The following is a 72,089-nucleotide window of genomic DNA, read 5'->3' as shown; positions in this document are numbered from 1 at the left end:
GAAATACCTGTTAGTGGTAGTAGACCATTTCACTAGATGGGTAGAAGCATTCCCTACAGCAACTGCCACCTCACAGTCGGTAGCCAAGGTATTATTGGAGCAAATTATACCCAGATATGGGATTGTGGAAACAATAGACTCAGATAGAGGGACCCATTTTGCCTCTAAAACACATAAAATGATATGTGAAGCATTAGGGATGGAATGGAAATTGCATACACCATGGCATCCCCAGAGTTCCGGAAAGGTGGAAAGAATGAATGGCACCTTAAAGACCCAAATCACCAAGTTAGTAGAGGAAACGAGACTCCCCTGGACTAAGTGCCTTCCGATAGCCTTGTTAAGAAACCGAACGGCACCTCGGAAAGATATAGGGGTATCCCCATATGAAATGTTATTCGGGCTCCCGTACTTAGGAAAGATAGAAGGGATCCCAACAATACCAGGGAACGACGTGTTCTTAAGGAACTATTTACTGGCAGTATCCCAATCTCTTGCAGAACTAAAAACTAAAGGATTACTGGCCCAGAGCCCGCCACTGGATTTTCCGATTCACTCAGTCAAGGCTGGAGACTGGGTACTAATAAAAACGTGGAAGGAAGAAAAGTTGCAACCTAGGTGGACTGGACCCTACCTTGTGTTATTAACCACCGAGACAGCAGTACGAACAAAAGAAAAAGGGTGGACACACGCAAGTCGATTTAAGGGTCCCGTGGAGGCCCCACCAGACAATATCAGCCCGTAGACGGCACGTGGAGGAAAGGAGCCATTGACTTTGGTATTCACCAGGACCCCGCACGGAAAATGAAGACTTTGTGCTGGTGGATCGGGTGCTGGGTGGTTATCCAGGTTGTGAGTAATGTAACATGCATAAAAATAACTATACCACAGAATAGAAGGGCCACCACCATCCCATTTGATGTATGTGAAGGAAAATGGTGGTGTGGTCATAGGATGTATGTATGCACCCATCCCTGTAAAGATTGGCACGAGGTATTCACTTCATCTAGAGAGGGGTGGCATAAGCCCACCTATCAAACTGATAGGTGGAGAGTATATCAAAACCCAAATGAGGGATTGCCAGGACGTGTATATGTAAGCATACAGAGGGTTCAAATGAAGGAAAGTGGTAGGTATTGGATATGTGCAGATAAAACAGGGAAGGACGCATGCCTGAGGTTTGAAATAAAGGTAGAACGGGACGGATATATGGTAAAATATGAGGATAAGGGGGGAATGTTCCAGATAGAAGACAGTCAGAGTAGGGATCCCTGGGTTACCCCAGCACCACCTGTAGTCCGCAATGTCACCACGGAGTATGAGCCTAAGGATTTAAATATAATGATAGTAACAGGAGAAATAGAATTAATGCAATTGTATGGGGAGGGAATACCAACAGGGGGAAAGGGAACCAACACCTGGCTTACCTGGATGATGTACACGGCCAGAAGTATGCAACAAACCAATTGCTACGCCTGCGCCGGAGCTAAGCCTCAGCTGGTCCCCGTACCATTTCCCTGAATTGGAATAGGACACCTGGGGCTATGTCATGTATACTACAACTATTCACGAATCCCATACTACCAAAGAATGAGACCTGCCAGAGCTACCATTACCTATTCCCGGCTAGCAACAACAACACGAAGGGCCAAAGGAAAGACCCTCGACCTCCGCCATTGAGTGCTATACAAGATATAACCCAGATGGACAGGAAATGGGGGAGGTGCTAAACTGCAATCAGATGTATAACATTACAGCTGAGGAACAGGGGTCACTGTTCAGTAGCTCCTGGCTGAGAAAGCAGATAGTCAGTAGAGCCGATGTCTGGTGGTGGTGCGGAGAGGATACCCTGTGGCCCCGGCTACCAGGGTCATGGACGGGAACCTGTACCCTTACACAACTAATGATGCCCTTCACCATAGCAGTAGAGCATGCGGTCAAACTCAATGAAGGGGGCCGACGACAAAGGAGAGAGGTGAGAGGATCATTCGACACACACATCTATATAGATGCAATAGGGGTGCCAAGAGGGGTACCCGATGAATTCAAAGCCAGAAACCAGATAGCTGCAGGCTTTGAGTCCATACTCTTCTGGTGGTCCACAATTAATAAAAATGTGGACTGGATAAACTACCTGTACTACAATCAACAACGCTTTATAAATTACACTCGAGATGCGGTTGAAGGATTAGCGGAACAACTGACAGCTACCAGCCTAATGGCCTGGCAAAATCGCATAGCCTTGGACATGCTCCTGGCTGAGAAAGGGGGGGTGTGTGTGATGTTTGGGGAACAATGTTGCACCTACATCCCCAACAACACTGCTCCTGATGGGTCTGTATCAAGAGCCCTAGCAAGTCTCACCTCCCTCTCTATCGAATTGGCCGAAAACTCTGGGGTAGACACCTCCTGGACTGGGTTTCTAGACTCCTGGTTTGGGAAATGGAAGCACATCTTTACATCAGCCCTAACATCAGTGGTAGTTGTGATGGGGTTGATGTGTCTATTCGGATGTTGTATCATTCCCTGCATACGGGGGTTGTCTCAGCGATTGATAGAGACAGCCCTGACAAAGAACGACATCACCATGATGGCCTGCAGAGTACAGTATGACCAGCAGGAGGAATATAGAGAGGCAAAGACTCTGCTGTTAGCACTAGAAAAGGAGGAAATAGTATAAATCAAAGTAGCGTGGCATAAGAAAAAGGGTGGATTGTGAGAGAGAAGTAAAAAGGGTTAATTGATTTAAACTAAGGACCATGAGAAATAGCTGACTTGACTAAGAACCGCAAGAGTAAATAGTGACATTCCGAGGATAAGGGCAAGATATCCAAGGAACTAGTGACGTTCCAAGGAGAGGGCAAGATATCCAAGGAACTAGTGACGTTCCAAGGATAAGGGCAATAGTGACATTCCGAGGATAAGGGCAAGATATCCAAAGAACTAGGAGAGAGGGCAAGATGACCAGAGCACTAGGGGAGAGGGCATGAACTACTCTGTACTGCGCATGCCTAATGAGATAAATGAATATTGCAAAAACGCCCCGCATGACAAGATGCCTCATTTAAATGTACATGCGATGTATGATGTGGGAGGCAACAGGGGCGATGACGGTAGATTGTGCACCTCAGTGCTCCGATTGGAAGGAGCCCGAAGGGGAGGAATTTAAGATGTGACAATTGTAAAGTGAAGTGAATAAAAAGAAGGGATTTTCCCGACCTCGGTGTGTCTTGAGAGGGAAGGCACCCAACTCTGCAGACTTGCAAATAAAATACTTGTTTCTCTAGATTGTCTCGAGCATCGTAATTGTGAGCAATTTGCATCTCACATATGGGAAGAATTTCTCTCACCAGCACTTTCATCCTTTAAGTTTATTCTTTAAAAATTAAATAACTTAAACATATTTGGTTATAGTGCTCTGAAAAGAGTGCTACTTTTAAATCAGTAACTATGTATAGAAGAACAAATTAAAACCACTGTGCTGGTGGTAATATTCTTCTCTGTTTGTGACTTGTGTGCAAGTCAATTATAAAAAAATAACAAAGACAATATTTCTGTAATCCAGTCCCATATCTCCTTTCGAAAAATCACCTTGGTGTATTACAGCATGTATCATATAGTCAGTGATAAGTATCTTTGTTACATGCAAAACAAGAGAGAGGAGGGAGAATAAGACTGCACACAAAATGTGTTCCTTTTGCAATGATCTGCACCTGGTTGAGCCTGAAGACAGTACAGCATAACATCTGGAAATGAATGACAGGTAACAATTACACTGCCATTTTCACAGTCGGGTCCTTTTGAAGGGTAATCGCCTCCTGGTAAAAGTTGGTAATGCTGATTCCAGAGTTCGGTCTGGATTGCACCTGTTTAAATGGATAGGCTGGCACTGTTGTGAAAGATGATTTGACTCTATGCACAACAATGATTTTGCTGCTCAGGAGACTTTGTGCAATGAGTTATTGCTTTTTCAGTTAAATGATGGGACAATATTACACCACCTCAATTATGGACACAAAGTGCTGGAGTAACCTAGCAGGTCAGGTAACATCCCTGGGGAAAATAGATAGGTGACGTTTCGGGTTGGGACCCTTCCTCAGATTTATTGTGGGGAGGGAGAGGTGAAGAAAGCTGGGAGCGAGGAGAGGTGGGACATGTGTTAGGTGGACATAATGATAGGTGGAATGTGATAGGTGGACATAGGCAAGGGGGATTTTTGATGCGCAGATGGTTTTAACAAAGGTCAGAGATTAAATCCAAATGTGTGAAGCAAAATTATTAAAGAGTTGTGAATTGTGAAGCCAAATGAAGGGATTTGATAGAGCATTTGATGAAATATCGGATCTCCTCAAAATTCTGAGAAGGTAGAGGCATTGATGTCTTGTGTAGGAAGGAGCTGCAGATGCTGGTTTAAACCGAAGATAGACACAAAATACTGGAGTAACTCAGCGAGACAGGCATCATCTTTGGAGAGAAGAAATGGGTGATGTTTCAGGTCGAGACCCTTCTTCAGAATGAAAGTGACTTTCAGACTGAAGAAGGGTTTTGACCCAAAACGTCAAGTTAAGGAAATCGCAAGCGGAATATGATTGTGAAAAGTATACATGAAGTTCTGAATATACATGTTTGCCAGGCCTTAGGCATTTAAAATAAATAAAGGAGAAAATAGCATAGATTCTTACCAACATTTTTCTGATGATAGATATAGTGCCAAAGGCCTGAAAGGTAGCTAATACGATTCCATTGTTAAAAGAAAAATAGTCAAATGATACGATGTCTGAAATATGGTTTAAATTAACGTTTAGAGAGACATACGTTAATCAAGGGAGTCTTCATGTTGTGTCTGTGCAATTTAATGTAGATTCCTTGGTAGAAACATAGAAACATAGAAAAATAGGTGCAGGGGTAGGGCATTTGGCCCTTCGAGCCAGCACCACCATTCAATATGATCATGGCTGATCATCTAAAATCAGTAACCCATTCCTGCTTTTTCCCTATATCCCTTGATTCCTTTAGCCCAAAGAGCTAAATCCTACTCCCTCTTGAAAACATCCAGTGAATTGTCCTCCACTGCCTTTTGTGGCAGATAATTCCACAGATTCACAACTCTCTGGGTGAAAAAGTTTTTCTTCATCTCAGTCCTAAATGGCCTCTGCCTTATTCTGAAACTGTGACCCCTGGGTCTGGACTCCCCCAACATCGGGAACATTTTTCATGCATCAAGGCTGTCCAATCCTTTAAGAATTTTATGTTTCTATAAGATCCCCTCTCATCCTTCTAATTGGTGTTGCTGCATTCTAAGTAACTGAGGCAGAACTGCTCCCAAATCATCTTTCATTAAATGACATTCAGCTCTCCACTAACTGCAATGGTTGGTGCAACAATATATCAAAAGTTACCCCACAAGATAAACTCAATTCTTAAAGGCAAATTAGTTCCAGAGAACACTGCTTCTCTCTTTAAAAACTTACAAACCATGCACAAAACTAATCAGGAGATAGACACAAAATGCTGGAGTAACTCAGCGGGCCAGGCAGCATCTCTGGAGAGAAGGAATGGGTGATGTTTTAGGTCGAGACCCTTCTTCAGACTGAGAGTCAGGGGAGTGGGAGACACAGAGATAAGGAAGTGTGAGGTGTGACAACAAGACATCAAAGGCGATGGTCAAGGAAACTGTATAATACATCCTTGTTAGCAAGAATAAGGTAACAACGAAGCATACAGAGATAAAATTTAATGGGGGGACAGTCAGACCGGCTGGAGAACTAGGAACTCGAAAAGAAAAAAAGGAATTGTTCCCTTAAGGATCCCAATAGTTTTAGCCTATAATTGTTCTCCAGCGCTTCCTCATCTGAAAGTTTGTCATGTTCTGCATGATCTCTCTTCATGCTCTCAATCATTCCCAGAACATACCCTACCAGGGTACCCATGTCCTGAAAGAATTTGTTCAGTATAAGACTTAAAATGAATGTACATAGACTCCAGCCCCAGAATATTATTCTAGGTTTTGAAAACTATTGAAAAACCAAGTAGAAGAGGAAATAAGGAGTAAAGAACAACAAATTACTGAAGGAACTCAACAGGTCAGGCAGCATCGTCGGAGAAAAATGGACAGACAACGTTAAGGTCAGGCCCCTCTTCAGGTTGGAAACCGCATTGGCGGGGATGACATGATACTCTTTAATATGTGTTAGGCTGTGTACAATTAAGATAGTGGGTATGTAATTTGTGACTGGCACTGCCATGTCATATTAATGTTACACATTGAATTTATTTTGTCATTTCTGATAGGCAATTGATGTGATGTTATATGGTACTTGTGAAAGCCCCTTTATCGAGACGGAATCCTGCACCATTTCCAAGGACATATTATAAAGATTCCATGTGGCCCAATTTATTCCCAAAGTTTTTTTCTATGCCTTAATGGCCGCTCATTTATATCTGTTTACATTTCATGCTTTTTAATTTTCAATTTCATTCATTTTGATATTCCAAACCACAAGCGACATGGAATGCATGTGACATATCAACACCTTCCTTTGGTATGAACATTGATATCCAGATGTTTATGATGTTTTCTAACACCTTTCCAGGGAGCCCCTCTAGACTTGTAAAGATATCAGACACCTGACATAAAATTCTCAGCTCCAATTATTGATCAAAGGCTGATTCATTCATAACCAACACGTATGCTGTATTGAGGATATTCTCCAAGTTCCATTGCAGTTTCAAGTTACTCTTGGTGACCCTACCTGCTAAGTTGATGAAGTACTGTGATGGAAGAACAATACGACAAAGATACTAGAGTAACAAGATAGACCGCTCGACCCTAAAAACCGTAGTATGTCACGGCGCCATTTTAGTAGGCAGGAACTTGCAGAAACATTTAAAAAGAAAAATAACAAAAATCTGTAAATCGATAGATGAGATATATTCTGCATTTTAATGGTATAATCACACATACTGTTCCCCAAAAACATTGATTACACTGTGCGGACAGTGTGTTTTGCCTACTAAAATGGCTCCTTTGTGTACTACACTTCAGCATAGGCGATTTCAACGGAGTGGTGCATCTTGTTCCTCTAGTACCTTCGCAATACGATTAGTTACAACTTTAATGGAAGAGGATGCAGGGATAAGAACAAATGGCTCTGGCACCACACAAGTGCAACCAAGGACCAAAGTTTCCACTGAAATGTCTGAAATCGTGTAATTGAAAGTCAACCAGTCACCTCTGCCAGTTGAAATACCACAGCTTCCACCCAACACCCTGAAAAACAAGGCTGGATGAGAAGTCAGCTTTTTCAACAATGTAAAAATGCATAAACCTTACTTGTCCAAGGGGACTTCAGCACACCAAGTCATACTTGCAAAGTAATAAACAACTTTAAATTGTAAAAAAATCAATACCATGTTAACAGATTTTCTAATGCATTGCAAACACACAAATCTTTAAGGGCATGTCAAAAATAGCCTATCAGTCTTGACATACAGAAAACACGAATACATGACTGCTTCTGAAAGTCATTTCAAATCGGACACCTACCCCAGTTATTTGTGTGCATTGGGTAAATGTGCACAACATGGCCATACTTAAATTTGCATTATTTTTTAATCTGCGAAAGAACCATTTATGATTTTAAAAAAAAATCTTCCTTTAATCTGAAGCTGTTACCCTATGATGGAAAATAACCAAAGATGCACTGTCAGGTAATCTAAAAGAGGAGATGAAAATGGTGTGTTTGGGAAAGGGATGGCAGTGGTTCTTTGTTTCTGGGGGTGAGGGCACTCCTGGTTTTGCCCTCCTTCTGCTACAACAGAAGCAAATGATTGAGTGAGGAGAAAGAATAGCGTCAACCTTTACAGGTACATTTTCCTTTGGTCTCAGTGTCTGTGATCCTTCAGTTGCCAGGCTGAATAAATGTTGTGGTATGTGTACCATTGTCGGATTATGATGTCTCTCTCTCTCTCCCTCTTTACCAAAGCGTCGGTTATCCCATTAAAAGAGATGTTATTGCAGCTGCAAGCTTGCTCTCCATCAGCCTGAGTTTTCATGAGGAAGGCAATTGTGGATTTAGTGGCTTCGGTCGTGGGGGGTGTAGATTAGTGTAATGGTGTCACTCATGTTATGTGTCATGCTTTTGTAGTTACGCCCCTTTAGCTTTTGAGTGACCACTGCTTGTGAGATTTGGGTTAGTGTAAGTGGAACGTGCAGGCGTGAGGTCGTGTTTGCTATGTAGTTAATAAAGTCTTTGGATCATTATCCTGGTAAGGCTTCTGTTATTATACAGTCAGCACAACGGGGGGGGGGTTTAATACGAGTATCTTCAAGGTAGAAAACACGGTAATAATGATCCAATATTGACTGTGTGCTCCATCACAAACCATCAGACAGAAGCCGCTGAATCCTTCAGACAGCCAGAAAGTGCTGGAGACACTCATCAGGTCAGAGAGCATCCATGGAAGGAGATACAGTTAATGTTTCAAATCTCAGACACCTCATCAAGTGCTGCTTGACCTGCTGTGGGTTCCCAGCATTTTTTTAAATTTCAGATTTCGAGCATCTGCAGTTTAAAAAAAATTTGATATAAGACTCCATGTTTTGAAAACTGGCATCTCATCCAAAGATCTCTCCTAGTGTAAAGGACTCTTTCTCATAAAAATGAAGTCTTGGGACTATTATCTTTCGTTTTCCATTTGGGAATGGTAATAAGATTTATTTTGCCAGATACGCCCATACCATCTCCATCTGTTCCTTCATATCCAAGTTGCAATGTACTGTTCTCATGCTGATTATCAAGGCCACGCAGGAGAATCTTTGCTGGCCGCACTGGGATGGACGAATCGGTCTCGGGCAAACGTATTCTCAGCTTAGTTGAGTAATGTTGACATTACATTTTATTTAACATTCATTAACTTCATTTATCCATTTTTTTGTGATATGTTTGGCATTAACAAGGGCAGAATTTGGTGTCCATCTTTAGAACCTTGCCCTTGATATCCAGTCTTCTTGAACCTCTGCAGTTCTTCTTGTGAAAGTAGACTCACTGTGCAATTGTGTGAGACATTCAGGATTTAGACTCAGCAATGAGGGAGTAGCAATGTATCTCCAATCAAGATGGCAAGCAGTTTAGAGAGGATACTGCAGATGGCTGTAAGTCCATTCCTCTGAACCACTAACTTGTCCTGGTGGTAGACATCATGAGATTAGGAGGTGGTTTTGCAAATAACAGCAATGCATTTTGTAGATGACACCGCTGTAGCCATATATACTGGTCGTGAAGTGATTGAACGTTAAGGGTGGTGGATAAGCTACCAAGGACATAAGCCATTTTGCCTTTGGAAGGTGTCAAATTTCATGGAGCTGCACTCATTTAAGCAATCAGAGACTCTTCCATCACTTCTGAAGAGTCTTGTAAATGAAGCAAAGGCTTTGGGTTGTCCTGAAGTGAATTACTCACTGCATTTTCCCCAGCTTCTGTCTCTGCACTCTGAGCCACGATATTTATGTGCCAGGTCCATCTCTGTTTTTAAACAATGGTAACCTCCTAGAATGTTAATGGGGGGGAATCTTAGCAATGGCAACACCATTGAGTTTAATGGCGAGGCTATTCCCCCTTGCTGGAAATGATCGTTGATTTGTTAAGCAGCCTTTCCCACTGCATCAGCATAAACAAGTTGAGAAATAAGTTAATTGCCAAAGATTGCATGAAGTTATAGGCAGAGTGAAGATAGGAACCGTTGAACGAACATTGAGCCGGGACGATGATTTTCTTCTCCATATTTTGCAACCATATCCAAGCTCAGTCATTGGATTCGGAGGTTGTTATTCAGGGACATTGAATAATGTCCTGTGCACCCAGCCTCTACTTTGTACTCTCTTTCTTGGTGCATATTATATTTTACTGCACAATGATAACCGGTATTGGTAATTTTACATCCTCCTGAGCTTACGTGCAATGTTTCCTTTTCAACGGCCAATGTGAGACCAAAGTGTGAAAATCAGAGGTCATGATCACAGTAACCACTAAACCACTGAAGCACAGTAACCACTGAAGCATATGCTAGAGAGGGCGTGCAGTGTAGGTTCACTAGGTTAGTTCCCGGAATGGCGGGACTGTTGTATGTTGAAAGACTGGAGTGACTGGACTTGTATACACTAGAATTTAGGATGAGAGGGGATCTTATTGAAACATGTAAGATTATTAAGGGGTTGGACACGCTAGAGGCAGAAAACATGTTCCCAATGTTGGGGGAGTCCAGAACCAGGGGCCAAAGTTAAAGAATAAGGGGTAGGCATATTTAGAACGGAGATGAGGACAAACTTTCTCAGTCAGAGAGTTGTAAATCTGTGGAATTCTCTGCCTCAGAAGGCAGTGGAGGCCAATTCTCTGGATGCTTTCAAGAGAGAGCTAGATAGAGCTCTTAATGATAGCGGAGTCAGGGGGTATGGGGAGAAGGCAGGAACGGGGTACTGATTGTGAATGATCAGCCATGATCAAATTGAATGGCGGTTCTGGCTTGAAGGGCCAAATGGCCTCCTCCTGCATCTATTGTCTATTGTTTATATTGCTCTCCATGTACAAAATGTGGGTCAAGAAGATGTTGGAAAAAGACAACATGCAGTGTCGGAATCATGAATGATAAGTGCAGTCAGAGTGCCAGGATGCATCAGTGGAAAGGAAGGGCTCTAGTTTTTTATGAATATTACAGTGTGTGAACATGATACAATCTGTGATCTCTTTCTGCTTATCTCTTTCTGGTGAGGTCAGTGAGTTACTTACCGTGCTCGTGTGATGCAAAGAGCATTCTGTGGGGAGCAATGAGGGATCTGACATTTCCCGCAAAGACCACCTGCTCGTATTGTACTCTTAGGATAAAAGGCAGGAGTCCCTCCCCCCCCCGGCAGCAGATGAGTTGCCGTATTGCTTTTGAATTCACGAGGGAAGCACAGCTAATGTCCGCCAAGTGCCATTAAAGGCCTTTGTGGCTTAATTACAAAATACTCCAACTTCTATGGTTTAGAGGGATATGAGTCAAAATGCGGGCAAACGGGACCAGCCTAAGATGCCAACTTGGTCGGCATGGACAAGGTTGGCTGAAGGGCCTGTTTCTGTGCTGAATAGCTTTCTGATCTTATATTCCAATATAACAATGCTGTAATAAACCAGTATCAATTAAATCCTACATTAGGTATACCGTATATGCCCCAGTCCACAAGGCCAATGTGCCTGCAAATGCTCCCAGATATGACTCTAATGACTCAAACCTAATACAAATATAAGGTATATTCTGCAATATAGCAAAACCGGGGTTGAATAACAGCAGGAAAGATGTCAAGGAAAAACAATAGTAGTAAATATGTCTGATGTAATTTCATAAAAAATTAAATTATTATCTTGCAAATTTCTTGATGGCAAAAATCAAGGACTTATAATATAGAACAGTACAGCACAGGAACAGAAGATATCTGTGCCGAACATGAAGCCAAGTTAAATTGATCTCCGCCTACATCTGATCCATATCCCTCCATTCCCTGCAAGTTCATGCGCGGATTTAAAAGCCTCTTAAATGCCACTATAATATCTGCTTCCACCACCACACCTAGCAGCACGTTTCAGGCATCCACCGCTCTCTGTGTGAAACATCCTGCACTGCACATCTCCTTTAAACTTTCCCACTCTCACCTTAAAGCCATGCTCTTTAATACTTGACATTTCCACACTCAGAACAAAGTTCTGACTGTGTATCCTAATTCTGCTTCTCGTAATTTTACAAATGTCTATCAGGACTCCCCTCAGCCTCCGATGCTCCAAAGAAAAATTCTCCAACCTCTCCTTACAGCTGGTAGCCTCTAATAGAGACAGCATCCTGATGAACCTCTTCTGTACCACCTCCAGAGCCACAACATCCTTCTTGTAATGGGGCAACAGAGCTACAAACAATACTCCAAATGTGGTCTAACCAATGTTCAATAAAAGTGCAATGTGATTGCAGGACTCTTATATTCAGTTCCAAATAAGTTTCCTCAAAGGAAAATTAATTTAAAAAAGAGAAAATAAATAGCAATATATTGCTAACAAGAAAGTGTCAGCTAAATAACTAAGAGAAACATCCTCATGCTAAATATGTCATTCTGTTGTTTCCACATGTTACATTATATTCAAAATTTAGAAACTGGGTGTTGTCCAATAATTGACAAACTCTGCACCCCTATTCCCTCTCCGCAACTTCACCCATTTTTAATATCTACATTTTCCCAGACCTGTTGGAATGTCATTGATATGAAATATTACCTGTTCCTTTTTCCACAAACTTTGCTGAGCTGCAAAGTATTTGCAGTGTTTTTTGCTTTTATGTTGTTTTTTCAGAATCAGTAACTTTTTTTTGTTTGCTCTTTTGACAATCTCGTCTCTGCTCCAATTGCCTTGGATTAGATTAGATAATTTGTTGAAATTGTCTTGACTCATTTCATAAAACTGAATGGGAATTTGGTTTATTTCCAAGTGCCTTCCTGGATTTCCTTGCTTCTGTAGACCATAGATTCTTAAGGTTCAATATAATTCTTTGGTTCTTGTCATCTAATAGGAAGAATGCAACGGCATGAGATATTTACAGGGATGACTCATGAGGAGTTTTCCAGGAATAAAGGATGTTAGTTATGAGGAGATGCCATCGTGGGCTGGGTTGTGGTTCTTTTATTTGGAATAATAATAGCCAAGGGGAAATGTACAAAATAGTGAGAAACTGATGAGAGTGAACAGGCATGGCCGATTTCTCTTCGCATAGATCAAAATCATTGCATAGATTTATTTTAATTGAGTTGAGAAAAACATCCCTTTTATCCCGTCCCCTCCCCTGTCCCCTTCACTCTCCCTGGCTTTACATTTCGCTCCTGTTCCCTCTTTATCTGACACCCTTTTATCTCCCGTTCATCTCCACACATCTGCTAATCAAATCCCACTATCCAACCATCACTTGGCAGGCTTTGTCCCATCCCCATCTTTTTCCAACTTTCTCCCCCACGCCACTATCAGCCTGAAGGACGGTCCCGACCCGAAACATTGTGCATCCGTTCCCTCCGCAGATGTTGCCTGATCCGCTGAGTTACTCCGGCATCTTGCGTTTAAGTTTTGCATTCAATGGGTGTTCAGATTCTGAAACTCATCAAGAAAGTGACGAGAGGCAGGAAAACCTAGTTGCAAAAACGAGGAAATAGGATGAACCCATTGTTGTACTTCGTGGTCCGGTACCTGTTGTACCTTTGTTGAGACTCTGGACGGACCACAAGTACACGTGTGTAAAAGGTTACAATGCTGGAGCTTAACTCCAGGCAGTTTATTCCGTGGCCACCTGGAACCAGAGTGACCACCTAATCACACCAATCTCTTATATACACATTCCTACACAGGCAAACAAAGTAGTCCTTGGGATACACAAAGTAGTCCCAGCAATATCACATCATCCCCCTTGTCTTATAAAAGAAATATATGGAACAACAAACTCTAAACACAAATGTTTTTATAAACACCATAAAACATTAACAAATATCAACGGTAACGTGCAGGTTTCTTACTGGCACATCCCGAACGTGTCACATAATCCCCATCATCATTACGGGCCGGTCGTTCCTCAGCTTCACATTGGGTCTCAGTCCTGTTGCTGTCTGGAGGGACACAATGGGGACCAACACCTGGCTTCCCCAGTGGAGGAAGATCTCTCAACTGCACTCGATTCCTCCTGAACCGATCACAACACCCATGGTTGGTTTTGGCCATCTACAAATGATGGACTAAATGCTCTCATTCAGGCCATTAATTCCTCTATTTCTGCAGTTCCATGACTGCTTTTGCCTACAACTCGTTTTGGAGCATTAGATGAACAATTATGTTGAATTGTATTAAAACTCTGCTAAATCCATATGCTTGCCCATTTTCAGTTTCAACTGTGACTAATTAAGTTGAACCTTGTACAGGGAAGTAAAAATGTTGCTGATTTAAAAAAAAAGTAAAATGTAATGTAGTAGTTGTAAATAAATCAGCTTTTTATGAACAATATTCAGCTCAAAAACACTTTGTAATTTTTATTGCAGCAATTCAGATAAATATATAGATGGTGCTTAACTTACAATGTTACCATTCACAAAGATTGTTTTGTCAACATATGAATTGAAGTTCTGTTTCATTAATTGTGCTGATTGCCTCTGTATCCCAGTTCCAGGAAGCTGGTTGAAACTACCCGTGAGAAGGCTATTCACTTCTGCCACATATTTTATGACTGTGTACAAGTTGCAAGATCCCAAGAGGATGAGAAATTTCCTTGTGAACAGTAATCACGCCCTTCAGCATTGCAGGGATCATTTGAGTGCTTCCCATTGCTGTTGCTCAAGATGAGCAGTTGGTGCATTGTGCAAGGCGGTGGATTCAAACTCTGGTGTGGAGAAAACCCTGGGCCATCTCGGACTGACAACAATGACAATTTGTCTCCCTTTCACTTAAAGATGAACTATGATCAATATTTGGTCAGCACCAGTAAAGACATGTTAAATTCATGGAGGGCTCCATCCTTCTGCTTCTAAGTAGGCCATTATAGACAATAGACAATAGAAAATAGGTGCAGGAGAAGGCCATTCGGCCCTTCGAGCCAGCACCGCCATTCAATATGATCATGGCTGATCATTCTCAATCAGTACCCCGTTCCTGCCTTCTCCCCATACCCCCTGACTCCGCTATCCTTAAGAGCTCTATCTAGCTCTCTCTTGAATGTATTCAGAGAATTGGCCTCCACTGCCCTCTGAGGCAGAGAATTCCACAGATTCACAACTCTCTGACTAAAAAAGTTTTTTCTCATCTCTGTTCTAAATGGATGAGGGATTACTGGGTCCTTGGGACAGTTTGGGGTGGAGTTGAATGATGAAGTTGGGTGAGAGTCACAGGTTTGGGGCGAATGGGGATCACAATCATGATGAAGGTTTGGCGGGGACATATTCCCAGCACTTCATTAGGCCAAGTTGCATAAAACAGAGTCTAGTTTCTGTAGGCCACTCTGCAACAGGCTTAATGTTGGAACTTACCGAATAGTGAAAGGCTTGGAGAGGATGTTTCCACTAGTGGGAGAATCGAGGACTAGAGGTCAAAGGCCCAGAATTAAAGAATGTTCCTTTAGGAAGGAGAGGAGAAGGAATTTCTTTGGTCAGAGGGTGGTGAATCTGTTGAATTCTTTGCCACAGAAGGCTGTGGAGGCCAAGTCTATGGATATTTTTAAGGCAGAGATAGATAGATTCTTGATTAGTATGGGTATCTGGAGTAATGGTTAGAAGACAGTAGAATTGGGTTAGGATGGAGAGATAGATCAGCCATGATTGAATGGCAGAATAGACGTGATGGGCCGAATGGAGAATTCTGCTCCTATCACATGACCTCATGACCTTCCCAGCTCTTCCTTAGACTAGGTTGCTTAAAGCAGAGTCAAGTTTCTGTCGGTCAAACTGCAACGGGCTTAACAAATTTGCTGAAGCACACAACTGCATGAGTGAGCCGAGGTAAACTCAGGATGCACACATGCACCTGAAACACCACTGCATATGTCTGCAACACTGTGCATTAATGCCCCAGATGCAACAAGGACCCAGAATGACAAAACACTTGCAGCGGTTACAAACTGCCTTGATTCTCAGTAGTTGTTCTATTTTTACATCGAACCTGCATCATTTTATGCAGTTCGTAGCTTTTCACAGCTTCTTCCAGAATGAGGAACAGACTTTTTTACTGTTCACCTTTGAGAGATACGGCAATGAAACAGGCCCTTCGGCCCACGAATTTCGTACCGACCAGCTATTCCCGTACACTCACACTATCCTACACACTAGGGACAAATTACAATTTTACTGAAGCCAATTAACCTACAAACTTGCACGTCTTTGGAGTGTTGGAGGAAACCAGAGCACCCTGAGTAAACCCATGTGGTCAGAGGAAGAACATACAAACTCCATACAGACAGCAGCCATGGTCAGGATTGAACCCAGGTCTCTGGCACTGTAAGGCAGTAACGTTACCACTGCGCCACTAGGCCACCCTTAACTGGGTCGGATAATTGAGAACAAGGGCAAAAGACCATATTTTAATCCCTGAAGATAGTCACAAAAAGCTGGAGTAACTCAGCGGGACAGGCAGCATCTCTGGAGAGAAGGAATGGGTGACTTTTCGGGTCAAGACCCTTCTTCAGACTGGAGAAGGGTCTGAAGAAGGATCGCAACCCGAAACGTCATGCGTTCTTTCTCTCCAGAGATGCTGCCTGTCCTGCTGAGTTACTCCAACTTTTTGTGTCTATCTTCGGTTTGAACCAGCATCTGCAGTTTCTTCTCAGATATTTAAATTCCCATTTATTATCTCACTAAATGCCATTCTCTCTCCAGAGGTAGAATAGGTCACATTGACAGCTATTGCCCAGAGTATAACCTTGCATCTGTTTTTATCTGGAAGCCTGAATGGCTGATGGTTGCTGCCGCATGTATTGATTGTCTTGGTTTCTCAGCAAATGTGCAGCACTTTCTGTCAGCACTTCGACAATACTTCTCCTAATTTTGTAATCAATGACAATGTGGAAAGTTTATACAGGGATAGCAAGTAAGTGGGCAGCACAGTGGTGCAGCGGTAGAGTTGCTGCCTTACAGTGCTTGCAGCTCCAGAGACCCAGGTTCGTCCCGACTACAGGTGCTGTCTGTACGGAGTTTGCACGTTCTCCCCGTGACTGAGTGGGTTTTCGCCGAGATCTTCGGTTTCCTCCTGCCCTTCAAAGGCGTACAGGTTTGTAGATTAACTGACCGATAAGTGTAAATTGCCACGAGTGTGTGCAGGATAGTGTTAATGTACGGGGATTGCTGGCCGGTGTGGACTCGGTGTTTCCGCACTGTATCTCTAAACTAAACTGGCGGGACTGTCGTATGTTGAAAGGCTGGAGCGATTGGGCTTGTATACACTGGAATTTAGAAGGATGAGGGGGGATCTTATTGAAACATATAAGATAATTAGGGGATTGGACACATTAGAGGCAGATAACATGTTCCCAATGTTGGGGGAGTCCAGAACAAGGGGCCACAGTTTGAGAATAAGGGGTAGGCCATTTAGAACGGAGATGAGGAAGAACTTTTTCAGTCAGAGGGTGGTGAAGGTGTGGAATTCTCTGCCTCAGAAGGCAGTGGAGGCCAGTTCGTTGGATGCTTTCAAGAGAGAGCTGGATAGAGCTCTTAAGGATAGCGGAGTGAGGGGGTATGGGGAGAAGGCAGGAACGGGGTACTGATTGATAGTGATCAGCCATGATCGCATTGAATGGCGGTGCTGGCTCGAAGGGCTGAATGGCCTACTCCTGCACCTATTGTCTATTGTCTATTGTCTATTGTAAACTAAATAACCTTGGTAAAGGAAAAGCGATTGCTTAAAGAAGACGATACATTGGAAGAAATAGATTTTTTATCTCTGCTGTTACTGATCAATATGTAATAGGTTCTGATACCTATGCCTTCCTTACTTTGTAATGCGTACTTACATTGTAAGTATGAGGATTATAAATGGCTACAGTCTGATGTGGAAAGCACTGCAGAGGGTGGTGAAAACTGCCCAACGCATCACCGGTCTCTCACTCCCCTCCATTGAGTCTATCCAGAGTAGGCGATCTCTGCGAAGGGCGCGCTGCATCGTCAAGGACAGCTCTCACCCCAACCACAGATTGTTTACCCTCCTCCCATCTGGGAGGCGCTACAGGTCTCTCCGTTCCCGGACCTGCAGGTTCAGGAACAGCTTCTTTCCTGCGGTCATTACCTTACTTAACTCTGCGCTTCGGTGATTGCTGCCATCCCCCATCCCCCCCCCCCAACCCCCCCTCGGGCACTCCCCCCATCAGTGACTGATCTCGCTCATCGGAATTTCCACTACCGCTACTGAATTACTGTATATATTATATGTTTTACTATTCCATCGCATGCACTCTGGTTAAGGTGCTAACTGCATTTTGTTGTCTCTGTACTTGTACACTGCACAATGACAATAAAGTTTGTATTGTATTGTATTGTATTGTATTGTATTGTATTGTATGTGACCTTTCAGCAAGGTTGCTTGGCCACTGCCTTTGCTTCCAGCAAATAGTTTTCCCTTGTCAGATTAGACCCAGATACCCTAACGTAATACCTGTTTCTTTTGTCCTATACATCTTGCAAATGTACACATTGTACTCTTCCAGTCATCAAATAATCAGATACGGTTGTAGGTTCAAATGTTGTTATTAAATTGGATAAGAACAGGAATTCCTAAGTGTTCTGCAGGATGCGAACGGACTTCTTATTAAACCGTTCCTTTTACAGCTACCTCAGAACCTTAATTCCCTAAATACAGTTGAGAAGTTGTTTCTGATATTCACAATGCAGTTAGAAGCCAGTCTGAGTTTCCTTCACCCACACTGGGAATTGAAGGAGACCTGATGAAAAATGCTGCTTATGGAAGCTGGATCAGACACTTCAAAATCACAACATTCTTGACAACTTTTTACCTCATTAAAGTAGCACCCGTGATTAATGCATTGTAACTATGTCATCCATTACATTGATTTAAAGTGCAAGAGAGTTGTGTGCATATTTCCTTCATTAACATTTAAGACAACATTATCCTTTGTGGTGAAAATCTAATATGATTTCCATTTTGTTGCTGCCAATCCTTTTCAGAAGAGTTGAACTAAGAGAATGCAATTGTTTCATAGTTCCCTGCATCATCATCTTGGTCTTGTTTCTCTGTTGCACTGAGTTACACAATTGTATACTTCTGCAGGGATGTGCAATTCACTTTAGTTTAGACTTTACCTTAGATTTTAGAGATACATCGTGGAAACAAGCCGCTTCGGCCCACAGAGTCCACAATGACTTGCAATGACTCTGTACACTATCCTACACACACTTGGGACAAGTTTTACAACTTACCGGAGCCAGTTAACCTACAAACATGTCCGTCTTTGAAGTGTGGAAGGAAACTGGAGCACGCAGAGAAAATCCATGCAATCACAGGGAAAAAGTACAAACTCCGTACCGACAGCACCCATAGTTAGTGTAAGAAAATAACTGCAGATGTTGGTACAAATCGAAGGTATTTATTCACAAAATGCTGGAGTAACTCAGCAGGTCAGGCAGCATCTCAGGAGAGAAGGAATGGGTAACGTTTCGGGTCGAGACCCTTCTTCAGACTGATGTCAGGGGGGTGGGACAAAGGAAGGATATAGGTGGAGACAGGAAGATAGAGGGAGAACTGGGAAGGGGTGTGGGGGGGGGGGGGGGGAAGAGAGGGACAGAGGAACTATCTAAAGTTGGAGAAGTCGATGTTCATACCACTGGGCTGCAAGCTGCCTAGGCGAAATATGAGGTGCTGTTCCTCCAATTTCCGGTGGGCCTCACTATGGCACTGGAGGAGGCCCATGACAGAAAGGTCAGACTGAGAGTGGGAGGGGGAGTTGAAGTGCTCAGCCACCAGGAGAGGTTAAGGCGGACTGAGCGAAGGTATTGAGAAAAACGATCGCCGAGCCTGTATTGGGAGGTCTGGAAACGGAACTGGAAACACCAAGGCAGTAGATGGAGGCGCAGGCAAGTTCTAAGAAAGCAGATGTGGCTGTGGTAGCAAGTCTGTGTCAATATTGGGAGGTCTGGAAGTCGTAGTCAGGCACCCGTAGTCAGGATCGTACCCAGGTCTCTGGGGCTGTAAGGCAGCAACTCTACCGTTGTGCCACTGTGCCACTCACCACTTGCTTGTATTAATTTTGCCTTTAATCAAACTTAGCTTTAACTACATGCATCTTCTTGACTTCTAATACTGTATATCTGAGAATTAAGACTTAACATATATTAGGACACGGGCGGCACGGTAGCGCAGCGGTAGAGTTGCTGCTTTACAGCGAATGCAGCGCCGGAGACTCAGGTTCGATCCTGACTACGGGTGCTGCACTGTAAGGAGTTTGTACGTTCTCCCCGTGACCTGCGTGGGTTTACTCCGAGATCTTCGGTTTCCTCCCTCACTCCAAAGACGTACAGGTATGTAGGTTAATTGGCTGGGTAAATGTAAAAATTGTCCCTAGTGGGTGTAGGATAGTGTTAATGTACGGGGAACACTGGGCGGCACGGACTTGGAGGGCCGAAAAGGCCTGTTTCCGGCTGTATGTATATGATATGAGGACACCTTTGGCACTTTTTAGTGACTTCATACGTAAGTTCTTAAACATGTCATCTTCGTGTTTAAGACTGATGCCTGCTGTCATCATGTGAAAATATGGCTCAACATCATATTCCTTGCACATCTATTCAAAATGAGTGACGATTTTTAAAACACATGAAGGTTGCTCAAGGTCACTCAGCGCAAAACGCTCTGATCAATAAACTATTTTTTGTTACCACTCGAGAGAGGTCACAGTTTTCGGTACAATTCATTACTTTCGTACGTCATGGGCCATTTCCGATCTTTCTTCTGACACACGGTACTGGTTACATCTTACTTCTCAGATCTAATGGGGGTTAAGATATACGTAATGAATGTTAATTGAATACAAGCAAGTGAATTCTATGCCGAGCAAACCTTCTCAGAAACAATACAATTAAATGCAGAGAAACTAAACCGCAAAGATACTATTTTGAGGTAAATTTCATTCCTTTACTTTTATTCTAAAGAAAGGGATTGGTAGTTTGAGAATGGAAATCATGTTTAATTTTCAACACAAAGAGGTAGAGTTGCTGCTTTACAGCGAATGCAGCGCCGGAGACTCAGGTTCGATCCTGACTACGGGTGCTGCACTGTAAGGAGTTTGTACGTTCTCCCCGTGACCTGCGTGGGTTTTCTCCGAGATCTTCGGTTTCCTCCCACACTCCAAAGACGTACAGGTATGTAGGTTAATTGGCTGGGTAAATGTAAAAATTGTCCCTAGTGGGTGTAGGATAGTGTTAATGTGCGGGGATCGCTGGGCGGCACGGACTTGGAGGGCCGAAAAGGCCTGTTTCCGGCTGTATATATATATATGATATATATATATATGATATTGTCTCTTTCAAAAATGTTTTTAATTATTCTTAACCAGTACACCTTAATATGATTACAATGCAATATTTATTCACATTTATTGATCGGTATATATATATATAGGATTCTAGTCATATTGAAGAACTTTGAGTTAATCTGCAATGCCATCGCATACACATCTTGGCAATCGAGGTCATCTCTGTTGAAAATAGGTAAACCATAACATGCTAATGCAAGTGAAAGCAGGGCTGAGCTGCCTGCTTGTGTCAGCTTTAAAAAATATTTTTCACCTTTTATAAATTGTGATATATAGATCCAGTGAGAAATTGAGGAGAGTGTCTGTTGTTAATCTCAACTTTTTATGATAACGCTGAGGTGAATAACATAGATTTATTAGGATAAACTGGAAAAGTGCTTGAGAGAGGAAGCACCAAAAAGGCACTGGGACTGAGTGAAATAAAGTGGGGAGGGGATGTTCAGCTGACAAGCCCACTCCTATCTTGTAAATGACCAGTATACTTTGTTTAAAAGTTTAACTAAATTGTGAATGTGCCTTTAGTAAAACACCTGTAAATATGGCATTGCCTCTGAAATGATTTTTTTTTTCAGAATGTCAACTTTGGCACAGTGGTGCAGCAGTAGAGTTGCTGCCTGACAGCGCTGGAGAGCCGGGTTCGATCCCGACTACGGGTGCTGCCTGCACGGAGTTTGTCCGTTCTCCCTGTCACCTGTGTGGGTTTTCTCCGAGATCTTCGGTTTCCTCCCACACTCCAATGACATACAGGTTTGTAGGTTACTTGGCTTGGTATAAATGTAAATTGTCCATAGTGTCTAGCATTAGTGTGCGGGGATTGCTGGTCAGTGCGGACTCGGTGGGCCGAAGGGCCTGTTTCGGCACTGTATCTCTAAAGTAAACTAAACTAAACTCAATCGATACTTTACTGTAGCCCGAACAAACCCATGATTCGTCATTGCCCCCACCGATGCTGCCTGACCCATTGAATTCCTCCAGCACTGTGTTTTGCTCAAGATTCTACCATCTGCAGTCTCTTGTGTCTCCATGATTCTTCACCATGTGTTTGAAAAACAATTATGTTGTAATTGCACCAAATGAAATGCCCATTTTGAAAGCAGTACAAGTAACCTACTCTGAAGAAGGGTCTCGACCCAAAACGTCACCCATTCCTTCTCTCCAGAGATGCTGCCTGTCCTGCTGAGTTACTCCAGCATTTTGTGTCTACCTTCGATTTAACCCAGCATCTGCAGTTCTTTCCAAAACATGTAACCCAATAGTTTGGTTTGAGTGAAGTCTCATTTCGACAATGGGTTTTCTCTGAGATCTTCGGTTTCCTCCCACACTTGAAAGGCATATAGGTTTGTAGGTTAATTGGCAGGTTATAAGTGTACATTGTTCCTAGTGTGTGTAGGATAGTGTTAATGTGCGGGGATCGCTGGTCGGTGCGGACTCGGTGGGCCGAAGGGCCTGTTTCCGCGCTGTATCTCTAAGCTAAACTAAACTAAAGTCAACTAAATGTGCTCCATGTTTTATGCTTATTGATTTTGTACAGACAATTTTTCAATATGGTTCATTGTTCACTGTTTGCGGTTCCAAATTCCACTGTGATCACATGCAGAGAAATAATACTTTAAACTTTCCCCAGCGAAAATGGATTTTTAGCTTTTTTTAAACCATGAGGTCTTATTTTATGTAAATAAAAAAATGCATATTGATAGATCATACTTTATATCTTCACAACTGATTAGGCAAGAGCCCAGATGGTCCATTGAGCTACCTAGCACTAATGGTAGCTGGCCATCATCTCCTCTCCTGCTCTGTCATATAATCACCTGGGAAAAGGATTCCGCTATTAAGGAGAAAGTATACTCTGGAAATTTTCACTCTGATCCCCTCTGGTGATCAAAACCAGTCCAGGAGATCACATAGACCATGTGTTCCCCATTAATCCGTTCATTTAAATACAGGGATGAAAAAGGCTACATGATTCTTTGAGCCAGTTCCTGCTATTAAAGAAAATGCAACTTTTTTTTCATAAACTATATCAATGCGCTTAATCCTTTGAGGAAATATGCCGAGGTAATCATGCAAAAATTCAGAATATCAATACAGCTTTACAATCTACCCCATTCATCACTGAACAGTAATTTTCCATGACATACAATGGCATCTCCAATATTCCATCAGCCCACAGAGTATTCATTTTCTCTATCAAACTTACTCCCAAGATCTCCAGATCAATGAAAAGTAAAATCCCTTTGATTAATAACAGAACGATTGAGCAACCTCCCTGCAACCAATAGATGGATGTTAAGAATTAACTATGTGCATAGCTTGCATTGAAAATGTGTGTGATTACGTCTCATGGGGATCATAAGGTCATAAGGTCATAAGTGATAGGATCAGAATTAGGCCATTCGGCCCATCAGGTCTACTCCACCATGAATGGCTGATCATGGCTCATCTATCTCTCCCTCCTAACCCCATTCCCCTGCCTTCTCCCCATAACCCCTGACACCCGTGCTAATCAAGAATCTATCTATCTCTGCCTTAAAAATATAAATTAACTTGGATCTGCAGATAGTGGTAGGGAACTGGCAGTTTGTTAGGTTGGAATGGGTAAGAGATTATTAGAAAATCTAAGATTAGAATGGGGCAGAGGGGGCAAAAGCAGACGGGACACATCTACCTGGGAAACAAGCAGTTCTATCAGGTGGTTTGGAGTCAGCATTGTTGGTGGGTTTGGCATACAATATGGGTTGGACCAGGTAGGAAAGCAGATTGTCTTCACTGAAGGCCATGAATGAATCACATGGGGTTTTCACAGCAGTTCAGTTTAGTTTAGTTTGGTGATACAGCGCAGAAACAGGCCCTTCGGCCCACCGAGTCCGCGCCGACCAGTGATCCCCACGGACTAACACTATCCTACACACTAGGGTCAATTTACAATTTACAGAAGCCAAATTAAACTACAAACCTGTAAGTCTTTGGAGTGTGTGAGGAAATCCGAGCACCAAGGGAAAACCCACGTGATCACGGGAAGAAAATACAAACTCCAACCAGTAGTCAGGATCGAACCCGGGTCTCTGGCGCTGTAAGGCAGCAACTCTACTGCTGCGCCACCGTACCACCCTGGAGTTTTGTGGGCACGGTTGCAGAGACTAAATTCTTTTAAATTCCAACTTTGTTAATTGAATTCATACCCCATGGTGCTGTGGCAGCATAGAATCTCATGTCACTGGAACATTGATTCACGCGTTGTCTGGCAGTCCAGTCACTTCATCACAAAGCCACTATAATTCTATTACATCGGGAGAGGGCAGCAACAAGCACTAGAAGTTCCATCTTCAATGAATGAATGAATATAACTTTATTGTCATTCAAAACTATACACCAGATGAGTGCATATTTGAACGAGATTCCGTTGCATCTGGCTCACAATGCAACACCAAATAATAAAAATTGATTAAAATAATAAATAAGTAACTCGCACATAAATAATGGCGGCGGATTATTGCGAATTCAAGAGTCTCATTGCTCGGGGGAAGAAGTTATTGCAGAACCTGGCTGTTCTGCTCCATATGCTGCAGTATCTTTGACCAGAGGGCAGCAGGGTGAACAGTCCACTCTTTGCTGGCAGTTTTCCACTAGTCCATTGACTGGGCTCCAATTCCCAAGCACTTACCTCTGGGGAGCCTGCTCTGTGAATCAGTAGCAGCATGACACATCTGGCAGAGGAATACAGCCCATTCATTTCAATGGAAAGGAAAGGTTCCAAGACATAGGAGCAGGAGTTCAGCTTCTTGAACCTACTCTGTTATTCATGGAGACCGTGTCTGATTTTCTATCTCAATGCCGTCTTACTTCATTGTCCCATATCTCCAGATTTCCTTCCTACCCAGCAAACTTTCAATCTGCTTTGATCAAAGTCGATGACTGAAGCTCCACAACTGCACAGAGTAGAGAGTTCCACAGATTCCTTCACACAAATAAATTTCTCCTCGTCTCAATCCTAATTAGCCCACTCCTTATTCTGAGGCTGCAACCCTTGGTTCTAGACTAACAATCCAAGGGGAATATTTACCCTCCATAAGCCTCGAGTTCTGGAGGACTTTTGTAACTTTCAATGAGATCACCGCACATTCTTCTGAACAGACAATAAAAAAGTCCTATCTATTCAATGTCTCTTCACATGGAAAACTCAACATCCCAAGAACATTTTTAACATCCCACCACTCATTCTTCTGAACTGCAGGCAATAAAAAAGTCCTATCTATTCAATGTATCTTCACGTGGCAAACTCAACATCCCAAGAACCAGCCAAATGAATCTATGTTACACTTCTCTATAGCAAGCACATTTTTTTTTCAGGTAAGAAGAATAGAACAGGATCGAACCCAGTGCCATTAACTCTCAACTCTCAACTCTCAACAGCTTTTAAACCTTCAATTGATGATGGGCAATAGCATCCAGCATTGTCCTCAACTTCCACCACTAACTGAAACAGATTGCAAGGCTTTTCCATCAAGGATATGGATGCCACTACAGCAGGTCAATAGTGGAAGAGCTGCAAAGGGTTAGTGATCATTTATCATGCAGCAAGTGTGGAAGCCTGATCACAGGTAACAATATCCAGCCCAACGACACTGTTATATTTCAAGTACTCTTGCCCAGTATTAAACAGGAGGGTATACAAGCAATAGTGCATGTCAAGGCTTGCTGGACTCATCCAAATTATGAATCTAATAAGTGATTCATATTTTGATTCTGTCAGTTCAAAGAATGCATATAATAAACAATTCATTGATTTGGCCTGGCAGTTAGAGTTTAGTTTATTTATTGGTATGTGTTACCGAGGTATAGTGAAAAACTTTTGTTGCGTGCTAACCAGTTAGTGGAAAGACAATACATGATTACAATCGAGCCATTTACAGTGTATAGACACACGATAAAGGGAATATTATGAATAACGTTTAGTGCAAGATAAAGTCCAGTAAATTACAATCAAAGATAGTCCAAGGGTCTCCAATGAGGTAGATAGTAGTTCAAGACTGCTCTCTAATTGTGGTAGGATGGTTCAATTGTCTGATAACAGCTGGGAAGAAACTATCCTGGGAAGAAACTAGAGCCATCACCTCCATTGTGTGGGCTCTCTCTTCACTATTCTATTTCGCGGCAAGGTGTGTCAATAAAAAAGGGACAGAACTAGGAGTCATACAAAATGGAAACAGGGCTTCAGCTCACCAAACCTACTGAATATCAGGCATATTGTACACTTTTTGTTCCTCTCGCTTCCCAAGACTGTCATCTCTGCAGTTCCATAGTCAATTCTTTCCTGCTTCTATCCAGCTACAACACAACATTTCACCCACTGGATTGACTGCCCCGTATGGTTCAATCTGCCCTAAATCTTTGCCTCAATGCGGGTCCCATTATTACCTTCCTTGCATATCCCATTATAGCACCGGTAATCTTTGTGTTCCTGCTTATCTCCTTCCTAGCTGCCACCATCTTCATCTTCCCCTCTAGTAGTTCTCCATCCTACTGCACATTTTCCACCCTTCTCTGCTTCCACCTACCACTCACCTCCTAGTCTCCCAACTACACCCCTCCTGCACCTAGATCCAACTGCCTATTATCCTTTACCCCTCCTCAGTCCACCCATCACCTACTGCTCCTTGTCACATCCCTCCATTCCTCATATCCCGGGCTATTTTTCCTCTCCACGCCAGTCCTGAAGCAAGGACTCAATCCAAAATATTCAAGGATTCCTCCCCCCCCCCCCCCCCCCACCATCCAAAAAATAACCAGAGGCTGCTTGACTACTGAGTTTCCCCAGCATTTTCTATCAATCCATTTGCACAAATCTTATTTTATTCTTCTCAATTTCCCATCAGTTCACCCATTGATTCTACCACCCCTCATGCACCAGGGGCCGAAATGGCCAAGGAACCTACCAACATAGATCCAAAATGCTGGAGTAACTCAGCGGGCCAGGCAGTATCTCTGGAGAAAAGGAATAGGTGACGTTTCAGGCCAAGACCCTATCTTCAGACTGAAAGTCAGGGGAGAGGGAAACTAGAGGTATGAAAAGGTACAGAACAAATCAGAGCCGGCACTGATGGCCAAAGAGCCCACAATGGCCCATTGTTGACTGTGGAGGAGGTGATAACAAAGGTGTTAACCTCCCAACATGCATACAGGAGGAAACTAGAGCGACAGGGAAAAACCCATTCGTCACAGGGAGTACATGCAAACTCCACATAAATAGCAACAGAGGTCAGGATTGAACCCTGGTTGCTGGAGCTGCGACCTCACAGATCCACCAGCTGTACCATCCTCTCACCCCAATTTAGTATGTTGCAGGCTCAGAAGAAATCAACAGGGCATTTAGTACCTTGCCTGATATACTTTTGTATTGATCAATCAATGCATTTATTTTCACTGGCAGCTTCATTTAAAAATTCATGAAATGCATTCAAATGAAGTCCACCTGCAAAGCAGCTGTTGAGATGGTGAAGTAAGCACACAACGAAGAAAAAGGCATATCCTTGACATTTTGCACCAGAGCAGTCTCACTTATTTTATACTATGGATATTTGCCAATTTTATCTGTTACTCTAAAGTTCCAATTTGGGCAGAAACTTTAAACAACTATGTAAAACCTAGACCGATGATTCAGATAATGCAACACTCTTAATTTTGGAACACGAGGGATTTAAGCAATGCTGAAAGTCGACTTGCTAAAAGTAAGCGAGCACGTTGAACATTGTGATGTGCTGGAGTATTGCCAGGCCACAGCTAAACCTGCAAAGTACAACCAAGGGGTCACATGCTGAGTTGATTGTAGAAGAGACATATGCAGACCATCGGGAATGTGGACTCTCGATCAGAATGCATAACCTGCATCGGTAGCATGGAAGGTTCACTTCACTCAGCAATATTTGCCCGCATACGTATCCCCTTAGGTAAAGGGGGAAAAAAGGTACGTTTGGACCAGCAATAAATGCCAAATCAAAGATTTTCTGCAATCTCAGCAGGTTTAAAAAAAGACCAATAAATGATTAATTTATTGAAGAGGTTGCCGTTCTGTTTCAGAACAACATTTAACTCCAATAGAAATGAGAAAGGTCATTCTCATGGATTATTTCAGGAAAGAAAATTTAGTCTATCAGTCCAGTAAAAATCCATTGTCTCATCAGCATGTTTCTGGGACAATCAATAACCCAAAAAGCGTAGAATAAAGAAATACCATGTATAAATATGATATGATAATCACACCAAGCATACTTGGTTTGTGGGCTCAACAGAACAACCCTTCACCCAAAAGAAAGGATTAATCTGCAATCCTTGCCAACCTAAAGAAGGAAAGATTCAGCTACAATTTTTATCACCCGTACCATCTTGACCTTCATCCCAAGAGAAAGTTCATATAAAATCCATCCTCCAACAGATCAAACCCAACTGAAAACCTAACACAATGTTTAGTTTAGTTTAGTTTAGTTTAGAGGTACAGCGAGAAATCAGGCCTTTCGGCCCATCAAGTCCTCACTGACCAGTGATCCCCGCACATGAACACTATTCTACACACAAGGGACAATTTACAATTTTACCAAAGCCAATTAAACTACAATCTGGTGCATCTGTGGTGTAGGAGGAAACCGGAGCACCCAGAGAAAACCCACGCAAGTAACGGGGAGAGCATGCAAACTTCATACAGAGAGCATCCGCAATCAGGATCGAACGTGGGTCTCTGGAGCTGGAAGGCAGCAACTCTATCGCTGTACAATTGTGCCGCAATGTTTCAGGTACAATACATTGACACAAATTTTCCATGGTAGTTCAGGAATCAGTTATCATCAACATACCCATGGAATGCTACATGTACAATTCAACACCCCAACAGAAAATTTCAGTTGCAAATATCATCAGCACTGCAAAAAAATTATTCCAGGTACAATTTTACGTCCCAGAACAATACTCAGGTACAATAAAGCCATTAATGACATCCCAAGAAAAATGCATCAAGTGCAATCCCTTGCCTTCATCCTAAATGATTATTGTACATATTTAATGTACAATCCTTCATCCAAGCAATATATTAAATATACAAAGGACAGTATCATCCCAAGCAATGTTTCAGGAGCCGTTTGTCAATGTCATTCCAACGGCATCTTTTAGGTTCCTTCTTCAATCCCAATAGAATATTTCCAATACAATCTTCCATTAAAATTTCAACAAAATGTAACAGATCTATCATCAGAAAGGTAACAGATTTTCAGATAGAATCAGACAGCTGAAAAAAACAATGTAGATAGTCACAAAAAGCAGGAGTAACTCAATGGGTCAGACAGTATCTCTGAAGAAAAGGAATAGGTGATGTTTCGGGTTGAGACCCTTCTTCAGACTGAGTCAGGGGAGAGGGAAATGAGAGATATACTGTAGAACAAATGAATGAAAGATATGCAAAAAAATTAAGGAAACAGGCCATTGTTAGCTGTGGGCTAGGTGAAAATGAGAATAGACAACGAGAAGGGCTCAGGTACAATAAACAATAGACAATAGACAATAGACAATAGACAATAGGTCCAGGAGTAGGCCATTCGGCCCTTCGAGCCAGCAACACCATTCAATGTGATCATGGCTGATCATTCTCAATCAGTACCCCGTTCCTGTCTTCTCCCACACCCCCTGACTCCGCTATCCTTAAGAGCTCTATCTAGCTCTCTCTTGAATGCATTCAGAGAATTGGCCTCCACTGCCTTCTGATGCAGTGAATTCCACAGATTTACAACTCTCTGACTGAAAACATTTTTCCTCAACTCCGTTCTAAATGGCCTACACCTTATTCTTAAAATATGGCCCCTGGTTCTGGACTCCCCCAACATTGGGAACATGTTTCCTGCCTCTAACGTGTCCAGCCACTTAATAATGTTATACGTTTCGATAAGATCCCCTCTCATCCTTCTAAATTCCAGTGTATACAAGCCTAGCCGCTCCAGTCTTTCAACATATGACAGTCCCGCCATTCCGGGAATTAACCTAGTAAACCTACGCTGCACGCCCTCAATAGCAAGAATATCCTTCCTCAAATTTGGAGACCAAAACTGCACACAGTACTCCAGGTACAACCCATTATCTTCTCTGCAGAATGTGCCAGGTATCGTTGATCATCACAAAGGAATGTTTTATGTGCAACTATCATTATCAATCAAGCAGAATGTGCCAGGTATGATCCATCATTCCAATAGAATATTTCAGATGCAATGCTTCATCCCAAAACAGTGATTCAGATGTAATCGATCATCCTAACAGAGCAGATGCAGGTCATTCAGTCCCTTAAACCTGTTTCGACATTCTATAAAATTATGGTTGACTCTACAATATACTAACCCTATCTAAAAACCTAGCTTTCTCTGTCTTGAATATACTTAATTAAGAAACATCCACATTGGTTGGCAGCCAATTCCTAAGATATATCAACTGTTGGATGAAGACATTTCTCAGATCTACACTGATGAGTGACCCCTTATTTTGAGAGGGTGACCCTAGGCAACTCAGCCAGGGAGACTAAGAACCTTGTATCCAGTCTATGAGGATGCCTTAGAATTTTGTATGTTTGCTTGAGATTACCTCCCATTCCTTTTTGAAAGTTAGGCACAAAATGTTGGAGTAACTCAGACAACATATGTGGACTGAAACGGTTCGGGTTGAGACCCTTCTTCACCTTTTTGAAAGTTTACAGGCTGTGTTTTTGTCTTCTTAATCTTTTCTTATGAGATGCTGGAACAGCAATTGAATTACCCGCCCAGTAATCCAGAGACATGAGTTGAAATCCCACCTACTAAAGTGGATGACCCCACAATTTTTCAAACTACATAATCTTTTTGCCATATACACAGACATTCATTTTGCAAGACTATTTCTCCCTGAAGTCTCTCTGCTGCCTTCTCACAGCAACACTATCATGACTTTGTATTATCAGCATGCTTGTCTATATTTGATTCCCTCATCCAAAGCACTGACATAGATTATGAACAGACTCTAGAACTGGACACACCACCAATCATAGCCTCTCCGTATTAATCTGACCCATTTATATCCAACTCTGTTTTCTGTCCATTTCAGTATATTATCCCCAATAGTATAGTCTGTAATTAAAACTTCTTGTGTGATATCTTATGGAAGAACTTCTGGAAGTCTCGGTATACTATTAAAACTCTCTCATCCTTATGTCTAGGACTAGAGGTCAGAATTAAATGACGTTCCTTTAGGAAAGAGATTGGGAGAAATTTCTTTAGTCAGAGTGTGGTGAATCTGTGGAATTATTTGCCACTGAAGGCTGTGGAGGCCAAGTCAGTGGGTATTTTTAAGGCATAGATAGATAGATTCTTGATTAGTACAGGTGTCAGAGGTTATGGTGAGAAGGCAGGAGAAAGGGGTTGGGAGGGAGAGACAGATCAGCCATGATTGAATGGCAGAGTAGACTTGATGGGCCGAATGGACTAATTCTACTCCTATCCCTTATGACCTAAGGACCTAAGATAGACACAAAAAGCTGGAGTAACTCAACGTCTCTGGAGGGAAGGAATGGGTGACATTTCGGTTCGAGACCTTTATTCAGACCTTATCTATGCTTGTTATAACCTCAAAATATCTATTCTGCTTGTCATAACATCAAAAGATTTTTCAAATACTTTGCTCCACACCACCGTTGTTAATTCTCGTTATTATCTTCCAATATTGTTATTAATTTACTGAATTTGTGTGTTTATTATGCAATGTGTGTGTGTGTTGTGCCTACGGACTTGTTATGCTGCTGCAAGTAAAATTGTAATTGTTCTGTTGCGGGTACATATGATCACTCGACACATGACTCTCTTGAGCCTTGCTATCTTCTAGCATTCGAGGCAAATCGCTCCCTATTCCCCCACTTTCTCCTTTCCTCCTTTCATAACTTAGTGCATTACATTTGCCACCTACGAATATATGGGAACCATTGTACAATCTATGTTATTTTGCAAGATCTCCATTAAGTCAATGGCACATCCTTCAAAATCCGAGGATATAGATCAACAGGTCCTGGGGATTTATTGCCTTTGATATACAGTGCATTCAGAAAATATTCAGACAGTTTTCCACATTTTGTTACATTACAGCCTTATTTTAAAATGGATTAAATTCATTTTTTTATCATCAATCTTCGCACAATACCTCACAATGAAGAAGCGAAAACAGGTGTTGAGAAATGTTTGCAACGTAATTAAATAGAAATAACTGAAAGATCACATTTACTTAAGTATTCACACCCTTTGCTTTGACACTCAAAATTTAGCTTGGGTTCATCCTGTTTCCATTGATTATCCTTGAGATGTTTCTACAACTTGATTGGAGTCCACCAGTGGTAAATTAAATTGATTGGACATGATTTGGAAAGGCACACACCTGTCTATATAATGATCCCACAGTTGACAGTGCATGTCAGAGAAAAAAAAAAAGCCATGAAGACAAAGGAATTGTCTGTAGACCTCCGAGACAGGATTGTGTCGAGACGCAGATCTGGGGAAGGTTATAAAACAATTTCTGCAGCATTGCAGGTCCCGAAGAGCACAGTGGCCTCCGTCATTCTTAAATGGAAGAACTTTGGAACCACCAATACTCTTCATAGAGCTGGCCGCCCGGCCAAACTGAGCAATCGGGGGAGAAGGGCCTTGGTCAGGGAGGTGACCAAGAACCCGATAGTCACTCTGACAGAGCTCCAGAGTTCCTCTATGAAGATGGGAGAATCTTCCAGAAGAACAACTATATCTGCAGCACTCCACCAATCAGGCCTTTGTGGTAGAGTGGCCAGATGGAAGCCATTCCTCAGTAAAAGGCACATGACAGCCCGCTTGGAGTTTGCCAAAAGGCACCTAAAGGACTCTCAGACAATGAGAAACAAGATTCTCTGGTCTGATGAAACCAAGATTGAACTCTTTGGCATGAATGCCAAGCGTCACGTCTCATCACCGGGCCAATACCATACCTACGGTGAAGCATGGTGGTGGCAGCATCATGCTGTGAGGATATTTTTCAGCAGCAGGAACTGGGAGACTAGTCAGGATCAAGGGAAAGATGAACGGAACAAAGTACAGAGAGATCCTTGATGAAAACCTGCTCCAGAGCATTCTGGACCTCAGACTGGGGCAGAGGTTCACCTTCCAACAGGACAACGACCCTAAGCACACAGCCAAGACAATGCAGGAGTGGCTTCGTGACAAGTCTGTGCATGTCCTTGAGTGGCTCAGCCAGAGCGCAGACTTGAACCCGATCAAACATCTCTGGAGGGACCTGAAAATAGCTGTGCATCGACGCTCCCCATCCAACCTGACAGAGCTAGAGAGGATCTGCAGAGAAGAATGGGAAAAATTACCCAAATACAGGTGTGTCAAGCTTGTAGCGTCATGCCCAAGAAGACTTGAGACTGTAATCGCTGCGAAAGGTGTCTCAACAAAGTACTGAGCAAAGGGTCTGAATACTTCGTAAATTTTATATTTCAGTTATCTCTTTTTAATTACTTTGCAAAAATTTCTAAACACCTGTTTTCACTTTTTTATTATGGGGTATTGTGTGTAGATTGATGATTAAAAAAATGAATTTAATCCATTTGAAAATAAGGCTGTAACATAACAAAATATGGAAAAAGTAATGGGGTCTGAATACTTTCTGAATGTACTGTAATTATGAATAGGAACAAGCATGAACAAAATCAGTGTCAATTTCTATGAGCTCCTCACCTACCCTGGACCTGAAGGTTCAACTATTTCTGAGAGGTTTATTTAATTTTTCTGCCACTTCATAATTCACCTGTATAATTTGTCCTTCTCAGTTTGTAAAGGGCCCACAATATCTTCAAAAAGTGATTTCCTTTATATGTCTCTACACGTCCTATTTACGTGAATAAGCATTTTCCTTTGATCTAATACTGCATTTAATTTGTCTTGACAGAAATGTTCCCTATTCCTTTTGTCCAATAAAAATATATAGCTGCCAACCAACTTAATTCCTTCAAAGTTGGCCTTTATTTATTTAGCATCATTCCCTTGAACGCACTTTCTCAGTCTACCATAACCCTTTCATACCTAATTTCTTTCCAACATATTTTTTTTACTGAGATTTAAGGCACTTGTTTTTGCTTGAACTAACTCACTTTATACAAAATACCATCATCTTGTGGTCACCACTGTTCCATAAAGGTCACTACCAAATCGTCAATTCATCCTTCCTCATTGCATAATATTAATTTCTCATATTTTATTACCACACAAAAGGAGGTCATTCAACCCATTGCGTCTCTGCCACTTCTTGATTTTCTGACCTAAGATTCTTCTGCTTCACTGCTATGATCGCAGTCTTTATTATCAGGGCTACTGATTTTGCCCTGTTGTTTGGATCGATAGGCAGCCTGGAATATTTAATTCTGAATTTTAGTCACTTTGCAACAATGCCTCTATAAGAGTAGTTGGATCTTGTCCATTTAGTTTTCGTGCATTAATACACCTACTTCACTATGAATTTTCTGAGTGTTCGGATAAATATATTATTGAAGTCTTGCATGTTTTTCCTTGTTCCTATCCCATTTGGCGGAGTACTCTTATGATTCTATGTAATATTACTTCCTGACAGACTCTGGTAGTAATTATCATTTTTGCTATTGTTTTCATTCTTCCCAACTTTTAAACGTTTCCTAAACAGAACCCATCTGGTCCTTCAATTCCCCAACTACTAGCTTAAAGCATTATTGAGGCTCTTATTTATTCAATTCACAAGGACACTAACTCCACCCAAACCAAGTACTGACTATCCCAAAGGGTCAGCTTCCTCTTTCCCCAGTACTATTGTCTATTGTCTATTGTCTACTGGTGCAACTGCCCCATGAATTCAAAGCTCTTTCTCCCCAAATAATTTTTTCAGCTAGATATTCAGTTCACTGATTTTATTTACACAATGCCAATTTGCACATTGTAATAATTTGTGGAGGGGCTTTGTAATTTGGACCCTCAGTTGTTCATATTCTTTCAGCAGAACCTCGTCCTTTCTCCTATTTATGTCTTCACCTCCACATGGACCAGGAAAACTGGATTTTTGTTTTGCTTCTACAAAGCTCCCTCTACAGCCCCAAGGAGATATCCTTAACACTGGCACCAAGCAGGGATTACACCCTAAATAAATGATGTTTGCAGTTGCGGTAAACAGTATCTATCTGCCATAACTACATTTCTTTTCATTCTGAAGATAGGCATAAAATGCTGAAGTAACTCAGGATGTCAGGCAGCATCTCTGGAGAAAAGGAACAGGTGACGTTTTGGATCGAGACTATTCTTCAGACTGACAGTCAGGAGAGAGGGGAACTAAAGATATCTCTAAGGTAGACACAAAATGCTGGAGGAACTCGGCAGGTCAGGCAGCATCTCGGGAGAGAAGGAATGAGTGACGTTTCGGGTCGAGACCCTTCTTCAGACTGAAGATATTTTTCCTAAAGATATCTCTAGTTCCCCTCTCTCCTGACTCTCATTCTGAAGATGGGTCTCGACCCGAAACATAATGTATTCCTTTTCTCCAGAGATGCTGCCTGACCCGCTGAGCGGTAACTTGTGTCATTTTATTTTAGTTAACCTATGTGGCTGGTTATTCTGTTATCTTTTTTTTTAACCATTTTCTAACACTACCATTTAAAACTTCAAGGATAATTTAATTGTAACACTAAATTAAACTAAATTTTAAAAAAATACACTTCAAAAATGAAAATGTAATCACCTCCTCATTCATGACACAACATAATCAGTCGATGTGCACTCAGAGGATGCTCTCATATATTCCACCATCATCACCCCCACTTCTGAAGAAGGTTCTCGACCCGAAACGTCACCCATTCCTTCTCTCCTGAGATGCCGCCTGACCTGCTGAGCATTTTGTGAAATAAATCACTTCCACAGGGAGTTTTAGGGGCATGTTTTTACCAAAATATTTCAAATACAAAATGTCCCTTTCATATCAACAAACTGTTTGAGATGAACCCCAACATTATCATGTACAATCCTCCAAACAGGCTATTTTGGCATGGTCCTTAATCTCACCATAGGTTTTCCAAAGCAAACTGTATAATATTGGTTAAGTACTTGTTTTTTTGGATTGTACACGTGACCAACTATTCTTTATAAGTTGCAACAATATTTAATGTAGAAACTGCTGTAAATCTTTCCATCTTTTTAAGTTAGCGCAGAATAGAATGGCTGTTGCGTATCTGTAAATTATTTTGTTCATAAGTGCCTTGTCAGTTTAATTTACTGGCTATACTCTTGTAAGAGGGATTGAGGATGATATTGAGACTCAAGCCATCATCAAGCAGAATATTTCAGGCATGATATTTAATCCCTTCAAAAGGTTTCACATATGATCCATCAACTGAATCATCCTTCCAACAACTGGAGAGCAGTCCTGAGCTACTATCCTCCTCATTGGAGATCCTTGGATTATCTTTGATCAGACTTTACTGGCTTTATCTTGCACTAAACGTTATTCACATTGTTCCCTTTATCATGTATCAGTACACTGTGGATGGCTCGATTGTAATCATGGATTTCTGCTGACTGGTTAGCATCCAACAAAAGCTTTTCGCTGTACCTCGGTACACATGACAATAAACTGAACTCAAACCCATACCAATTGATTGCATTAGGCATGAATATTTTGCTACAACATAAAACTCCATCTAAGCTTATTCATAAACAGAATGCTTTGGATATGAACCTTCAACCCAAATTGGCTTAATTCTTTCACCCAATGTATTGATTCAGGTGCAATCTTTCATCTAATCCTGCAAAATGCTAAAAATAGAATGTTATACTTATTCCACTCGTCACACATGCTGCCTGACCTGCAAATTGTCTTAAATTAGATTTTCCATTTCACTGTCAATGATATTTCACATTTTTGACATTTGTCTTTTAAAAAAATGCCCATTGACTCTTTGAGCACCACTCAACTTCATAGAAACATAGAAACATAGAAAATAGGTGCAGGAGTAGGCCATTCGGCCCTTTGAGCCTGCACCGCCATTCAATATGATCATGGCTGATCATCCAGCTCAGTAGCCTGTACCTGCCTTCTCTCCATAAACCCCCTGATCCCTTTAGCAAAAAGGGCCACATTTAACTCCCTCTTAAATATAGCCAATGAACTGGCCTCAACTACCTTCTGTGGCAGAGAATTCCACAGACTCATCACTCTCTGTGTGAAGAAATGTTTTCTCATCTCGGTCCTAAAAGACTTCACCCTTATCCTTAAGCTGTGACCCCTGGTTCTGGACTCCCCCAACATCGGGAACAATCTTCCCGCATCTAGCCTCTCCAACCCCTTAAGAATTTTATATGTTTCTATAAGATCCCCCCTCAGTCTTCTAAATTCCAGCGAGTACAAGCCCAGTCTATCCAGTCTTTCCTCATATGAAAGTCCCGCCATCCCAGGGATCAATCTGGTGAACCTTCTCTGTACTCCCTCTAAGGCAAGAACGTCTTTCCTCAGGTTAGGAGACCAAAACTGCACACAATACTCCAGGTGCGGTCTCACCAACTGCAGCAGAACCTCCCTGCTCCTAAACTCAAATCCTCTTGCTATGAATGCCAACATACCATTCGCTTTCTTCACTGCCTGATGCACCTGCATGCTTGCTTTCAATGACTGGTGCACCATGACACCCAGGTCACGTTGCATCTCCCCTTCTCCCAATCGGTCACCATTCAGGTAATACTCTGCTTTCCTGTTCTTGCCGCCAAAGTGGATAATCTCACATTTATCCACATTATATTGCATCTGCCATGCATTTGCCCACTCGCCTAATCTATCCAAGTCACTCTGCAGCCTCCTAGCATCCTCCTCGCAGCTAACACTGCCACCCAGCTTCGTGTCATCCGCAAACTTAGAGATGTTGCATTCAATTCCCTCGTCCAAATCATTAATATACACTGTAAATAACTGGGGTCCCAGCACTGAGCCTTGCGGTACCCCACTAGTCACTGCCTGCCATTCCGAAAAGGACCCGTTTATTCCTACTCTTTGCTTCCTGTCCGCCAACCAATTTTCTATCCACCTCAACACTGAACCCTCAATACCATGTGCTTTAAGTTTGTACACCAATCTCCTATGTGGGACCTTGTCGAAGGCCTTCTGAAAGTCCAGATATAACACATCGACTGGTTCTCCCTTATCCACTCTACTAGTTACATCCTCGAAAAATTCTATAAGATTCGTCAGACATGATTTGCCTTTGGTAAATCCATGCTAACTTTGTCCGATTTATCACTAATGCATCCACTATTTCTGAGGCTACTTCCTTAAGCACTCTGGGATGCAGCCTATCTGGCCCTGGGGATTTCATATCATATCATATCATATCATATATACAGCCGGAAACAGGCCTTTTCGGCCCTCCAAGTCCGTGCCGCCCAGTGATCCCCGTACATTAACACTATCCTACACCCACTAGGGACAATTTTTATTATTTTTTACATTTACCCAGCCAATTAACCTACATACCTGTACGTCTTTGGAGTGTGGGAGGAAACCGAAGATCTCGGAGAAAACCCACGCAGGTCACGGGGAGAACGTACAAACTCCTTACAGTGCAGCACCCGTAGTCAGGATCGAACCTGAGTCTCCGGCACTGCATTCGCTGTAAAGCAGCAACTCTACCGCTGCGCTACCGTGCCGCCCAATTTATCTGCCTTTAATCCATTTAATTTACCTAACACCACTTCCCGACTAACCTGGATTTCCCTCAGTTCCTCCATCTCATTAGACCCCCGGTCTCCCGCTATTTCCGGCAGATGGTTTATGTCTTCCTTAGTGAAGACAGAACCAAAGTATTTGTTGAATTGGTCTGCAATCTCCTTGTTCCCTATGATCAATTCGCCTGTTTCCGACTGCAAGGGACCTACATTTGTCTTAACTAATCTTTTTCTCTTGACATATCTATAAAAGCTTTTGCAGTCAGCTTTTATGTTCCTTGCCAGTTTTCTCTCATAATCTATTTTCCCTTTCCTAATTAAGCCCTTTGTCCTCCTCTGCTGGACTCTGAATTTCTCCCAGTCCTCTGGTATGCTACTTTTTCTGGCTAATCTGTATGCTTCATCTTTTGTTTTAATACTATCCTTGATTTCCCTTATTAGCCACGGATGCACTACCTTTCCTGGTTTGTTCTTTTGCCAAACTGGGATGAACACTTGTTGTAGTTCATCCATGCGACCTTTAAATGCCTTCCATTGCATGTCCACCGTCAACCCTTTCAGCATCAATCGCCAGTCTATCTTGGACAATTCACGCCTCATACCCTCAAAGTTACCTTTCTTTAAGTTCAGAACACTTGTTTCTGTATTGACTTTGTCACTCTCCATCCTAATGAAGAACTCTACCATATTATGATCACTCTTGCCCAAGGGGCCTCGCACAACAAGACTGCTAACTAACCCTTCCTCATTACTCAATACCCAGTCTAGAATGGCTGAAAGTGCACAGATTTAAGGACATCAAATGTTGAGATTTCAGCAAAAGTTCCCGTGTCGAATCAAAGGCAGAGCTGAAAGATTCTTTGTCTATAGAGAAACAATTGTAGTGATGAAGTGAGAGTAATCTCAAAAATATAGTTAGATCTTCACACTCTATGTGTGGAGGAATATGTTCCCACCAACACCATCCAAGTGTTCCTCAACCAGATGCCTCGGACGAACCTCCGAGGACCAGATCTTGGCCATCCAAACCTAACAATGAAGTGGACTCTTATACATCGGCGAGACCAAACGCAGACTGGGCGATCGTTTCACTGAACACCTTTGCTCAGTCCGCCTGGACCTACCTGACCTCCCGGTTGCAAAACACTTTAATTCTCCTTCCCATTTCCGCACTGACCTTTCTGTCCTAGGTCTCCTCCATTGTCAGAGTGAGGCTAAGGGCAAATTGGAGGAACAGCATCTCATATTTCGCTTGGGCAACTTACAGCCTTGTGGTATGAGTTTTGATTTCTCTAACTTCAAGTAACCCCCCACTCCATCTCTCTCCGTCCCTCACCTGCCCAAGTCACACCAGCTTCTTGATTTCACCCAACAAACAGCTAACAATGGCTTGGTTCCTTTATCATCGTTACTTTTTTGCATATCCTTCATTCATTGTTCTTTATCTCTCTACATCACCGTCTATATCTCTCGTTTCCCCTTCCTGTGAGTTTCTGTCTGAAGAAGGGTCGCAACCCGAACGACACCCATTCCTTCTCTCCAGAGATGCTGTCTGTCCCACTGAGTTACTCCAGCTTTTTGTGTCCATCTCCAAACCTAACGACACAGATTCACACAGGAAGTCCAGGTAGGGAAATCTCGATAAGGCCATCAAAAACTCTAAGTATAAGAAAATAACTGCAGATGCTGGTACAAATCGAAGGTATTTATTCACAAAATGCTGGAGTAACTCAGCAGGTCAGGCAGCATCTAACTCTAAGAGACACTTTTGCTCTAAATTGGAGGGTGAGACTGACGTTCAGTCACTGTGGCAGGGCTGACATGCCATCATTTCCTACAAGTCGAAACAAAGTGGCAGCTTAAGCAACACTCGCAGAAAAGCTCAATGCATTGTATGCACTCTTCGAAGGAGAGAACACTGATGCACTTTCTCGAGTCCCCATAGCCCCTGACCTCTCTCACTGAGACCAACGTCAGAAGATCCTTCATGAGGGTGAGCCCTCGGAAAGCATCTGGATCTGACAATGTACCTGGTCATGTTCTCAAAATGTGTGGACCTACTGGCTGAAGTATTTTGTGGACATCTTCAACGTCATACTGAAGTCTGAGGTTCCCACCTGCTTTAGAAGGGCATCAATAATACCAGCGCCCAAGAAGAGTAAGGTGACATGCCTTAATGCCTACCAAACGGTGGCACTAATGTGGTGATGAAGTGCTTTGAGAGGTAGACTATGGCGTATATCAACCCCACCCTTAGCAAGAACCTAGGCTTGCTACAATTGGCTTACCGCTACAACAGATCAACAGGGGATGTGATCTCCCTGGCTTTCCACTCTGCACTGGACCACTTGGACAATATGAACACCTACATCAGGCTGTTGTTCATCAACTGCAGCATTCACCACCATCATCTCAACATGTTAGCAAACGAGGGGAACTGGGTCACTGCGCATTCCTACGCAACTAGATCTCAACTTCCTCATCAACAGACCATAATTGGTATGAATTGGCAACAACATTTCCTCTTGGATAGCCATCAGCATTGAAGGTTGTGCGTTCAGTCCTCTGGTCTACTCACTCTATACCCGTGACTGTGTAAGACACAGTTTCAACTCCATCTTTATATTTGCCGACGACACCACTACTGTTGGATGACTGAAGGATAATGATGAGTCAGAGTATAGGAGGGAGATCGATCGTTTAATTGAGTTTATTTTTGTTGTGACTGAGGATCCATGAACCTGTCTACATCGACAGTGGTGGAGAGAGTCATCAACCTACTGTTCCTGTAATAAACACAAAACGCTGGAGTAACTCAGCGGAACATTCAGCATCTCTGCAGAGAAGGGATGGGTGCCGTTTCAGGTCCAAACCAGCAGTTCCATTCTACACATTTCAGGTTCCTGTGCGTGCACATATCTGAACATCCGTACTGGGCCCAGGACATTAATGCACATCATAAAGAAACCTCCTTGAAGCCTCTACTTCATTAGAAGAGTGAGGAGATTTGTTATGTCGAAGAATACTCTCCTGAACGTCAGCAGGTGGATGTTAGAGAGCATATTGACTGGCTGCATCGTGGCCTGTTTTGTCAACTTGAATGGCTTGGAACAAAAGAGAGGACAAAAAGTTGTGAACACTGCCCAGTCCAGCCACAGGCACTAGCCATCCATCAGCGAAGGGATCTATAGGAGGGCGCGAACTCAAAAAGACAGCCAGCATCACCCACACTATCCTGGCCACACTCTCATTTCATTCCTACCATAAAGAAGAAAGTACAGGAGTCTGAAAACTGTGACCTCCAGGTTCAAGAACAACATCAGGCTTCTTCCCAACAACCACAACCACTAGACTATGAACTACCAACTGACTTAGTTGCACCAAGGACTTGAACTTATTGGGGTTATTAAATTATTGGATCTTTTTCTGTTTAATATGTTATCTATGAGTACAATGTTCATAGACCTGATAAGCTGCTGCAAGTAAGAATTTCATTGTTCCCATTTCAGTAATGATGGCAATTAAACACTCCTGACTCTTGACTCTCTTAACTCTTGTCTAACCCAACAAAATAAACCCACCTGGTAACTCAGATTAAAGCTATATATTTATTTAAAATAGTTATGTAATTGATCCCAGGAACTATCACAATCGCTACCTGAAACAGTAAGAGACTCCAAAAGCCAGCCTAATTATCAAGGAGGTCTAAGCCTAGAATTCAATTGTGCAGGATGTGTTTTTTTGTGCACTTTTGTGCAAGTGTTAAATGGAAGTGTAAGAACCATTGTGAAAAACAATCAACATCTTCGAGTTCACGTTGTGCAATTTACAGAAATCAAGTCGCTTTAATGCATGTGACACACCAATCTATAGATATCATTGAGTACCTGGTATTGACATCAATCAACACACGCAAGTAATTTGGTGTTGTTAGTGCAACAATGAGTGTGTAAGCATGACAATGCAGCAACATAGAAATATAGAAACATGGAAAATAGGTTCAGGAGGAGGCCATTCGGCTCTTCGAGTCAGCACCGCCATTCAATATGATCATGGCTGATCATCCAAAATCAGTACCCCGTTCCTGCTTTTTCCCCATATTCCTTGATTCCGTCAGCCCTAAGAGCTAAATCTAACTCTCTCTTGAAAACATCCAGTGAATTGGCCTCCACTGCCTTCTGTGACAGAGAATTCCACAGATTCACAACTCTCTGGATGAAAACGATTTTCCTCATCTCAGTCCTAAATGGCCTACCCCTTATTCTTAAACTGTGGGGCATCAGCCAGTTAACCAGGCTTTGACAGAAGTAATAGTTCCCTCAAATGTTTCTTAAAGGGCAAGACCTTTCCTGTATTACTGTTTAGAGTGCGCCAGAGAATACTTGTCCATTGCACCTGTGAAATATTCGCAAGTCAGGCAAGTGGTGGACAGGACCCAAAAATGCAGATCATCTCCCAAATGTTCACCTCCACCATGTAATCAAGTGTTGGAAAATCAGTGTGCCCATTGCCATGGCTGAGCCAGACATCCTGAATTTAGAAGGATGAGAGGGGATCTTATTGAAACATATAAGATTATTAAGGGATTGGACACGTTAGAGGCAGGAAACATGTTCCCAGTGTTGGGGGAGTCCAGAACCAGGGGCCACAGTTTAAGAATAAGGGGTAGGCCATTTAGAACTGAGATGAGGAAAAACTCTCTTTTCAGTCAGAGAGTTGTAAATCTGTGCAATTCTCTGCCTCAGAAGGCAGTGGAGACCAATTATCTGGATGCTTTCAAGAGAGAGCTAGATATAACTCTTAAAGATAGCAGAGTCAAGGGATATGGGGAGAAGTCAGGAACGGGGTACTGATTGTGAATGATCAGCCATGATCACATTGAATGGCAGTGCTGGCTCGAAGGGCCAAATGGCCTACTCCTGCACCTATTGTCTATTGCCTATTGTCTATTATCAACCAATCTGTTTGACTATTTCCAGCCACTGCTTTTGCAATTACCAGATGTAAATCTGCAAACTGGATCCAAGGCTCAGGAATTGCACTACTTATGTGCTTCATGCTATGAGATTGCACATGAAAACTGCTCCCCCCAGTGCTTCAAATGCCACTGACTCAGTCCCCTACACATCGCGTGTCTGTTAGGCACAATTTCTAGGCCGTGGACTTTCCATTCAAATAAATACATTTATTTTCAACACATTTCACCCCATAGCAATGAAACCGGAGCAGCTAACTGTGTCATTTAGAATGCATCCAGAATTAGACACATCAGATTTCTGCCATGGGTCCCTGCTACAAAATTAAATTAATTACCATTGCAAATTTATATCAATGTACAACTTCAGAAGCATTTAATTATTATATTGGTCTCTGGACACAAGGACAGTGAAAGATATACGTTTTGAAAGGTTTTAAATGTAAATTTTGTTTTATTATGTTGATTGAGTAATATACTGGAGAGCATGGATAGGTGACATTTTAGATTGGGACCCTTCATATATATAGTTTACTAGACCAAGTGGAACCGTTGGGCTCAAACCTCTCCTGCATTGGTGCAGCACCCTCTCCTCCCCCCTCCCCCCCATCCCCTCCCCTCACCTCCCCCTCCCCCCTCCCCCTCCCCCTCCCCCTCCCCCCCCTCCCCCTCCCCCCTCCCCCTCCCCCTCCCCCTCCCCCCTCCCCCTCCCCCTCCCCTCTCCCCCTTCCTCCGCTCCCTCCTCCCCTCCCCCTCCCCTATCACCCTCCCCATCCCCTCCCCCTCCCCCTCCCCCTCCCCCTCCCCCTCACCCTCACCCTCCCCCTCCCCCTCCCCCTCTCCCTCCCACTCCCCTCCCCATCTCCCCATTCCCCTCCCCCCACTCCATCCCCCTCAACCCCCCTTACCCTTCCTCCCCCATCCCTCCACCCCCCTCCCTCCTTCTTTCCCCTCTCCCTCCCTAGGAGACAGATTTAAACTTTAAAATGTGAATAACTTAAAAAATATAACACCGATTTCAATGAAACTTCTTCCATTAGCACCAAAGAGTCTACGGTGAGTAATGTAGGCCTAAAATTGTTGCGCTATCGTGCACCGTTTTGGCTGTAGTTCAGGAACAAACAAACAAACAAGAGTTTTAGTATATAGATAATCTGAAGTTTAGTTTTTTTTAAATTGCAGTTACTCACAAATTATGGACAGTGAGTGTTTTTCCAGTTGATTAGACAATAGACAATAGGTACAGGAGGAGGCCATTCGGCCCTTTGAGCCAGCACCGCCATTCAATGTGATCATGGCTGATCATTCTCAATCAGTACCCCGTTCCTGCCTTCTCCCCATACCCCCTGACTCCGCTATCCTTAAGAGCTCTATCTAGCTCTCTCTTGAATGCATTTAGAGAATTGGCCTCCACTGCCTTCTGAGGCAGAGAATTCCACAGATTCACAACTCTCTGACTGATTGTTTGAAGAAGGGTCTTCAACTGAAACATCAGTTTCCTCCAGAGATGCTGTCTGACCCGCTGAGTTACTGCAGCTTTTTGTGTCTGCTTCATTGGATATATTTACTTTCAAAAGTTTTAATCAATACACTGAGTTAAATGGGCTTGAAGTTCCTACTTGACTTTATTTGTGGCCATAAATTGTCTAATCCCAGAAAAATCAATGAAATACTGTGAAATGCGAGTACAAAATATATTCAGCACAGTTGCAACCACTTGCGCTCATATTAAATCCTAGGGCTGCTATGATGGTCCAATTTTGTAATAAATTCTGTTTCCATCATTGTCATATGGCCCAACAATTATCTGCATTAAAATGGCCCTTTCTTTCTTAAATGTATTACTTCACGATGTTAATCTTGAGAGAGGAAGAATTACAATCTGCATCTTGCATGATGTATTTTCATACCAAACTTATCAATTTTGCTTTAAACTTCCAGAGCGAAGTCAAGCAGTCCATGAACATATATTCCAACCACTTGTAGGCAAGTTGAAAACCTGCTCTGATTTTACCTTGCTTTGTTTAAATGAAAATATAAAGATCTGTATGTCCTCACAATTTGGAGGACTATGTTTCAGAGTGTTCATCACAAGAATAAAAAGAGCACGAGCAGAAGCAGTCCAATAAGTTTATTTAAGAGTTAAGAATAAGTAGTCCATTCAACAAGTTTATGGCTGGTCCACTCTTGGCCTTGCTGTCATTTTTCTACCATCTATCCACCAAACCTGACTCCTTTATAAGTGAAAAAAACCTTCCAGTCTCCACCTTCAATATCTTCATTGATTCCGCCTCCACAGCTTTCTCAATTAGAGAATACCAAATATTCACAACCTTCTGAGAGAAGAAATTCCCTTTCATCTCCATTTTTAATGAGCAATCTTTTATTCTGAATCCATGCTCCCCTAGTTCAGATGCATCCACAAGAGGAAATATCCTCTCAACACCCACACGATCAACCCCCCTTAGAATCTTACTTCTTTCAATAAGACCATCTTTCATTCTTCTATACTCCACAGATTATAGATACAAGAAGTTCCAACTTTCTTACACAATACGCATTTTATCCAGAGAATTAACCTTGTGAGCATCCTGCATTGCCTCCAATGTAAGAACAGTTTTTCCTAAAATGGAATATAAAACTAAACACAGTTTTCAAAGTCCAGTCTCACTCGTGTGTTGTAAAGTTACATCCATATTTCTCTACTTTTTTCCCCCTATATTCCTTGTATTAAAACACAACATTTTATTGTCCTTCCTAATTACCCAATGTACCTGCGTTATTTTCCAGGTCCCTTCATACCACGTTTTAAAAAAATTCTCCACCGTTTTCTGTTCTGTCAACAATCAATATCCTTTGCAGATTGAGTAGTCAAAGTTGTCTACAATATCTGATAATTGCCTTATGAAAGGCCCACACACACTGGTTAAAATACCATGATGTTTTAAATGCTCTCAACAACATTTTTAATGTTCAATTAGCTTTACTGGCAACAGCTTTACATTTTGGGTATCTTAAATTCTTTAGTTTTTTTACTTCTTGACTAATCATCACCATTGATGGCATTTTATATTCCAATATGTATCAGCAATGCTTTTTCTGGGACTGGTGCATGTTGGTACACCATACCGGTACCTCTGAAAAGTTAAACGTTACTGTGTTTCCCGGCAATGTGAAACATATGTTTATTTATCACGTGTACTGGCACCTTTATGTCTACAAGAAAAGGCACTGTGTATCACGATGTTCATGTCAGTGGAATTCCATGAGACGTTCCTATTTGATACAATGAGAGACCAGTTAGCAAAGCATTTGGGATCCTGAGACTTTAGAGTCACAGTGCCGAAACAGGCCCTTCAGCCCACCGAGTCTGCACCGACCTAGCAATCACCCTGTACACTAACACTATTCTACACACTAGGTGCAATTTATAATTTTACCAAAGCTAAGTAACCAACAAACATGTGCATCTTTGGAGTGTGGGAGGAAACCGGAGCACCCGGAGAAAACTCACGATGTCTCAGGGAGAACGTACAAACTCCATACAGACAGCACCCGTAGTCAGGATCGCACCCGGGTCACTGGCGTTGTAAGGTAGAAGTGCTACCACTGCACCACTGTGCTGCCCTGCAACTGAGCTTCATAAACAGGGCATCAGTCATAAAAGCAAGGACCTGATGTTGAATCTTTTGTAAAATGGTAGTAAGGCTGTGACTTGAATATCTCATAACCACACATTTGGTGATGACCCTAGAGAGGGTGCAGAAGAGAATTATTAGGACCTGTAGATGAAAGATTTCATCTACTATGTTAGAATGGAGAAGCTGGGTGTTTGCCTTCAAGAAACGAAAGTTAAGAAGAAGTATGCACAGATCACACACTATTCCCATTCATGGACAGTTCAAAGGACAAAATTAAAGTGCCTATGAAGCCAGAAAAAATAGGGTCGATTAGGACTTACAAAGGAACTTGCATATGTATCGGGAAAGCAATTTACAGGGTTATGGGAAAGAGGAATGGTTTTGAATGGTGCTCACAAGAAAGATAGGCCAAATGGCCTGTTGTACATTATAATTTCACTTTTTTTTAATATGTAGATTTAAAATTCTTCAATACATTTAATTTTGATTATTTTTATCACTTATGATAGTTTAGTTTAATTTAGAGATACAGCACGGAAACAGGCCCTTCGACCCACTCAGACCGCACCGACCAGCGATCCCAGCACATCAACACTATCCTACACTAGGGAACATTTTTACATATATATACCAAGCCAGTTAACTTACAAACCTATACATCTTTGGAGTGTGGGAGGAATCCAAAGTTTAAATTTACTTTAGTTCAGAGATACAGTGTGGATACAGGTCCTTCGGCCCACCGAATCCGCACCGACCAGCGATCCCCACACATTAACACTATCCTGCACACACACTAGAGACAATTTACACTTATACAAGGCCAATTTACCCGCAAACCTGTACGTCCTTGGAGTGTGGGAGTACACCGAAGTTCTCAGAGAAAACCCATGCGGTCACGGGGGAACACACAAACTCCGTAAAGACAGCATCCGCTGTCAGGATCGAACCCGGGTCTCTGGTGCTGTAAGCGCTGTAAGCGCTGTAAGGCAGCAACTCTACCGATGCGCCACCGTGCCGCCCTTATCACGAAAAAAATATATATTGTTAGGCATTTTGCTCCCAGTTTTAAAAGGAAAGTGTAAGCTTGCCGGGTTCATAAATAGATCCAATCTGAAAATTATCATTATTATCCTCATCCTGCACAAAGGTTGTTCTCTTTATCACCTTATGCTTTCTATTGCCCAGTTGGTTTCCAATTCATCACTCCAGCTGATTCATCATTAATTCCAAAGGCTTTAACCTTCTTTGAAAATCCTTTGTAACTTGATGAAATGCCTTTTTGCTTTTATGTTCTGCCATCTAAGAAAATTGTCTGCTCCTCCTGGCTTTTGTTTTTATGATTAACATTGATAAGCTCTATAAGAATGCTCTCAATCATTTTCTCCAAGACTCGTATTAGTCTAACTGGTCTCAATCATTTTTAAATATTAGGAATGCTTTCACTACCCATTCAGTCCTCAGGTAAAGCTTTTCTATTTATAAAGCACCTAAAAACATTCACCAAAGCCTTTCTTGTTTCCCCAGAGATTCCTGGGTGTATCTCATGTGATTCAGGTACCTTGTAAATATTAAAGCTTTGAGCTTCTTTACAACACATGTTTCACTGACCTCCACATGTGTTATGTATTCCCAGTAAATTTGAACACATCTGGAATATCTCCAAAATCTTCATTTCTTAAGACTGATGTGAAGAATTCTTTAAACTGCCACTTCATTATCCTCATCATATTTCTACTAAACCCATCCCTTAAAGAACATTTGTTCTTTAATTGGACAGAACATTTGTTCTTTAATGCTCAGCATATATTCTACCTAATGAAAAATATTTTTTAAGTCTTCAGGTTCATCCATAATGACATTATTTTTTTAATGTAGTGTCTTACCCTCTTTTAATTTTGAATTTATAATTCATCAATTTTCATGAATTACATCTTTTGTTGGCTGCTAATTCCCACCACCTTCCACACTAATTAATCATTGTCATTGGATAAATATGTATACCTTTCCCCTACCCCTATTTGAATGAAACTGAATTTAAAAAATCTTTAAGTTTCTTATCCACAATATTTCAAATTCTATGTTATGAAAAATGCACGCATTCTGCAAACTAATTCTTTACACAATTAAAAATAACTTTTTGAAGCAGCAATTTAAATTAAATGCCGAGAACTTTAATTACCAAAATATTTTTTATTGGGTAGAATATATGCTGAGCATTACATGTGTTAGTTTGCCAGCAATTATGTTTCATATCTAAGTTATATTTTGTTAAAAGTAAAAATTCTGACTGGAAGTTCTACCATCTTTGAGTCATGCAAGAAAATGTTAAGAGTCTTGTCCAAAAAGGATTCTTTGTTGTTTTTAGGCCCACGCTATCTCAACAAACAAGTAGACTCACTGTCAGCTGATGTAGAAGTAACTTTGGTTAATATTAAGTGCATTGAAAGTGTGCCTTGTAGAAAAACAACTTCAGCTTTTCTATCAACACCAAACACAGTCAATACTAGGACCTAACAGGTTTTTTTTCAAACAGTTTTGCACTGAAAGATATTGATCTTGTTCAGTCAAGAAAATAAAAGTGGCGATTGTGAAAGCATTAGAAGGAACAGGTCCTGGGAAATGTTGTTTCCTAGCTGTTTCTGTCATGTTCGACCACCCTAGGACCAGTCATGCCCTGTCCTTCGAGAACTAAAGTGTCACTTGATGTTATCAATAAATTGTCAGCCTAAGTTTCTTTGGAGAGTGCAGGGTCACTCGGCATCCTGGTGTAAGCTCTGTTAAAATGTCTGCATTTTTTGGATAGTGCTCTCCTTTAAACATCAAGACAACAGATGAGTAGATGAGCTGCTGTGACCACTAGGTCATTGCAACAGGGGGGTGGGGGTCGGGGGGTTGGGAAATACAGCGAGCATCACTTTACATACGGGACAACTTGCAAAAGCAAATGGCTTTGAACTATACTGAGACTAAACTTAGTCTAAACCATGAGACTGACAAATCAAAGACACAGATCATTGTATGTTTGGTGTCTTATCTAAAGCATTTTATTCTGCTTTGAGCAGCTGAGATCTATCGACCGTTGATTGTTGTGAACACAGGCCACACTATAATCAGTCACTAGCCTGATAGACCTGCAATAATTCAGGTGTTTACATGGGCCATCACATTAAAGATCTACTATGAGTATTTGACTTTAGTGGGAAAGATGGGATTGGCTAAGATGCTGGGTCACAAAAAGTTCACATTAAACATTATTTGAAGGAAAAGTAAAAACACTATCGTGATGGTTTTGTTTGGGGCATTTGTTTATCAGCCGGACGATATTTCACAGATTGAAAGATGAAGTAATTTTGAAGTACTGCAGAGCACTGTAGCTCGAAAGTGCAATGTTTTCCCTCAGGAATCTTTCCAGGACGTAGATAAGTTTATTAACGAGGCTCTTCGAAATGGGTCCAACGCGGTCAGAGAAAGATCCATTGATAACAGAACTACGAGACGGTTGTGTAAGTTTACATTTACCTTTTTTTGGAGACGGCTTCAGCATTAATGCAAAATAAATGGTTATTCTGCTCAAAATCAAAGCCCCACCATTTACAACATACATTAGTAGTTCATTATTGACAAGTGCACAATCTTATAGTAATTGAAAGTTGTCACTTGTGCAGTGTTCTACCAGGTGACAGAGACTTGATCATACATCTCCAAGTGGTTCCTGAAACACATATGTGTGTTGACAGTGCAAATAAACAGCAAACAAGTGCATCTCTGCGTATATTGGTTATATATTGATTCATTGATTTCTTGTCTGATGGCCAAAGTCACCGTTTGCTTGAGTGAGCACTAATGAATTCTAACTAGGGCTTTGGCAACATGCATTACATTTACACTATACAAAGCAAAATATACAAAAATACTAAATAGCTGCTATTCATTCCCAAAACCCAAATTTGTTTTTCCAGATTGAGTGGGTAGAATATCAAAAGCACTAAGAAGTTTGCAATGGATTTGGTTTTGCTATTCCTTTGTTTAGTGCTATTGGATTCCCAGCCTGAACATAGGGAATGTGTTGGTGGTTGGGAATGGGGGTGGAAATGATTTACCCAATGGAGGAAAGCAAAATCAATGCAAGCATTTATTTCAAGAGGGCGTTTATACAAAAACAGGGATATAATGTTGAGGCTCTATAAGGCGCTCGTAAGGCCGCATTTGGAATATTGTGAGCAATTTTGGGCACCATATCTGAGGAAGGATGTGTTGGCTCTGGAGAGGGTCCAGAGGAGGTTTACAAGTATGATCCTAGGAATGAGTAGGTTAACCTATGATGAGCTTTTGTTTGCACTGGGCCTGTACTCGCTGTAGTTTAGAAGAATGACGGGGGACCTCATTGAAACATACAGAATAGTGAAACGTTTGGATAGAGTGGATGAGGAGAGGATATTTCCATTAGTGGGAGAGTCTAGAACTAGGTCATAGTCTCAGAATTAAAGGACGTTCTTTTTGGAAGGAGATGAGGAGAAATTTCTTTAGTCACCGTGATGGATGTTTCTTTTGTTTGGTGTTGGTTTATGATTGTATGTGTTATTGCATTTTTTATTGCTTATTTTTATTGGTCTTATTGTTGAACTGCGGGTAATTTTTCATTTCGCTGCACATTTATGTGTATGTGACAAATAGTCCACTCATAGATTTTAACCAAGGTGGGCACCGTTACCGTTACCGTTACCGTTATGCGATCAATTGAACTATTGTTAATGACTTACACCCAACATTCAGTAACATTACGAGGTGAATTTGCCTCGATATTTCTAAAAATGCTTCACATTAATTACTAACTACTTAAAGCAGTGAATGTGGTAACCAACGAAGCTATACATTTTAATCCAATCCTTTTCTAGCCATTCTACATTTTTCACAGATGTTCTTGCCTTTAACCAAGGTAATTTTCACTGGAGCGTATTGTCACTTGGCATTTCCGACCAGATGGTTATTTCTTACATGGACAATTAGCATGGGCACGAGCATCTGGGACATCCTAATCTGTGAGGCTCAAATCCACACTATGAAATCCATTATTAATTGATTTATTACCAGTTTTTGTAAGCTTACGGTAAACTACGGCAATAAATTGTAGAAGGTATTTGAGAATGATTTAATTAAAAAATATATAAATAATGTATTTAATACTTAAATAACTACACACCGTGGACAGAATGAACCTAAATGCAACTGTTCCATCTAAAATATGGCACATGGTTCATGGTTTGAAATTTATCACGCAGAAATATTTTGAACTATATTCCTTGAGCTTGTAACAGAAGATCTGCTGTATGACAAAAAAGGGCTTACAATTGTTAAAACAACTCCATATTTTCCCTAAGTCTGAATAAGGGTCTCGACCAGAAACATCACCCATTTCTTCTCTCCCGCTGAGTTACTCGCTGAGTTACTCCAGCATTGTGTGTCCACCTTCCATATTTTCCTTATTTGCCGAACGTTTTATTCTTTCGAACTTTCTCATCCTGTTTCATCTTCTGAAAAGCTTGATTCTTCTCTGAAGTATGGCATAATGTTGAGAATCATTTTTCCGGCCCTGTACTGAGATGGGAACTATTCATGTGTGAGAGTGCAGCCAGGCTTTCTAACTGTGCCACATGCTTCAAGCTTATCCTACTTGTCAGTCCATGTTTCGCTACACGGCAGATAGAACCTTGAACTATTTTGTCTCTGTGGCTCAGAGAAACATTTTACCTTAAACCTTTTGCACAACTCACTGTCAGCGGAGCTTGGGCAGTATTCCTAATCTCACACTGTTGTAGGTTATCTGAGTGTGGGAAAGCTGCGGAACTCCATTTAGTTAGACTGATACTGTGAGCTTGTAATCCTGCTATTAGCAATGTGACATTTAATAAAGGACACTCATTCTCAACATTCATCGACAACATTTTTGTTCTGTATCTCTTACTCAAAGAAACGGTGGCCTGGTTTGATACAGATACACATTCTCCAGAAAGTTGTCTAATATCCGAAATAACTTCTGAAAGTTTCGATATAGGCAAAATCTCCCTTGTTCCTGTGATAATAATGGGACTGAACTGGTAAATTATTATCAATTCTAGCAAACAATTGAATGCCTGGGAAACTACTTGTATTTTCTTCAACATTACCGTGTATGATATGTAGCATTCTACTATATACCAAATTTTGTAAACAGTTATTATTTGCTTTCTTTTTCTACCAAAATGTGCTGCCATTTCACCTTTACTGGCATTACTAGCAAATTTTGGCGATTCTAATTTTACATCCAATAAGAATATGTACCTCCAAGTTTGTACTTTACAGGAATTTAACAGCTAATTGGTATCTTTCTGTAGTTTTACTGTCCTTAACCTTGGTCGTGTTGATCCTTAATGCTGTAAAATGGAGACAGATCTGTTCCATCTGTCTATCTGTGCTGTGCTATAGTTTATTCACGTTATTTTTTTATCAACTGCAATACTTTCTTGCATTCAACAAGTTGTTTATCATCCAATGAATTTTCAGTGATAACATCCCACATATTACTCTTTTAGTATGGATAATAACATTCATTAATGCCGCAGAAAAAAAGAAGCAACATTTGTTAACTGAGTAAGAGTCAATTTGACCAAGAAAACAATTCATTATAAATGTTTATTTCTATATTAATGAACATTGATGACTGTTTTGGACCTTGCTCAGTTACTAAAGAAACTGGCAGGTAAACCTGAGTGACTCGAACAAATGTAGCACTAGTATTGGAGGAACTGGTCTCTGGGTAGTGAAATATTATCCATTGAAAGTGATATAATTGAGATTTATCATTACATATCAGCAGGTATTTATTCACAAAATGCTGGAGTAACTCAGTAGGTCAGGCAGCATCTCAGGAGAGAAGGAATGGGCGACGTTTCGGGTCGAGACCCTTCTTCAGTCTGAAGAAGGGTCTCGACCCAAAACGTCGCCCATTCCTTCTCTGCTTAGATGCTGCCTGACCTGCTGAGTTACTCCAGCATTTTGTGAATAAATACCTTTGATTTGTACCAGCATCTGCAGTTATTTTCTTATATTACATATCAGCATATCAATGTCACAAAAGTTGTGAACAGGAAGTAGAAAATGTTGCTTATCTGGACTAATTGTGGAAGTATATTTTCATCCAAAATTGTAGATTATGAATAGAAATTGTAGGGTCATCACTAATGTAGCTTTACCCAGAGCAATCATTACTTGAATTCAAGTCCATCACCTTCTACCCAATTTCTTTGTTGTTGGTCACCTGAGTCAATTACTATTGCAGGCACAAAAAGCTGGAGTAACTCAGCAGGTCAGGCAGCATCTCTGGAGAAAAGGAATAAGTGACGTTTCGGGTCGAGACCCTTCTTCAGACTGAGAGTCAGGGGAGAGGAGAATGAGAGATATAGACGGTGATATAGGGAGATATAGAACAAAGGAATGAAAGACATGCAAAAAAGTAACGATTTTAAAGGAAACAGGCCATTGTCAGCTGTGGGCTTGGTGAAAACGAGTTACAAACAATGAAACTCACCAGGAAGACATTGAAACAACGACTACAATGGATGAGCTTTTAATATTCTTGTCAGGAACAATGTTCTGATTATCCATTTATCATACCAGGTTATCATAAGATATTCTTGTAAAAATATTTTGCAAGTTATGATAAGTCATCCTTGTAAACACCAAAGAATCACAAAGATACTAACACAAAATAAGTGTTTATATATTACTGAAGTACTTGCAATATTATTCTGATTACTAAATTAAATACCTGTAATAGAAAACAACTACATATTTTACAATTTTTGGTAAATACCTCAAAAATATGTAAGTACTTACACTGGTTAGTACCGTTATGATTCTTTGTTGTTTAAAGTTAAAATGTATTTGTTTTGGCAAAAAGTGAAAGGACTGCTACTTAACCAATAGATAACTAACTTTAAGACCACAAGCACAATGGATATTGGTCATTTGAATTCCAGTAATTGGATTATATGTAAATAACAACATGGGAAGCATTACATTGACTTCCACATTAACAGGGACCCAATCATGACAAAATTTAATATGCTTCATCCCTCATAAAAATACTTTATCAAATTAATAAATATTTGACACACTCACAAGTTACAATGAAATACTATAACAAAATATTGATAACCGAAGTGCATGACTGAAATAACGTACCAAAAAAAGTTAAATTGCACACTCATGCACAAGTTATTGCATGAATGCTGGTGTCGGGTGTTTCCAGACATTCCAGGTTAAATTCATTTTAGGCACAATGGGCAGTGCACCATAACCATATTGGAACAGGATGCAAGTATATCTATATGCACAGACTACATGCAAACACATTGGCACACTGCAGCAACAGGTTTTCCAGTCCGCATACGAAACCCAATAGAGTACAGTCTATAAGTACAGGCCAAAATCACTAGAGGATCAAATATATAGTGCAGCAATAGAGCAAGTCATCATATTAGTTTGAGAATTAGAATTAGTTTGAGAATTAGTTTGAGAATAGTTTGAGAATAGTTTGAGATTATTAGTCTGAAGAAGGGTCTCGACCCGAAACGTTACCCATTCCTTCTCTCCTGAGATGCTGCCTGACCTGCTGAGTTACTCCAGCATTTTGTGAAATAAATACCTTCGATTTGTACCAGCATCTGCAGTTATTTTCTTACACTATTAGTTTGAAAGCATTGGCAAGGGTAACAATAGGCGTAATCTGGTTGCGGTGCTTAAATACACTGCAATTGTGCTTCTAAAAGACCCAAAAACATTGAACAACTGTTGTAGCTTAACTCAAGTGTTTCACAACAGCAGGCATAGTTTTCTGTGCTTGACACTGAACAAAGCTGAGGAACCTAATAAAATGATATATACAATTACATTGAAACCACAGAACAAAACAGGCCTTTTGGCTTGACCCTTACAAGTTGTAGCATTAATCCTATGGGACAATCTGTTTAGATATTCCACTACTCCTTACTTAGCCTCTCCTTATATATTGACAGGATCTCTGCAGCAATTGTTAACTTCACAGATTCATCTCAGTTTCACATTAATCTTTTTAGAAATGTTACCCTTTCCTCCTCCTAAAGCTTCTAAAATTTTATCTAGTACTAATATCCCTTATTTTAGATACTCAATCATTGCATGCTGTTATTCTTATATTTCTTCATAATTTTAGATATCACTGCCATGTTAATACACGGCATACATCCAGATTAATATTACATTAATATGCTACATCCAGATAGACTTGTGATGTGCTTTATATATCTATATATATATATATAAAGCACATCACAAGTCTATCTGTAACCATATGGTAACAAGTCTAACCATATTTTTGATTATTGTATATATATATATATACAATATATATATTGTATATATATATATATATATTTTTGTTGTTGTTGTGATTATTGTATATATATATATATACAATAATCAAAAATATGGTTAGAAACTCTTTTCTTTCAGTAACAATAGTGAGCAGTTACTGTTTAGAACATTGTTAGGTAAAACCTATTTTATTTAGACTGAGGTTACAGTCTTAGATCGAGTTTGTTGAATCTTCAAACCCCTCATGTCTCACATAGCTCCGGAGATTAAATACTATCCACAACATAATTTCTCTTAATCATCCTCAAATCCTTGATCAGATCATTCAGAAATGTTATTCTCAACAAAACACAGTACTTAAAATCAGGTGGAGTCGAATTTGAAACACAAAATATTACTCTGGGGCTAAAACTCAGGATAAAGCTAAAAAACTGGATCAAAAACAAAATGATTGACAGTGTTTCTGGTTTGAACCATCTTGCTTATTGGAGTTGCCCCGTATTACAAATTCTATTTCCAATTTTACCCAGAATAATCATGAACAGGCTACAATCTGAACAATTGTTCTGTCACAACATATAATGCAAAATGTGGAACCATGGCTTTTGAATTGGCTCTCTGTTAAGAGTTGTCCACAAGCAGGCTCTGTGGGAGCAGCTATCTCTTCATTAGTTGTGGAGAGCCAGCCTGAACTCTGTTGCAGAGGTTGAAAGTATATAGATAAAGGGTAATCTCTAAATGTAAACATATGAAGACTTTTTTGGTCTCACTTGCTCACTTTCTGTGCACAACCTACCACCAAAACAGTTCACTTTTAAGCTGATGCCTTTATAAAGTCATTGAGATTTATTTAATTGGACTGTTTATACAAGTGGATTTCAACTTCAGCTTCTTAACATGGAAATAAAAATCAATTATAATGCTTTGCTGCTTTGTAAGTAAAATCATCTACAAAAATAGCTCTATAAAACAAAGTCTTAAGGTTATGGGCTTAATTTCTACTGTAAGTAATGCAAGAGTAACTTTGGGAGATTTACAGGACTTTGCTGATCAAAGTACATGTGCGGTACTTATACTATCAGTTTCACCCCCTAAAGCCCTCCTGTCAAAACATAAACCTTTATAAAAGCTTTGTGAAAAAAAGCATACCGGGTATAATAGTTTTCATTTTAATTCTTTAGTCATTCTGCCCTCAGAGAATGCACATGGTTGCTCTTATTAAAGGAGATCTTCGTGTTGGAACTCTAACCATATAAGTTCATAGTTCAGCATTTGTCTGATGAGTGAGACAGAATGATAGATAATTAGGGAGGGGAATAACAATGACTGCAATCTCGCGGATCCAAGAATGAGACAGTGTGGTTAAAATATTTACAATTAAGGAAGAAGGAATCTTCTGGAAAAAGTAGACGATGTTGTAAGCAGAAGTGAAAGGAAATAAGGAGCCATTGAAAATTTAATAAAAGCACATAAATAGATCAGGCAAGATTTGGATTAAGACTTCGTGCAACAGTGTAAAATGAACAATGAATTGGAAAACGATTCGAGATCACAATTGAATTTAAAACCCATCGATGTGAAAGAAAACTTTTTTATCAAGGTGAATATTTTAATCACTGTTGAAATGACTTTTTTTTTTAAACCCATCCGTCTGTGCGAATCATTGGTTTAACTGTATGCACCTAGTGACATTTGACACAGAGACCATTAATCTTAGGCCTCTTGCCCCCCCTTAACCTGAACTCAGTTCCATCACTTTCTCTCCCTATATCAGCACAGAGTTCTCATCATTGACTCAACATTCCCCTTGTCTGTGACAGTTTCTGTGAATTGAATGAACTTTAAACAACTGCTGCACACATTCTTGATGGAATCCTGTTTGTTGATGCTCCTTCATGCCAGGATATCTTCTGATACTGTATCTTAAACCCATACCTCTCACCAGAAAAAAAAATCCTGTTGTTTTACAGATTATCGGGCTGACTGTGACCTTTAACCCCATATCTGCCTGGTAAAGGCTGCATCTTGTCTTTACTAATCACTCGTGATGGAGTTGGGAGCCTGGGAGCTCTGCATTAGCAAATTAAGGTCAGTGTCTTCTGTGTTGTCTGCTACTCACTCTCCACCTCACTGTAGGAAACTTTTACACTGACTTCTTAACATCAAACTCCACAGAATCTAATTAGAGAGGGAAGAAGCAAGACTGTGTACAAACTTCATTCATGCTTCGGCGAGCTATTGATTCTACCAATGCAATACTTTTTTCAAAGTGTGTGTTCTATGAGGGATGCTTATGCCTTTTGCTGGTGACCACTGGGAGAGTAAAAACAAACAGATGCTTGGTGCTAGTTTAGAGGATATGGAAAATAGACAGGGTTGACACTGGGGACAGTTTGGACAGACAAAGGAAATAACTGTGACACGCTTAACCAGAAGCCTTTCACATGTCCTTTGGGATGACAAGTGATGAAAAACTGTAGGACTTGACACAGAGGAACAACACAGTTACTGCGCAGAGAATTGCATTTTAAAAGGTGCACTTTCAAAACTGAGGAAAATGTGTTGTCCAGGATGAATTTAAAACATTTAAAAACAAACCCACAAGTTTTATTTTTAAAGGCAAATTAGCACACACATAATAAAATTTATATCTCCAAATAATGATACAATCTGAACTGTTCCACTTTCTTTTAATTGTTGTGAGGTTATTCGGTTTTAAACCTACGGATGATTCAAATACTGATATTTCCTTGAAAAATATACAGGGTACAAATTCTCTCGGGTAACTCAATGTATATGATCAGTAGGTGATGGAATTTCTTCAGAAATCTGGTAAGGAATTCCTGTCTCCCAAACTCACTTTTTTTCCATGCCATGCCTGCATATAATGAGCTGATGCATTTTCAGAGCTTCTAATGATGTGTAGTGACCAACTAATGGAACCTGACCTGATCACCGTAATTGGCCAAGTGCTACTGCTGGTGGAAAAGCATCCCTGGATTCAGTTTGTGTGCTTACTGCTTTTCTGCCAACTAAGGATCAAGTAGTTCAGTGCATTTGCTTGGTGTTACTGAAGCCAGAAGGGAAGAAATAGCAGTAATAGGCCAAGCTTGCTCTACCAGTCAGTAAGATCAGTCGCGGAGGAAGGAACTGCAGATGCTGGTTTTACACTGAAGATTGACACAAAACACTGGAGTAACTCAGTGGGACAAGCAGCAACTCTGGGTAGAAGGATCGGGTGACGTTTCGGGTCGAGACCCTTCTTCAGACTGAGAGTCTTTCAATAAGATCAAGTACTTTGTCCATTTCTCTGCACAATACCTGCACTCTCTTGATCAATTGATCTCAGGTTTGAATACATTCAGCAACCATATAACCAAATTCCAACATTCACGGCCATCTTGTTCTGTATTGAAGTTATGTAGTTTGTAGAACCTTCCTTCCTCCCATCGTTCCTCTGGTACGACTGTTCCCAATTCTTGGTTGCTATTGCAGTTATATAATCTTTAAACTTCTAGACTTGTTTGAATCATTTGACAAGAGGGGGAAGTACTGTGGTGAGGAACACAGGTGTCAGTGATTTTACAAACAGCAGAAATAATTATTTGGTTTGTTACTTCTAGTGAAACTGCAAATGCGATACAAAATAAAAGTGTGGCCAGGAGCAACCAGCATAAGAAGTCGACCAATTGTTTACAAATTTGATTAAAGAAATCTTCCCATACTGGAACATTCAGGTTTCTGCTACTTGCCTTTTTTATCGACACTTTCTCTGTAGCTGTAATATATTCTGCATAGGAAGGAACTGCAGATGTTGGTTTAATCCGAGGTAGACACAAAAAGCTGAAGTAACTCAGTGGGTCAGACAGCATCTCAACTCGAAATGTCACCTATTCCTTTTCTCCAGAGATGCTGTCTGACCCGCTGAGTTACTCCAGCTTTTTGTGTCTATTATTCTGTGGTCGGTTTATTTGTTTCTTTGCACTACCTGTTGTACTTGTGTACAGTTTGATTTCACTCATGTATAGCATGATGTTTTTCGCAAAAATGCTAGCCAGCGGCATCTGGATTTATACCAGGGCACTAGACACATGCAACACCCTGTGGCTCGCCCCCCCGAATGCGTGAGCCTCCCCCTGCCAGTGCATAACCTCTGCACCATCAAGACTCTCGCAGTGCCTCCTCGTGGCAACACATGGTAACTGGGGCAACCTTCAGTCCCAGGCTAAACTGCGCGGGGATCTCAGAGGAACTCTGGCCCCCAGAAATGCGACGTGCAGGCCCACCGGCCCACTTAGTACCAGGTCCCAACTATGGGTTAAATAGCACCCCGCTGCCTTGTGGGTAAGGCTAAGGAGAGCCAAAGGCACTGGAGCTGGAGTCCCCAGAGACGGTCGGCTGATCCCTCGTGCGTCCGCCTTCCGGCAACTCCTGAAAAACCGAGTAGCCCCCAGACGTAGCAGCCACGCCGTTCCTCTGGAATCAGCCTACCAGATCGAGGGGGGAATTCAGATGCTGGGCAAGTTTGTATTCCCATTTACCTGCCCAGGCTCAGCGGCCAAATCAAATGGAGAGGACACTTCATCCTTGCTGGGCACAGTGAGATGTAAGCACCGATGAACAATCCCCCTCTCCAAGCAGGACAACGCCAAGCCACACCATCATCTCACGCAGTTGGACGGATGCCACTATAGCATGATTTAACTGGATGGCATGCAAAGATTTCCACTGTATGTCGCTATGCATAACAATAATAAACCCACACCAATATTAGGCATTGACGTTTGGCTGCTGATTTCTTCTGTGTGGTTGGTACTTTATTTTACAGTAGGTTTAAGCTGGCACAGGTGCGTTGAAGAAACAGAGGGCTGGGAAACCTGTAGAAGTTCACGGTACAGAGATGGTCACTGTCATGTTGTGTCCAAGTTCCAGACCATGATTAATCTTCTACCCCCAGTCTCCAGGAAACATTGGACAATGCATGGAGTTTGCAGATTAGGAAGAACTTCACCGATTTTGACAGTGAGTGAACGATGGACATTTAGTTTAGCTTAGTTGAGTTTATTCTCACGTGTACAGTGAAAAGCTTTTTGTTGCGTGCTGATCTATCACTAGAAAGTCAATACTTGATTACAATCGAGCCGTCCACCGTATACAGATACATGATAAAGGGAATAATATTTAGTGCAAGAAAAAGTCCAGTAAAGTCTGATTAAAGATGGTTAAAGATTGGGCTTGCAAGAACTCACTGCTCAGTTTAATTTGAAGGCAGGCTTCAGCTTAGAGTTGCTGTGATGGGAGGAAATTGAAAAAGCTTGTTTAATACAACTTTTATGTGTTTGCGTTGAATGGTCCTCTCTCCAATAACTCATCTTTAAATACAGGAGAGGTACCGGAAGACTGGAGGGTGGCAAATGTTTTGCCCCTATTCAAGAAGGGCTGCAGGGAAAATGCTGGGAACTAAAGGCCAGTGAGCTTAATATCTATAGTTGGAAAGTTACCAGAGAGTATTCTGAGGGATAGTATGTTTAGGCATTTGGACCGACAAGGGCTGATTAAGGATAGTCAGCATGGAGTTATATGTTGGAGGTCGTGTCTCACAAATCTGATTGAGTTTTTTGAAGGCGTGACCATAAAGGTTGATGAGGGCAGAGCTGTAGATGTATATATGGACCAGCAAAGCATTCGACAAGGTTCCACATGGTCGGCTGCTCTGGAAGGTTAGATTGCATGGGATCCAAGGAGAAATTGCTCAATGGATAGCAAATTGGCTTCATAGAAGGAAGCTGAGGGTGATGGTGGAAGGTTGCTTCTCAGACTGGAGGACTGTGACTAGTGGTGTGCCTCAGGGTTCGGTGCTGGGCCCGTTAATGTTTGTCATCTATATCAATGATTTGGATGAGAACATACACGGCAAGATTAGTAAGTTTGCAGATGCAGATGACACAAAAGTGGGTGGCTTTGCAGATAATGAAGATGGCTGTGAAAAACTGCAGCAGGATTTTGATCGATTGGCCAGGTGGGCTGAGGAATAGTTGATGGATTTTGAGAAGTCAAACATGGGCAGGGCCTACACAGTGAATGGTAGGGCTCTGGGGAGTGTTGTGGAGCAGAGGGAATCTAGGAGTGCAAGTACATGATTCCTTGAAGGTGGTGTCGCAAATAGGGTGGTAGCTAGGGTGGTCAAAAAGGCATTTGGCACATTGGCCTTTATCAGTCAGAGTAAAGAAGTGGGGAGGTCATGTTGCAGTTGTATAAGATGTTGGTGAGGCCACATTTAGAGTATTGTGTTCAGTTCCGGGCACCATGTTATAGGAAAGATGTTGTCAAGCTGGAAAAGGTACATAGAAGATTTACAAGGATGTTGCCAGGGCTAAAGGGTATGAGCTATAGGGAGAGGTTGAGTAGGCTGGGACTCTATTCCTTGGAGCACAGGAGGATGAGGGGTAGTCTTATTAAGGTGTATAAAATCATGAGAGGAATAGATCGGGTAGAAGCACAGAGTCTCTTGCCCAGAGTAGGTGAATCAAGGACCAGAGGACATAGGTTTAAGGAGAAGGGGAAAAGATTTAATAAGATCCTGAGGGGTAACTTTTTCTCACAAAGGGTGGTGGGTGTATGGAACAAGCTGCCAGAGGAGGTAGTTGAGGCAGGGACTACCCCAACATTTAAGAAACAATTAGACAGGTACATGGATAGGACAGGTTTGGAAGGATATGGACGAAGCGTGGGCAGGTGGGACTAGTGTAGCTGGGACATGTTGGCCCAGTTGTGGGCAAGTTGAGCTGAAGGGCCTGTTTCCACACTGTATCACTCTATGACTCTATGACTCAACAGTGTGAGTCTATTGGACATCATTTCTAGCAACTGGTCTCCTAATCTTGGTCTTATTCAAAGTGTATCAAGGAACCTTTGAATAGAGTTTGCACTCTTGAGCCTGGGGTTAAAACACATTAAGTTTACTGTGAATAATACAAATTGAGGTTGATGTCCAGATTTTCCAACTGGTCCTTTTTTAATCTTTCTATTTACCTATTCACGATAAAATCTAATAGAAAAACCAATGCCCTGGGCGGCAGGGTGATGTAGCAGTGGAGTTGCTGCCTTACAGCTCCAGAGACCCGGGTTCAATCCTGACTACAGGTGCTGTCTGCATGGAGTTTGCACGTTCTCCCTGTGACCTGCGTGGGGTTTCTCTGGATGTTCTGCTTTCCTCCCACACTCCAAAGACGTACAGGTTTTTAGACTAATTTACCCATGCCTTCTCTCCAGAGATGCTGCCTGTCCTGCTGAGTTACTCCAGCATTTTGTGTCTATCTGAGGTTTTTAGACTGATTGGCTTGGTAAAATTGTAAATTGTCCCCTGTGCATGTCGGATAGCGTTCGTTTTTTAGTTTAGTTTAGAGATACAGTATGAAACAGGTCCTTTGGCCCATTGAGTCCGTGCCGGCCATCGATGCCCACACACTAACACTATCCTACACACGAGGGACAATTTACTGTTTTGTTTGCAGAAGCCAATTAAGCTCCAAATCTCTACGTCTTTGGAGTGTGGGAGGAAACTGGAGCACTCGGAGAAAACCCATGCAGGTCACGGGGAGAATGTACAAACTCTGTTCAGACAGCACCCATAGTCAGGATGGAACCCGGGACTCTGGCCCTGTAAGGCAGCAAGTCTACCACTGTGCCACTGCCCATTAGTGTGCGGGGATCGCTGGTCGGTGCAGACTCAATGGGCTGAAGGGCCTGTTTTCATGCTGTGTCTCTAAACTAAACTGCTAAACTAGGCAAGTGATATTCCCACAACCGGAACAGGCCAAATTTTGGGTTCGGAACCGAAGCAGTGTGGGTTGCCGTTCACCTCACTGGTAGCTCTCCACAGAGGTTTTGCAGACAACTGAGCAGAGATTTTGCTGCGATCCAGCGAGGCGCCACATCCTCTACAGGCCACCTGTCACATCTGTGAACAGGACAAGAAACAGCGATCCTCTCTCGCCAATCAGACAGAGCAATCCTCACTGAGTCATGCCGAATCCAAACCAGGAAGAGTAAATTAGATTTAAATCATGTGCAGAATATGAAATAAAGTTAGAGAAAACAGATGGGATTAAAAGCAAGTTCAGCATGTGAGTCAGGATAAATGATAGGAAATCTATTAACTTCTGAAGGACTAAACACAAAATTAAAAGGGTAGTTGTCAGCAATTTTTACACCATTGGTTACTGATAAGAACAGTGAAAAAGCATTCAATTAATGTATTCTAGCAAAGTTTGATATCACTGAGAATTGAACAATAACTTCCGTTTCTATTTTTACCTGTACAAACATTGGCATTTAGTTTATGAGTTAGTTTTAGTTTAGTTTAGTTTATAGTTTAGTTTAAGGTGTTGGCCAAAGATCATCTCAAAATTATTTGATTGCTGTTTAAATGTATTAAATGCTACTGGAATAAGTGCCGTTTTTCACTCTAGCATTTGGTCATTACCGAAGGGCATCATACAATAATGAAAGCTACAAAGGTACAAAATGGTTGCTAAATTTTGCAACATGAATTAAACTGAAATGTTATCAATATGGCAAAGAAATTGAAGCTTAATCTTATAATGAGAAAACGTGAATTAGGAAAGAGAAATTTGAAAATGATTTATTCAACAATCTTGTGCTTTTTCAATGGGAATGCAACTCAGAGACGGAACTACAGCATAATAATCCTAACTGTTTTGAGCTGTGTTTTTGTTCAGGATAGGTCGATGGTGAGGGTGTGGATCTGTTGAATTTACGTTACCTCTTTCTGATCGGCAAATACTAAAAGATTGTCATTGTCCTCACGTACAGCTGAGAGAAGAATGAAAATAACTTTGCAGCTGTTGATTCAAAGTTAGTGTGTGTAAAATTGTTCAGAGTAAAATCTCAACCCAAATCAACCTTCATTTTAGTTTGCTTGTTCAGGACTGAAGAGGTGGGAGTGCAGAAGAGCACAATTCAATTGCTGTAACTATTTTAGATCAAACTCTGCTTTATAATAAATATGAAATGCTTGTGTGTAGTCAGTCATATCAGGGGGCCTATCTACAAGAGATGGGAGTAAGTTTAGATTGCATTTGCTTTCTGTAATTTACATAATAGTACACTGACCAAATCAAGCTATTTTATAAAAAAATATTTTTTACAGCCTCTTGATAGAGGAAAGATAATACTGCAGGGAGGAGTGAACATTAGGGGATAATGGATATAAATTTTCAAAAGATATAAGATATTAATCCAATCATAGGTCAGATGACATCATGAACTAAAGATTAAACTCAAACAATTTATAGTCATCATTTCAGTCATGTTGTTCTGTTAAGTGATGTTAGATTAATGTACTGACTTTTAGGATACTGTGGATTTCCCTTCTAATCAAGTACAGTAGTTGAGAGCATATGGTAGTAAACTGTAAGCTCATATAAAGTATACAGGGTGGTCCCTAATTTACTGCACGGCAATGTATATGTTTGATCACTAATACAAAGGATAGGTTTATGGAGTTTGGTGATTGATTGAGAGATGCAGCATGGAAACAGGCCCTTCGGCCCATTTAGTCCATGCTGACCATTGATCAAATGTAATAAAAAGGAACTGCAGATGCTGGGTTATACGAAAGAGAGACACTAAACTGAATAATTGCACCATCTCTGGAGCTGAGACACAAGAGATGACACAAAAAGCTGGAGTAACTCAGCGGGGCAGGAAGCATCTCTGGAGAGAAGGAATGGGTGACGTTTTGGGTCAAGACCCTTCTTTGGTTTGAGTCTGAGTTTTTACTTCTGAGTCTGAAGAAGGGTCTCGACCCGAAACGTCACCCATTCCTTCTCTCCAGAGATGCTGCCTGTCCCACTGAGTTACTCCAGCTTTTTGTGCCTATCTTTGGTTTAAACCAGCATCTGCAGTTCCTTCCTACACTGCATATGACTCTTTGTTTGTTTTCCCTTTTGCATACTTGATGTACTCATTTATGGTGTGATCTGCCTGCTTTGCAAGCCAAATAAAGTATTTCACTCGGTCTCAGTAGAGATGACAAGATCTAATACAAATACCAGTCTCTACAATTAACCCTTGTACCCCCTCTCTCTCCATCCCTCCCCCACCCACGTCGTACCAGCTTCAAAGCTGTCATGTTGAGTCTTATTGTCTGCACTTGTTCCCACCGGGCACGCAGCTAACAATGGCCCATTTCCTTTATCTTCATTATTTATTTGCATACCTTTAATTTGTTTGTTCTATATTTCTCTCTACATCGAGGCTGTCTTTATCTCTTGTTTCCCTTTCCCCTGACTCTCAGTATGAAAAAGGGTCTCGACCTGAAACGTCACCTTTTCCTTTTCTCCAGAGATGCTGTCAGACCCGCTGAGTTACTCCAGCTTTTTGTGTCCATTCTCCCCTTATTTCCCTGTAAACATCACAGGCCTGGGCTCCACTCCCTGGAAATGTCAGGTCACACTAATTGTCAACTTTCTGACCACAGGATCATTCGATCTCCGACAACTCATTGATGCCTCAGTGTAATCAACCAGGTCCTATATTCATCAAGAAAAATAAATCTCCTTCCATTTATTGAGAAGTTAGCATTTTGGGAACTATTGTTTGCTAGCATCATTGACTTCCCATAAATGTAGGCAGCCATTGACACAATGTGCAGCTCGTTGTAGATCATGAGAAGGATTTTCGACAGTGAAAGGCATGTTTCAGTGATGCACATGGTTCCCTCATCCTGAGGGACATTCCACACTGCTGGACTTTTTCAGGGGCAAGGTTGGAAAGGTTGGGGTTTGGGGGGGGGTGAGGGCTGAGGTTCGTGTGTGTGGTGTTCAGAAGCCACTTTCATTCCATGACTGCTCACACCAGTACATTGTCCAACCACACCAAGTGAGTGTAGTCTGTAACTCGAAATTCAATAGGACAAATTTTGGAGGCAGATTACGATGCAAAGTTACGTGGTATTTTTAAACAATGCTGATTGCAATATGATTTGGGTGTCAGGGGTTATGGGGAGAAGGCAGGAGAATGAGATTGAGAGGGAATCAGCCATGATTGAATGGTGGAGTAGACTTGATGGGCCAATTGGCCTGATTCTGCTCCATTAACTCATGAACCTATGATTTGTAGGTATACCTGTCCTCACCTTTTATCCAAATCAATCATTAACTTCATTAGTTCGACACAATAATAAGCATTTATTTTTTTAATTTTATATAGCGCTTTACCAGGTGCTCAAAGCGCTTTACAAAAACAGTCATAACATAAAAACAAACAGACAAACTATCCTGACGGAGAAGCAGCGAACAAACAGCGCCAGCGTCCTCTCACGTCAGGGTCCGGCAGTAGACAACAAAAAGCACAGGACACACAGATACAATTTTAACACAAACAGCCATCACAGTGATTGCTCCAGGCACACCCTCACTGTGATGGAAGGCAAAGAAAAGTCATTATCTCCTCCTCATTCTTCTCTCGTGGCGCCACGAGGCGATCGAGGCTCCCAACTTTTGAAGCCCCCACCGGGCGATGGAAAGTCTGAGGGCCGAGCCGAGCCGAGCAGGCCGATGAAGGGGATAATATTTCCAATGGAGCCTGAAGGTATTTACAAAATAATTATATATGGATAATTATGCACAAAGACTGTGTTCTACCACCAAGAAAATACGTCATAAGTACTCAAGATATTAGGCCGAGTAAGTACTTACTGTAAACGTCAGGCTACAGTGGGATGATATGTAAAGAATCCAAGAGCAGATATGAAGGTGCAAATTCATTCCACTTCAATGGATCAAAAATAACCATAGATAATTTAGGCTGCACAATGGTGACGCTGGTAGAGCTGCTGTCTTGCAGCACCAGAGATGCGGGTTCTATCCTGACCGTATACTATCTGTGTGGAGTTGGCACGTCCACCCTGTGACCCGGGTTTCCTCCGGGTGCTTCAGTTTCTCCTCACATCCCAAAGAGTGCAGTTTTGTAGGCTAATTGGTCTCTGTAAATTGCCCCCAAAGTATAAGGAGTAGATGAGAAAGCAGGATAACATAGGTCTAGTGTGAATGGGATTGATGGTCAGTGTGGATATGGTGGGCGGAACGGCCTGTTTCCACGCTGTATCTCTAAGCATAATATCATTGCATTTTCATGGCTGAGGCCCACACCAAATACATCTGTGACCAACAGAGGATCGTAGTAAAAAGAAGCCCATTTAGCCCATTGAACCTAAATAGCCTTTAAGCCTGTGGCTGATCTGAGACCCAACTCCACACATCCACTTTGGACCATATCCTTCAATACTATTTTTTTGGCAATTGGCTTTCAGAGAAGTGAGTTCCAATCTAGTCTTTGACTCTCCAATGTTAGCTTTTTAATTAGCCACTCTAAATATCTTTGCTGATACCTTAATATCATGTTCAGTGAATTATGGAAGTTTTAGTGATGAGATATTAAAGTTATCTCATTTGTAAAGTATACCACAAATATTATCTCATATTACACCAGCCAGTTTCATTTCGAAATGCATACGATGAAATACATTTGTTCCCAACAGTGATCGGTGGAGAGGCAGCTGCAGCTATAAACTAACGTAAAATGGTTTCCAACTGAGGCAATATCACAGATCAGGCAACTCAGCACTTAGCTTCACATGAACTAGTTCAATGTATTCCAGACAAGCATAAACCTATCTACAATCATGATAGATGTGCTGGAAGGAACTGCAGATACTGGTTTACACCAAAGATAGTCAAAAAATGCTGGAGTAACTCAGTGGGATAGGCAGCATCTCTGGATAGAAGGAATGGGTGACGTTTTGGGCCGAGACCTTCTTCAGACTGAGAGTCCGGGGAGAAGGAGATACAGAGATATGGAAGGGTAAGGTGTGAAGACAAGACATCAATGTAGAATAGATCATTGTTAGCTTGGGACAATTATTGTGACAATGAAGGTTACAAAGATAACATTTAATCAGGAGTTCAGTCAGACCGGTTGGAAAACTAGGATGGGGAATTATAAGAAAATAACTGCAGATGCTGGTACAAATCGAAGGTATTTATTCACAAAATGCTGGAGTAACTCAGCAGGTCAGGCAGCATCTCGGGAGAGAAGGAATGGGTGATGTTTCGGGTCGAGACCCTTCTTCAGACTGATGTCAGGGGGGCGGGACAAAGGAAGGATATAAGTGGAGACAGGAAGATAGAGGGAGATCTGGGAAGGAGGAGGGGACGGGAGGGACAGAGGAACTATCTAAAGTTGGAGAAGTCGCTGTTCATACCACTGGGCTGCAAACTGCCCAGGCGAAATATGAGGTGCCGTTCCTTCAATTTGCATTGGGCCTCACTCTGACAGTGGAATCATGGTAGAACAGTTTCAGAAATGGTATTTCCTTGAAACTCGTCTGAAAAGCATCAGTAGCACTAAATGTTTAATAAAAGCAAAAATGACTGGGACAGTCAGCAGGATAGTCAGCATCCGTCAGTTGAGTGAAACTGAGTTATTATTTCAGGTCAAAGACCCTTCCTCAGAACCTTTCATTAAACAGAAAAATTAACCATTTGTTTTTACACAGATGCTGCCGAGTATTTCCGGAATTCTCTGTTTAATTCAGATTGCCAGCATCTGCAGTTTTGTTTTACTTTAATGCAGTATATGGTTGAATCAGCTTGTTATCTTCTGTGTCTAAATTCATTTCATTGACTTCGACGGAAAGAATTTTGCGAGCAGAGCACAATGCATATTTCAGGTCATCACTCAGTGGTACAATTCTAGGCAGCCTCTTCACTGATATTTATCCTAGTGGAAATTCAGTGAAGTTTCCAAGGCAGACTATTCCAGGAAAGTGTTTAGTTATTCATTTTTCAGGTTTTGGGCATCTATCCAAAACATCGTGGCAACATCCAAGAGGGAAGAAGCTAAAAGCCCTTTGAGGATCAAAGAACACTGTCAAATAAGAGAATAACTATCGTAACAGAAACTCGAACAGTACAAGAGGTCAACAACCTGAAATCTATTACTTTTTCCACAGATAATGTTAAAACTGCCAAGCATTTGCAGCATCTTCTGTTTTTAAGGCAGTATCGGAGGATCCATGGTATTTTTGTTCACATAATAATTGCATTACAAAGAACAAATCAGGCTATAACAAATCAGGCTACTGCCTTACAGCGCCAGAGACCCGGATTTGATCCTGACTACGGGTGCGGTTTGTACGGAGTTTGTACGTTCTCCCCCTAACCGCGTCGCGTGGGTTTTCTCCGATTTCTTCGGTTTTCTACCAACACTTCAGGTTTGTAGGCTAATTGGCTTAGTATAAAAAATGTTAAAATTGTCACCAGTGTGGGTAGGGTAGTGTTAATGTGTGGGGACCGCTGGTTGATGCGGACTCGGTGGGCCGAAGGGCCTGTTTCCGCCCGGTATCTCTAAACTAAACTAAACTAAACTAAACTAAACTAAACTAAACTAAACTAAACTAAACTAAACTAAACTAAACTAAACTAAACTAAACTAAACTAAACTAAACTAAACTAAACTAAACTAAACAAATCAGGCAGATCACAGGGAAAACACGGCAGGTTTGCTCACTATGTAGTTTGGGCTCCAGCCCGCTGTATCCACACAGGTCGTGCTCACAAAGTGTTAATGCAATAAATCCATAATAGAGATAACAGGAATCATCATTAGTCATGCCTCATTGGATCAGTAAAGTCCCTCAGTCAAGTTGCCCTGAGTCGATCATTAGCCCTTGACCAACACCAACATGCTACATTACTTTAAAGGAGAAACGGATGGCCTCTGGGCCGTAAAATAAAAGCCCACATTCAGCAGGTCAATAGACAGCTCCATGTTAGAAGGTTAGGGTCAAACTAACAAGGAGATATGTCCAAACCTTTGGTATGCTCCGTGACCAGTGAAGCCAGGTTAATCCACACAAAATGTAACAAAACGGGAGTCAGACAAATCATGGGTAGGGTTAATCTGTGTCTCGTTGATTAAAATTACTGCAAAATCACATTTTGTAATGGTGTGCAGATGAATGATCGATGAATACTTTGCAATCGCTTTGATGTCAGTTTGAATATAATGAAGCTCCTGAATATAATTGCTGCGAAACCTGTGAGTGAATTTATTTATCCTTCCAGTTTAATCACAACAACCTTTATTGTCCTTGAATTGTTGTCCGTGTCGACAAATGAAAATGATTCTTGTGCAGAAGTTAACAATGTTGTAACATATTGCACTGAGAAATCTTCA

This window comes from Rhinoraja longicauda, chromosome 25, assembly GCF_053455715.1.
Source record: "Rhinoraja longicauda isolate Sanriku21f chromosome 25, sRhiLon1.1, whole genome shotgun sequence".
Taxonomy (NCBI): Eukaryota; Metazoa; Chordata; class Chondrichthyes; order Rajiformes; family Arhynchobatidae; genus Rhinoraja; species Rhinoraja longicauda.
Note: the sequence above shows the minus strand (reverse complement) of the source record.